This window comes from Muscardinus avellanarius (assembly GCF_963383645.1).
Source record: "Muscardinus avellanarius genome assembly, chromosome: 9".
Classification (NCBI taxonomy): domain Eukaryota; kingdom Metazoa; phylum Chordata; class Mammalia; order Rodentia; family Gliridae; genus Muscardinus; species Muscardinus avellanarius.
The window spans coordinates 61,303,989-61,376,077 of NC_137795.1; positions in this window are offsets into that span (position 1 = coordinate 61,303,989).

Genomic DNA, 72,089 nt, shown 5'->3' on the forward strand with positions numbered 1-72,089 from the left:
GCATTTTTATTTAATATAATTGTGTAGAATATAATTTATGTGTCATTTGAAGGGATAAAAATTATTTGAAGTTACACACTAGTAAACTATGATATGACTCAAAATCAATAGCCCATAAATGACAACTATGGTATTGGGTATTTATACACACATGTCTTTGTATATATATACAATAAATATAATACATACTGTATTTATTATAGAAAATCTAGGTACAAAATATAAATTTGAGAGATTAAAAAGTTGGAAGTTTGCTAAGTCTCCATCTTATAGAAACATCAATACTTACTGAATCTTGAACATTTAGTAATACAGAATTTAAAAAATTATAAAATTGTTTAAAGTATTAAAATCTTGGAGGCCTTTTAAAGTTCAAAAAATATATCATACTTGAGCCATAAAAAAACAAAGAGATAAGGAATACAAGACTATTGAAATATTAGAAAGCAACTAATTTAAACTTAAGGTTAAAACTTCAAAAAATGTTCCTTTTATGGACATCAAGATTATGTTTAAAAGCTATAATTGTCATAAAGTTTTATACCCTAAATAAAGTAAAAACTTGAAGAAGCTGGGTGTGGTGGCACACACTTGTAATCCCAGCATTTGAGAGGCTGAGCAGGAGGATCGTCCATATCTGAAGCCAGCCTCAGCTGCTTAGTGAGGCCTTTTGCAACTCAGTGAGACCCTGTTTCAAAATAAAGAATAAAAAATAGGGCTGGGGGTATCACTCAGAGGTAGAATGCCCCTGGGTTCCATCCCCAGTATCACAAAAAATAAAAGAAGAAAGACAAAAAGAAAAAAACAGTTGGAAACAAAGCTGATGTTAATATAAATATAATAATAAAGAGCTTCATAAGTTTATTTTCTAGGTTAAATGACGATGTCTATTCCTCTGTAAAATATACTGACATATGTATAGCCATTCAAGCACTAATCAGTAGGTTTCTCCCACTATGTGCCCAAACCCTTTATCTCCATCAATTGAGTTGTACGCTTACTAAGAAACAGTTATACTTTTTCCAGACATATTTATACATGCTATACTTAATGTTAGGCCGTAAATATCTATAAAATATCATGTATTAAGTAAAAGTCATGCCAAAAAGTAACACTTAATTGACTTTCTCAAAAAAAAAGTCTTATTGAGGCCAGGCGTGGTGGCGCACGCTTGTAATCTCCATGCTTGGGAGGCAGAGACAGTAGGATCATGCAGGTTTGAAGGAGTTGGCTGGCTTAAGAGACCCTGTTTCCAAATAAAAATATAAATATGTCTGGGAGTGTAGCCTGGAGGTAGAAGTGCTTCCAGAAACCCCAGTACCATCAAAAAAAAGTATTATTGAATTATATAAAGATGAGAAAAATGTAATTTTGGGGAGGTGAAGTATTAACTATAACATTCCAGACACATTTTTTCCACAGTTAGATCACTTTCAAAATTGAGTCTGGAGAGAGGGGCAAGACGGTAACTGAGGGAAGCAGCACATCTCAGTTACATTGACACTCAAAACTCAGTTACCATGAAGGCAGCATCCTGACAAGAGAAAAAAAAAAAAAAAGCAGGAAAAAATTGAATATTTGAGCCAGGCATGGTAGTGCATGCTGGTTCATATATCCCAGAACTTGGGAGATTGAGACAGGAGGATCACAGGTTTGTGACCAGCCTCAGCTACTTAAATAAAGTAGCTACTTAGTGAGGTCCTCTGCAACTTAGTGAGATTCTGTTTCAAAATAAAGAATAAAAAATCAGGCTCGGAGTGTAGCTAGGAGGTAGAATGCCCCTGGGTTCAATCCTCAGCACCACATCTAAAAAAAAAAAAATTGAATAAAGCAATGAAAAATTGAAATGCAGTATAAACAAAACCAGAAGACAGAACAGAGGAGAGCAAAGTTCTGTGAACATATCCCTTGGGGAATGCCTGTAGCCATAATGGTCCTGGTGCCACCATCTTGGCCTAACCCATTCCCATCTATTGATACTGGAAATTCCTTGTATACACTGGGTCTGGTTCAAAGAGCACCCACTACCTAATTAGACAGAGAAAGAGAGACACAGGCTCAGGGTCTGAGGAAATTGACAAGAACCATGCTTACACAGGATCTAACCCCAGTGATAACTACCACCTGCACAGACAGGTAGAGACTCAGAAACAGGCCTGTGGAGAGCTCAGAGACTCAGGATTTCACAGAGAGAGGCATGGCAGGAACATGGTACCTTAACAGAGAGAGACACCAGGGAGGGTCCCAAACACTGAAGGAGACCAAAAAGTAGGTCAACAAACTGACATCATTGCTATAGGTTACTGAGCAAATGATAGCACATGTAACATACTTGAGAGCCTAATATAGAAAGTAGGCCTTAAATGGTTAAATGTATCCATGCAGACCCAGGAGGAGTGCAGAGGCCAAGTTTGCTAGCACTGAAATATTTGTAGAGTTGTTTTTTCTTTGTAGTTGTTTTGTTTCATTTTGTTTGTATGTTTGTGCTTGTTTCTTTGCTTTCATCCCTGCCCCTTTTACAAGATTCTTTACTCTTTCCTATCTACACTTTTCTCTCCATTCCTTTTTTCTTTGTCTTGTATTAAATCTATTTAATATACCTAAATACACTGGTTGCTAAGATACTCCTATATAGTCACTATCTATAATCTCTACTATATATAAACCTACTGCACTCAAAGTCTCATTTTACTCAATCCTACTCATTACTTTACTCTATTCTGTCATTCACTTCTCCAGTTCATTTCTCCTCACTTAACATTCTCCATTGAATACCGCACAACTTTCCCTTGTATATATTATCTGATTCTTACAGAATGAGAGAAAGCTATAAAAAGCAACAAAAATATAAAGTTAAGAAATCTGAAATCATAGAAGAAAGAAAGAATAGCAAGAAAGCAATGAGCTCCCACAACCCCACAATAACAGAACCCACAAAGAATCGCAAAGATTTTTAGATGGACAATTCAGGACTTTAATAATAGAAATGATATAGTATTTTCCAAAGGAATTTAGAGAGAGACTAAACGAAATGAAAAAACAAATAGACAAAGAGTTTGACTTCCTGAACAGAAGTCAGAAAGAAGTTCTGAAAAAAAGGTAAGGGATGCAATCATTGAAGTGAAGGCATCAAAACAAACTATAAACAGTAGACTAGGCCCCATGAAAAATAGAATCTCACTCTTAGAAGATTATCTCTCAAAAAATGAGCATATAGTATATAATTTTGAAAAAAACAAATCAGCAGCATGAATTGCACATTAAAGAGATCTAGATTAATTTTGAAAGAGCTAACCAAAGAGTAATAGGCATAGAAGAGGGAATGAAATTGAAAACAAAGGAATCAAAACTCTTTCCAGAGAAGTGATATCATAAAATTATCTAAATATGTAAAAAGAAGTTGACACACAGATACAGGAAACATAGAACACCCAGTAGGCAAGATCAGAGAAAAAGTTCACCACACCACATAAAAATCAATTTGACAAATTTAGAGGCCAAGGAGTAAATCTTAAAGGCAAGGAAAACAAAAGACCAAGTGACATTCAGAGGCAAACTAATAAGAATCATTCCAGACTTCCCAAACCAAGTCATTAAAGCCACAAAGACCTGTAGAAGCATATTCCACACTCTGAAAAAAAAAAAAAAAACACAATGACTTAAATTCAAGAATATTCGAGCCAACAGAAATATCTCTCAAATTTGATGGAGAAATAAGAACCTTCCATGACAAATATAACTGAAAATTTTTATGTATTCCAAACCAGCACTAGAGAAAATATTCAAAAGGATTATTTACAAAGAAAAATTAATAAATAAGTGCCAGGACCAGAGAAACAATTATTCAAAAATAAAACAACTAAGCAAAGAACAAACACTACCTCATCACAAATTAAAACCCAAAATAGTAGAATTTAAATATTATCTGTGAATAATCACATTAAATATAAATGGCCTCAACTCCCCAATAAAAAGACATAAGGTGGAAAGATGAATTAAAAACCATAATCCATCTATATGTGCCTGCAAGAAATAAACCTTACAAATAGAAATACAAACTAAAGGTTAAGAACATGCTAATGAAATTTAAAGACAAGTAGGAGTAGCAATTATGATATCACACAAATTAGATTTTAAGCCTAAACTTATCAGAGGAGACAAAACAGGTCATTTTTTTACTAGTCAAAGCAACAATTCAGAAAGAGGATATAATAATAGTCAACAATTATATCACAAACAAATGCACAAGTTTTATAAAACAAATTCTTCATGAAATTAAGCTACACATAAATCCCAATACAATAATGTTAAGAGACTTCCAATAGTGTTCTCATACCACTAAACTGATATTGTAGACAAAAGGTAAGTAAAAATGCCTCAGACTTAAAAAAAAAACATAAACCAAATGAATATATTAGACATATACAAAATATTCCACCCAACTACAGCTGAATTCAAATTTTTTTCAGCTGCTCATGGAAGCCTCTTTAAAATAGCTCATATTCAGCCAGGGTTGGTGGCACACACTTGTAATCCTGCGCTTGGGAGGCGGAGACAGGAGGATCGCGCAGGTTCGAAGCTAGCCGTGCTGGCGTAAGAGACCCTGTTTCAAAAATATAAAAATAGGTCTGGGACTGTAGCCCGGAGGTAGAAGGGCTTCCAGGAACCCCAGTTCCACCAAAATAAATAAATAAATAAATAAATAAATAAATAAAATAGCTCATATTCTGGGCCACAAACGGAGCACTAGCAAATTCAAAAAAATGATATAATCCCCAGAGGTTGTATAGACCACAATAAAATAAAACTAAAAATCAAATCTAAGAATACCCAGATAAACCACACAAATACATGGAGACTGCGCAAAAATCTGCTGAATAAGAAATAAGTCATAGAAGATATAAGAAGAAAAATTAAGAAATTTCTAGCTAAGTGGAGTGGCAAACAGTTGTAATCCCAGCATTTGAGAGGCTGAGACCATAGGATCGTGGTTTGCAGACAGCCTCAGCTACTTATGAGGCCCTCTACAACTTAGTGAGAACCTGTTTTAAAATAAATAATGAAAAAAAAATAGGGCAGGAGATGTAGTTCAAAGATTGAATGCTCCTGAATTCCATTCCCAGACCCTTCCCCAAAAAGAAATTTCTAAAAACATAAAAAATAAAGACAAAACATATTAAAATCTCTGAGACATCTTGAAGGCAGTATTAAGAGGAAAATTTATATCACTGAGTACTCCCATATAAATAATAGAAAACCACAAATAAATAACTTAATGACATGCCTAAAAGCTCTTGCAAAACAAGAACAATCTAACTTAAAGTTCAGAAGACAGCAAATTATTAAAATAGAGCAGAAATTAATGAAGTAGAGAATTAAAAAACACAAAAATTGATAAAACCAAAATCTTGTTCCTTAAAAAAAATAAAAAGATAGATAAACCACTAGCCAACCTCACCAAAATAAAGAATCAATCCACATTACTAAAATAAAAAAGAAATATGTGATATTAACACCAACAGTGCAGAAATCTAGAGGATTATCAGAAACTACTTCAAAATACTATACTCTAACAAACTGGAAAGCCTTGCAGAAATTAACGAATTTCTAAACCCATACATCCTTTCTAAACTGAATCAAAAAGATATAGAAAATTTAAACCAACCAATATCAAAGAAATTGAAGCATCAATAGAGTCTACCATCAAACAAAATCCCAAGGCCAGATGGTTTCCCAGGTGAATTTTATAACACTTTATAGAAAAGCTAACCCCAATATTCCTCAATCTATTCAATGAAATAAAATGAAACATACCTCTCCCAAATACATTCCACAAAACCAACATCACATTAATACCAAAATCAAGACAGCTCAAGAAAAAAAAAAAAAAACTACAGACCAATATTGTTGGTGAACTGAGAGACAAAACTGCTAAACCAAATAATAAATATGACATTCAAAAACCACAAAAATAGAGGATTCAAAATGGCGACTGAGGGACACAGCACTTCTCAGTAGCTGAAACAAATAAAGTTCAACTACTTAGAAAGCAGTGTCTTAATCAACAAAATAAATACATACCAGGAACCAAAACAGGTCCAGGTACCTCGGCGGAACCCTGAAGAAAAACAAAGATCAGCACCGAACCTGCTGCAGATACAATCGGGACGCCCGCTGGCGGGCTGGCTGCGCGGCTGCCTGCCACCCCAAACAGGCTGGCACTCCCGAGACATGACTGAAGTCACCACAGCAAGATAATCCGGGACTGAAAACGGACAAAGGACCTCATCTTAAGCAGCGAGCAGCACCCACGTCAGAATTCTGTGTGCTCACCAGCGGCTGGATCACAACAGCACGGGGACTCCCATGGAAGCCTGAACCAAGGAAGCCAGGTACCTGAGTGCATCCAGGGAAAGTGCGGGTCCTAGCATGCACCCCAGCCCCATCCCCAGCACTGGCCCAGGGCATCTGTCCCACGCCTCAGAACCCAGCACTGTCCTAGAGCACCCGATCTATGCCCCGGACCCCTCCTAGTAGTCAGTGCCTGCGCCACTGCCACCCCTAAATCGGAGCCTGCCTTCCAGGCGGCGAAAGCTCGGTCGGCCCCGAAAATCTCCTCAGGGCCCCCCCAGCTCCTACGTCCTGCGGGAGGCAGAGATCACTGCTGGACACCGCACACTGCCTGTGCACCCGGACTCTTGCGCACCTATCCTGCACCCCTGGCCCACCGCTGGGAGTTCCTGCCCGCCCGGTAGCCTGATGCTTAGTTCTAATTGAGAACACAGCTCAATACACTTTGGAAGAACATAGGAGCAGCAATAGGCAGCTGCACCCACTCACACCTGGGCCCAGTAATAGCAGCACACCCAGCCTGCACTCTTGGAAAAGGCAGAGCTCTGGCAGTAAGTGTGGGCATCCAGGAACCGGCATCCGTTTGTGCAGGGTACATCTTGGGACCACACCGGCTAGGCCCGTTGAATTTCCAGAGACACAGGAAAATCCATCGAGACACAATATCTGCAAAGGACCTCAGGGGGAGGCTCCAAGTATACTTTGGACATCCTCCACCACTGCTGTAGGGAAGCACAGGTGGGAGTCTAGGGTGGTGAGTGCAGAGGTGCTGACTACAGCTTGGAATTTCGCAGAACCTGAGATTTGTACAGAATCTAATAACAGTGAAATCAGATATCCTGACACATAAACCCAAATCAGTTAAAGGAAAGAAAGGTGTCCAAACACCCAGAGTGACCTAAGAAGATAAAAATAGAGTACAAAGAAAACTAAGAGACATTGGACTATATTCTGAAAGCTACCAAAGCAATCAGATACGCAAATATTATATGGACCTGACCACATATTCGTAAATAAGTAGGACTGTTTGTTTTACTTTTATTGTGGATGTTTTGTTTTGTTTTGCTTTTACAGTGCTTTTGTTTTTGGTATGGTTATTGCTGTTTTATATTTTTTTTCTTAACCCACCCTTCTTTTACTTTAACTTGTTGTTTTTTTGTATAAATATTTGATAGTTTGCCTTATTTTCTGATTTCACACAGCTGCTAGTTCCTTTTATTTTATTCTTGTCCTTTTTTCCTCTTTCTTCCTCTTTCCTTCCTTTTTTCGTTCTCCTCCTTTGATTGTTTTTTTTTCCTTTCTTTTTTTTAGATTACATAATAGCCTTGGTATCTTGTGTGGATTTTTTTTTTTATGTTTGTCTGCTCCTTCCATCATCCCCCTTTACTAACTTTTCCACACTAACCTACATACTCTTCTCCCCCAAAACTTTTCCCCATAATATACCTCCTGGTTTAATACTCAAAGTATTTCATATATCCATACTTACTCTACTAACGACAAGAGTCCTACTAGTTAACTCTCTCTCATTCTTAGCAAGATATTACCTTATCATACTTAAAGTCTTTCTCAACCTAAACATATCCTCTACCTAATCCGACTCCTTTACCCATCACCCCAGCTTCTCCCACATCACCCACCCTCAACTGGAAAAGCTCTGCTGACTTGCTGATACCCCTAAACTCCTAATATTAAGATTGGATTAAGCATAATACTCACGATTGATGGGTAGAAACCAGAAAAACAGGACAGACAACACTATAAATATGAGAACCAGAAATTATGAAGAGACAGCAGAAATCACGAATACTGACCTACTAGAAATGCAAGAAGGGGAGTTCAGAATCTTGATGTACAATATGATGAAAGGATTTAAAACAAGTATAGAGGAGGTTAAAGGTGATATAGAAACACTAAAAAAGAATCAGAAAGAGGTCTGGAATGAAATGAAAGAGGCAATAAGTGAAATGAAGACAGCAATAGAAAGAAATTCTGGAAGATTAGATGAAATGGAAAACAGAATATCAGTATTAGAAGACAGCACATCCCAAACTGAAAACATAGTCAGCGATATACAGAAATCTCTACAGCAACAAAACCTACACATCCAGCAAATATGGGATAATATGAAGCGTCCTAACTTATGAATAATAGGCATTGAAGAGGGAAAAGAGGTATAGACCAAGGACATCTGTAATGTCTTTAAGGAAATAATCTCAGAGAATTACCAAATTTGGAAAGAGACTTGGACCTTCATGTCCAAGAGGCATACAGAACTCCACTGAGACAGGACCAAAGAAAGAACAATCCATGCCACATAATAAACAAAATGACCAACATAGAGGCCAAGGAAGGAATCTTAAAACCAGTGAGATCAAAAGGAAGGGTGACATATAGAGGCAAAACAATAAGAATCACACCAGACTATACAACCCAGGTCATGAATGCTAGGAGAGACTGGTACGACGTGATTCAGACCCTGGAAGAAAATAACTTCCAACCAAAGCTCATCTATCCAGCAAAACTACTATTCAAGATCAATGGTGAAACCAAAGTCTTTCAGGATAAACAGAATCACAAAAAATTCATGAATTCAAAGCCAACACTAGAGAAAATTCTTAAAGAAATAAACCATAAGGAAGAAAAAAGAAGCAGACTTCCAGAATCAGAGAAGAGAGGAAGTTAATAAGTGGGCCATTTAAGTAAAGAAAAATGATCATACCACCCAAGAGTAGACAGAACACAAAATGGCAGAAAACAAAAATCATATTTCAATAATATCTCTTAATGTCAAAGGACTTAACTCACCAATCAAAAGACATAGACTGGCAATGTGGACTAGGAAACGTAATCCAAATATATGCTGTCTGCAAGAAACTTACCTCACAGCCAAAGACATTCACAAGCTGAAAGAGAAAGGATGGGAAAAAATATACCATGCCAATGGTGACCAAAAAATAGCAGGGGTATTTAAAACAGTAGTTAAAACAGGTTAAACAGTTAAAACAGTAGTTAAACAGTTAAAACAGTAGTTAAAACAGGTAGTTAAAACAGACTTTAAACTAAAACACATCAAAAGAGACAAATCAGGACACTTTCTTTTATTAAAAGGAACAATACACCAAGAAGATATAATGATAGTAAATATTTATGCCCCAAACGTGGGTGCAACCACATTTGTAAAACAAACCCTTCTGGACATAAGATCCGAAGTAGACCCAAATACAATAATTCTGGGAGACTTTAATACACCTCTCACACCACTGGATCGATCTTCAAGATAAAAGATGAGTAAAGATGCTTTAGAACTAAAGGAAACCATAAACCAAATGGACCTAATAGACATTTTCAGAGTATTTCAACCAGGAACTACAGAATACACATTCTTCTCAGCAGCCCATGGAACCTTCTCCAAAATAGACCACATCCTGGGACACAAAGAAAATACCAGCAAATTCAAAAAATGTAATATAATTCCTTGCATCTTTTCAGACCACAACGGAATAAAAGTAGAAATCAACAACAGGAAACTCGAAATGAAGTATTCAGATTCATGGAGAATGAATGATACACTATTGAATGATGAATGGGTAAGAGCAGAAATTAGAGAAGAAATGAAGAAATTTATGGAAACAAATGAAAACAGAGATACAACCTACCAAAATCTATGGGATACCATGAAGGCAGTATTAAGAGGAAAGTTTATTGCATTGAGTGCCCACATAAGAAGGACAGAGAACCACCAAGTAAAGAACCTAATGACACAACTCAAAGACCTAGAAATTCTGCAACAGTCTATTCCCAAAGCCAGCAGAAGGCAAGAAATCATTAAAATTAGATCAGAAATAAATGAAATAGAGAACAAAAAACAATTCAAAGAATCAATAAAACAAAAAGTTGGTTCTTTGAAAAGTTTAATAGAATTGATAAACCCCTGGCCAACCTAACCAAAAGAAAAAGAGAATCAACTCAAATTATCAAAATTAGAAATGAAAAAGGAGATATCACCTCAGATAGTGAAGAAATTCAAAAGATTATTAGAAACTACTTTAAAAATTTATACTCCAATAGACTTGAAAACCTGGAAGAAATTGATAGATTTCTAAGCACAGTTAACCTTCCTACACTCAGCCAAGAGGACATAGAAAGCCTAAACCAACCAATAACAACCAAAGAAATAGAAACAGCAATAAAAATTCTTCCACCAAAGAAAAGCCCAGGCCCAGATGGGTTCCCAGCTGAATTCTACAAAACATCAGTGAACAACTAATACCAATACTTCATAACATGTTCCAGGAAATCGAAAGAGATGGAACTCTCCCAAATTCCTTCTATGAGGCCAGTATTACATTAATCCCCAAACCAAATAAAGACACCTCAAGAAAGGAAAACTACAGACCAATATCATTAATGAACATAGATGCAAAAATTCTAAACAAAATACTAGCTATACGCATTCAAAACTATATCAAGAGAATAATACATCATGACCAAGTCAGTTTCATCCCAGAAAAACAAGGCTGGTTCAACATACACAAATCAATACATGTTATTCACCACATAAATAGAACCAAGAACAAAAACCACATCATTATAGCAATAGATGCTGAAAAAGCATTCAACAAAATCCAACACCCATTTATGTTAAAAAAACAGTGCAAAAAATTGGGATAGAAGGAAAGTACTTCAACATCATTAAGGCAATATACTGTAAACCCAAAGCCAACATCATATTGAATGGGGAAAAACTCCAAGAATTTCCGCTAAAGTCGGGAACAAGACAAGGATGCCCACTATCACCACTCCTTTTCAATATAGTCCTTGAGACTCTTGCTGCAGCAATCAGACAAGAGAAGGAAAACAAAGGAATTCACATAGGAAAAGAGGAATTAAAATTATCCTTATTTGCAGATGACATGATCCTTTATCTGGAAGACCCAAAGATCTCAACCAAAAGACTTCTGGAACTGATTGACAAATTCAGCAAAGTTGCAGGTTACAAAATCAACCTAAAGAAATCAGTGGCTTTTCTTTATGCCAACAACGAATCCACAATGAAAGAAACAAAGAAAACAATTCCATTCACTATAACCTCAAAACCAATAAAATACCTAGGAATAAATCTAACCCAAGATGTAAAAGACCTCTACAACAAAAACTATAAAATATTAAAGAAAGAAATTGAAGAAGACCTTGGAAGATGGAAAGATCTCCCGTGCTCATGGATAGGCAGAATATATATCATCAAAATGGCCATTCTGCCAAAACTGATCTATAGGTTCAATGCAATTCCCATTAAAATACCAGTGACATTCTCCAGAGACCTAGAAAAATTTATCATGAACTTCATATGGAGAAAGAAAAGACCTAGAATAGCCAAAGCAATTCTCAACAATAAGAAACATGCAGGAGGCATTACAATCCCAGACTTCAAACTATACTATAGAGCAATAGTAGTAAAAACAGCATGGTACTGGCACAATAACAGATATACTGACCAGTGGATTAGAATATAAGATACAGAAACAAACCCACACATCTTTAGTCAATTAATCTTTGACAAAGGGGCCAAACACATACGCTGGAGAAAAGACAGCCTTTTCAACAAGTGGTGCTGAGAGAAGTGGCTAACCATTTGTAAAAAGATGAATCTAAACCCCTATATCTCACCAAACATAAGAATCAACTCAAGATGGATCAAAGACTTAGACATTAGACCTGAGACTGTGAAGTTAGTAGAGGAGAGCATAGGTTCAACACTACAACATATTGGCACAGGCAGTAACTTTCTCAACAAAACCCCCAAAGCTCAGGAAATTAAAGCAAGAATAAACAAGTGGGATAACATCAAACTAAAAAGTTTCTTCTCATCAAAGGAAACTATCAATAACCTAAAGAGGAAGCTGACAGAATGGGAAAGGATCTTTACCAGCCACCATTCTGATAGGGGGTTAATATCCAGAATATACAAAGAGCTCAAAAAACTACACTAGCAAAACAAACAATCCAATCAAGAAATGGGCAAATGAACTAAATAGACACTTCACAAAAGAAGAGATACAAAGGGCCAATAGATACATGAAAAGATGTTCTTCATCACTGGCCATCAGGGAGATGCAAATCAAAACTACACTGAGATTCCATCTAACCCCAGTCAGAGTGGCAAGCATAAAGAAATCAAACAACAACAAATGCTGGCGAGGATGTGGGGAAAGAGGAACTCTTTTACACTGTTGGTGGGAATGCAAACTAGTTTAACCACTATGGAGATCTGTGTGGAGATTCCTAAGAAAGGTGGGAATAGATCCACCATATGATCCAGCTATACCACTCCTTGGTATCTTTCCAAAGGGGTTGAATTCAGAGAAATACAGCAACATATGCATACCTATGTTCATAGCAGCACAATTTGTAATAGCCAAAATTATATCATTTGCAAGAAGATGGAAAGCCCTGGAGAACATTATGTTAAGTGAGATCAGCCAAGCACAGAAGGAGAAGGTACATATGTTTCCTCTAATATGCCCAAACTAGGAAACACAAAGGATACCAGCGGGACTCCAGATAATGGAGGGGAAATACCAGCAAAGTTTGAATGGAAAGATAGGAGAGGAGGAAGGCTGATCTTGATCAATGAGGGTCTACATCTGAACATATGTAAAATTATGAATAAGACATGGTTAACCTAGACAACCATTGGTGGGAGGGGGAAGGGAAAATGGGGCGGGGGGAGAGGGCACCAAATATAGTTTAAATGTATACTATTTATGTTCAATTAAAAAATTGTTAAAAAATAAAATAAATAAATACCATTTACTTGAAGAAAAAATAACCACAAAAATAGAATTAAACATCATGACCAAGTTGAATTCATCCCAGAGGTGCAAGGCTGGTTTTACATACAAAAAACAATCAAGTAATTCACCACATAAAGAGAACCAAAGACAAAAATAATCCGATCATTTTAATAGATACTTAAAAAGCATTCAACAATATACAAAACCCAGTATACTTAAAGCACTGCAGAGAATTGGAATAAAAGAAAAATAATTCAGTATTATAAAGACAATATAAAATAGGCTTCAAACCCACATCATATTAAATGGGGAAACACTGTGAGAGTTTCTTCTAAAACCAGAAACAAAGCAAGGATGTTCACTATCAACAATCCCTTTTAATGTAGTACTTGAGACTCTAGCCAAAAAATAAGGCAAGAGAAGAAAATCAAAGGAGTACAAATAAGAAAAGAAGAACTAAAACTATCTGTTTTGCAGATGACATGATATTATACTGAGAACAACCAACAAACTCTACCAAAAGGCGTATAGAACTTATCAACAAGTTCAGCAATGTGTCTGAATACAAAATCAATCTTAAAATATCAGTAGTTATTTTTTGTATGCCAACCATAAATCCACTAAAACAAACACAGAAAATACTTCCGCTCAGGATATCCCACAAAAAATCAAAGTTTTAGGAATAAACTAAACAAGGAGGTAAAAGAACTGTACAAGAAAAATTATAAAATATTGACAAATTAAATTGAAAAATACCTTAGAAGATGGAAAGACCTTCCATACTTTTAGATAGGCATAATAAATACCAACAAAATGGCCTTTCAAAAGTGATCTACAAATTTACTTCAATGCTCATTAAGTTGCCAACATTATTCTTCACAGACAAGAAAAATCAATACTTAAAATCATTTGGAACATTAAAGAAAAACAGAATAGCCAAAGTAGTTCTCAGAAACAAGAAACATAAAGAAGCATAACAATACCTGACTTCAAACTATACTACAAAGCCACAGTAATAAAAAAAAAAAATAGCATGGTATTGGCATAAAAACAGACATACTTACAGCCAAATGATTTTTGTCAACAAAACTAAAAACACACATTGTAAAAAAAAAAAAAAAAAAGCTAGCCTCTTGAAAATATAGTGTTGGCAAAATGGCCTACCATAGGCATAATATTGGACATAAATCCCATTTTCTAACCCTGCACAAGATTTGATTCAAATCAGATCAAATTAGAAATTAGACCAGAGACCTTTTATCTACTTGAATAGGGCCTAGGTCTAACACTTCAACACATAGGCACAGGTAAAAACTTTCTCAACAAGACCCCAAAGGCACAGATAATTAAAAGGACAATCAAAACATGGGATTGCATTAAACTGGAGAGTTTCTGTGCAGCAATAGATTCTATCAAGAACCTCAATGAAGAGCCAACAGAAGGGGAGAAGATTTTTGCTAGCTAGTCTTTGAATAGAGGATCATTCTTGTATATCTAGAATATACAAGGAACTCATAAAATTCACTGCTAACAAAACAACTCAAGCAAAAAGGGGTAAGTGAACTAAATAGATACTTCACAAAAGAAAAGTTACAAATGACCAATAAATGCATAAAAATGCTCAATTTCATTAGCAATCAGAGAGATGCAAATCAAAACTACCCTGAGATATTATTTCACCGCAAGTAGAATGGCAATCATTCCAAACACAAACAACAACAAATGCTAGCAAGGGTGTGGAGAAGTTGGAACTCTAATACATGGTTTGTGGAATTGCAAATTACTGCAACTCTTTGGAAAACTGGATAGATGATCCTCAGAAGAATGGGAATAAACCTTCCATATGATCCAGCAGTAACACTTCTGGGTATCTAGGCTAAAGAATGAAAACAAAACTTCCAGACTAATGCATGTGTATCTATGTATATGGCCGCACAATTTACAATTGCCAAACACTGGAACCAGCCAGGATATCCACCAACAGATGAATTGATTAGAGAAATATTGGGTATGTACACAGTGAAATTTTACTCAGCCATAAAGAAAAATAAAATTATGTCATTTGCAAGGAAATGGATATAACTGAAAAACATTGTGCTAAATGAGATTAGCCAATCACAAAAAGTAAAATGGGACAGTTAGGTGTTACATGGAACATACAAGGGATTCCAGACAAAGAAGAAACCTTAGATGAGTAAAGAAGGCAAACTGAGGATGGTGGGATGAGGGAAAAAGAAAGCACTCTAAGACACATAATGTACATTTTCACATATCAAAATTAGTCATTATGCCAAACATGAGAAGGGGGGAGGGAATGGAGTAGGAAGTGGGAAAGGGCTAAATAACTGATATATGCACATATACTTCTATCATTCTGTACCTCATACCTAATGATGTATGATTACAAGTAAACACATTTTTTAAAAGAAAATGAATCTAAATTCTCACTTTAAAAATCCACAATTCCACATCAATAAAATCATACACCATGGCCAAGTAGGGTTTATACTAGGGATACAAGACTGGTTCAACATACAAAAATCAATAGATGTAATTCCTCACAAACAGAACCAAAGACAAAAATCACATGATTATTTCAACAGATGCTGAAAAAGCATTTGACAAAATCCAACATCCATTTATGCTAAAATCATTGCAGAGAATCAGAATAGAAAAAAACATACCTCAAAATCATAAAAGCAGTCTATAATAGGCCCATAGCCAACATCATATTAAATGGGAAAAAACTGCAAGAATTAGCCCTAAAAACCAGAAAAAGAATGTTTTTTATCATCACTTCTTTTCTATATAATACTTGAGACTCTAGCCAGAACAATAAGACAAGAAAAGGAAGTCAAAGGAATGCAAATAGAAAAAGAAGTATTAAGACTTTCACTATTTGCAGATGATATTATACCTAGAGGAACAAATTCAAGAAAAGGCTTATAGAACTGATCAACAAATTCAGCATGGTGTCTGGATATAAAAATAATCAGAAGATTTCTGTGTACCAACCATAAATTCACTGAAAAAGAAATCCAGAAAATACTTCCACTAAGGATATTTGATAAAAAATAAATAAATACTTAGGAATGAACTGAACTAAGGAAGTAAAAGGTTTTCACAAAGAAAATTATAAAACATTGAAAAAAGAAATTTAAGAAGACCTTAGAAGATGAAAAGATCTTCCATGTTCATGGATAGGCAGAATAAATATCATGAAAATGGTCATACTTCCAAAAGTGATCTACAGATTCAATGCAATACCCATTAAATTACCAAGATCATTCCTCACAGACATAGAGAAATCAGTCCTTAAATTTATTTGTTTTTTGATGTTTTGTTTTGTTTGGCTTTTATTTTTGTTTTTTCCTTTCCCAGGTAACATTCATCACCTGTCCTGATTTATTTTTTTCCAGTGTTTAATCTTTTTTTTTTAATTTTTGTTTTGTGCATTATATTCATGCATCACATTGGGGTAAAAAACTTGTATGAACATACATGTACACATCACCCATTTAGCCCCTACCCAATTCTTACACCATTCCCTTCCCATCCCTCATTTCCTTGCTTGGATTAGTAGTTGACTTCAATGTTTAAGTACATTGTGTGTTTTAGAGAATTTACTTCTTCCCCCTCCCATCCCCTCATTTAGGTTGTCTTGTTTGCTCCTCTATCTCCTCTATAGGATTTCTTTTTCATCTGGAGTTCCTCCTATGGCCCATTTCTCCTTAGCTTTCACATATTAGGGAAAGCATCCAATTTCTTCTTTTTTGTGACTGACTAATCTCACTTAGCATAATGTCCTCCAGTTCCATCCATTTCCCTAAAAATGATGTAATTGAGCTTTTTTATGGCTGAGTAAAATTCCATTGTGTGCATATCCCACAGTTTTGTAATCCATTCATCTGTTGATGGACATCTTGGCTGGTTCCATAGTTTGGCTATGGTGAATTGGGCAGCTATGAACATAGATAGACATGCATTAGTTTGGTAGTTTGGTTTTCTTTCTTTGGGGTAGATACCCAGAAGTGGTATTGCTGGATAAAATGGTAGATTTGTTCCCATTATTCTGAGGATTCTCCATACTGTTTTCCAAAGTGCTTGCACTAATTTGCACTCCCACCAAAAATGTTTTAGAGTTCCCACTTCTCCACATCCTCACCAGCATTTGTTGTTTGTGTTTTAAATGATTGCCATTCTAGTTGGAGTTAGTTAAAATCTCAGGTTAGTTTTAATTTGCATCTCTCTGATTGCCATTGATGTTGAGCATTTTTTTTCATGCATTTATTGGCCATTTAAATTTCTTCTTTCATTAAGTTTCTATTTAGTTCACTTGCCCATTTTTTGATTGGATGATTTGCTTTTAAGTGTTGAGTTTCTTGAGTTCTCTGTATATTCTAGATATTAGTCCTCTATCAGAGGGGTAGGTGGCAAAAATCATCTTCCGTTCTGTTGGCTCTCAATTGAGGTTCTTGACAGTTTCCTTTGCTGAACAGAAGATCTTCAGTTGCATGCAATCCCACATATTGATTCACCTTTTAATTTTTTTGTGCCTTTGGGGTCTTGTTGAGAAAGCATTTATCTGTGTCTTTGTGTTGCAGTGTTGGACCTATGCCCTCTTCAAAAAGCTTCAAGGTCTCTGGTTTGATTTCCAAATCTTTGATCCATTTTGGATTGACTGCTGAGCAAGGTGAGAAAGTGGGACTAATTTCCAATTTTCAGCGTGAGGTTAACCAGTTTTGCCAACACCATTTGTTGAAGAGGCTATCTTTTTTTCCAGTGTATGTTTTTGGCCCCTTTGTAAAAATCAATTGGCTGAAAGTGTGTGGACTTGTTTCTGGGTCTTCTATTCTGCTCCATTGGTCTATATATCTGTTTTTGTGCCGGTGCCATGCTGTTTTTTTATTACAATGGCTTTGTAGTATAGTTTAACGTCAGGTAATGTGATTCCTCCTGCATGATTTTTGTTGCTGAGAACTACTTTAGCTATTCTGGGCTTTTTGTTAATCCAAATAAACTTAAGGACTGATATTTCTATGTCTGTGAGGAATGATCTTGGTCGTTTAATGGGTGTTGTGTTGAATCTGTAGATCACTTTTGGAAGATTGGCCATTTTATTATTTATTCTACCAATCCATGAACATGGAAGATCCTTCCATCTTCTAAGATCTTCTTCAATATCTTTTTTTTTAATGTCTTATAATTTTCTTTGTAGAGATCTTTTACCTCCTTGGTTAAGTTTATTCCTAAGTATTTTAATTTTTTGTGGGAGATCCTGAGTGGAAGTGTTTTCTGAATTTCTTTTTCAGTGGATTTATGGTTGTTGTACAGAAAAGTTTCTGATTTTTTTAAGATTGATTTTGTGTCTGGACACTTTCCTGAATTTGTTGATCAGCTCTATAAGCCTTTTGGTTGAGTTCATTGTGTTTTCTAAATACAGTATCATGTCATCTGCAAACTGAAAGTTTGAGTTCTTCTGTTCCTATTTGTACTCCTTTGATTTCCTTTTCTTGCCTTACTGTTCTGGCTAGAGTCTCTAGTACTATATTTGAAGAGAAGTAGTAGTAATGGACATTCTTGTCTTGTTCCTGTTTTTAAGGGAAATTCTTGAAGTTTTTCCCCATTTAATATGATGTAGGCAGTGGGCTTATTGTAGATTGCCTTTATGATTGAGATATGTTCCTTCTATTCCAATTCTCTGCAGTGTTTTTATCATAAATAGATGTTGGATTTTATCAAATGCTTTTTCAGCATCTATTGAAATGATCATGTGATTTTTGTCTTTGCTTCTGTTTATATGATGAATTACAGGGATTGATTTTCAATGTTAAACCAGCCTTGCATCCCTGGGATGAACCCTACCTGGTCATGATGTGTGATTTTCTTGATGTGGTTTTGAATGCATGTTGCTAGTATTTTGTTTAATAGTTTTGCATCCAAGTTCATCAGAGATATACGGTTAGTAGTTTTCCTTCCTTGAACTGTCTTTATTCGGTTTGGGTGTTAGTGTGATGCTGACTTCATAGAATGTATTTGGGAGAGTCCCACATTTTTCTATTTCACAAAATAGTTTGAGGAGTATTGGCATTAGCTCTTCTATAAAGGTTTTATAGAATTCACTTGGAAAACCATCTGGTGCTTGGCTTTTCTTTAATGGTAAGCTCTTTATTGCTGTTTCAATCACTTTGATTGTTATTGGTTGGTTTAAGTGTTCTATATCTTCTTGACTCAGTTTATGAAGGTTGTATTTATCTAGAAAGTTTTCAATTTCCTCCAGATTTTCCATTTTGTTGGAGTATAGTTTATCAAAGTATTTTCTGATAATCCTCTGGATTCCTACACTGTCAGTAGTAATGTCTCCTTTTCTTTTTCATCTCTTATCTGCATAATTTGGGTTGATTCTCTCTTTTCTCTACCTAGGTTGGCTAGTGGTTTATCTATCTTGTTAATTTTTTTCAAGAAACCCGCTTTTGGTTTTGTTTTCTTATTCTCTATTAATTTCTGCTCTAATTTTAATAATTTCCTGTCTTCTACTGGCTTTGGGGTTAGATTGTTCCTGATTTTCAAGGGCTTTGAGGTGTGTCATTAGGTTATTTATTTGAAGATTTTCTGTTTTTCTTATGTGAGCACTTAGTACTATAAATTTTCCTCTTAATACTGCCTTCAAAGTGTCCCAGAGGTTTTGATATGTTGTATCTTTATTTTCATTTGTTTCTAGAAATTTTATCATTTCACCTCTTACATCTTCAAGGACCCATTCTTTATTCAAAAGTGTGGTGTTTAGTCTCCACATGTTTATGTTGTTTCTCTGGGTCTTCTTATAGTTCACTTCTAGTTTCATTCCATTATGGTCTGAAATGACACAGGGAAGTATGTAACATTTTTTGAATTTGCTAGTGCTCATTTTGTGTCCCAGGATGTGATCTATTTTAGAGAAGGTTCCGTGAGCAGCTGAGAAAAATGTAAACCCCACTGTAGTTGGGTGAAATATTCTATGTGTTCGTATTTGGAGTGATCATCTTCTAGGAGCAAGATTCTATTCTCCATGTGGTCTAATCAATTTTTTACAGTTTGAATTGATGCCTTTACTTCAATGATTGTATCCTTTATTTCTTTTTAAACACTCTCTAAATTCTTTTCAAAGGTCCTGTATTATTTCTACAGTTATATTTCTGATTTGATCTCCTGGAAATCTCTAAATTTTTGTGGGGGTTGTGGGCATTCATTGATCCATTGATATTCCTCTTTCCCATGGTTTCAGAAGTTTGTGACTTCTCTGGGTTCTTCCCTGGGTCACTACGACTTCATTTAGGGTTCTCTGGATCTTGAGCCTATAATAATCTCAGTCACCACTACTCCTTTACTGGTTTGTATCTCAAAGTCTCAGACCCAGGAGTTAATCGAGTCTCCACGATATCATAGGGGTGCCTGGCTGGGTATTTTCCCACAGGGAGTTGCAACTAGGGTGTGGTATCTTTGCCACCACTACTCCTTCACTGGGTTGGACTGCAAAATTTCAGACCCAGGGAGATTATCAAAGCTGCACAAGTCCCTGGGGTTGCAGTGCTGGGATTTCTCCTTTATGGGCCACAATTTCCCTTAAGGTTGTTGAGTACACTGATCTGGAACTGTCTCGGGTGTGGTAAACTCACCACTGCTGCTGGCAATATGGAGTTGCTGCCACACCCTTGGATGTGGGGCTGGCATATATCTTTTGTGGTTTTGAGCTCCATTCTGAGTCCCTGGAGGGTGTGATGAGCTTGGCCACTGGGAGTTTTAGACATTCTTTGTGCTGAAAAAGCTGCTGAATCACACCCGAATGATCTGCAGCTGCTCACTTCAGCTCCTTTTTTACCTTTCTTCTCTGGAGCCTGGTACTGTAAGGGAAGATGGCGCAGGCATGGCTCTGCCACCACAATGCGGGCTGGTTTCTTTTCTGGTCTCTTGTTGTTCTTCTAGTCTTATTTTTCTCTGTCCCATGTATTTACAGTTTTTATTTCTCTGCTGATAGTGTTTTCTGGCTATGAAAAGTAATGATTTTGTGGCAATAGAGATCAAGTGTTAGCAGGACTCATAAACATTGCTTTTCTCAGTCGTCATCTTCCCAGAAGTCCCTTAAATTTATTTGTAACAATAACAACAACAAAACAGAATAGCCAAAGTGGTTCTCAGCAAAAAAAAAAAAAAAAAAAGAACTATGCAGGAGGAATCACAATACCTTTTCAACAAATTGTGTTTACAAACCTGGTTAACTATATGCAGAAAAATTTAAATAACCCCACCTTTTTTTACTCAGCACAAGAGTCAATTCAAGATGGATCAAAGACTTTGAAATTATACCAGAGAATATGATGCTTCTTGAGGGCGTAAGTCCAACACTGCAACACATAAGCACAAGTAGAAACTTTCTCAAAAAGACCCTCAAAGGTATATGAAACTAAAAGGTGGATCAATACTTGGGATTGCATGAAACTGAAGAGCATCTGTATAGCAAAGCAAACTATCAAGAACTTCAACAGGAACACAACAGAATGAGAGAAGATATTTTTCCACCTACTCCTGCAATAGAGAACGAATATCTAGAATATCCAGAGAGCTCAAGGAACTCACTGCTGAGAAAATAACCCAATCAAAAATGGGTAAGTGAACTAAATAGACAATTCATAAAAGAATAAATTCATATAGCCAATAAATGCATGAAAAAATGCTCAACTTCATTAGCAATCAGAGAGATGCAAATCAAAACTACCCTGAGATTTCACCTAACTCCAAGTAGAATGCAATAATTCAAAACACAAACAATAAAAAATGCTGGTAAGGATGTGGAGAATTGGGAACTCTAATACATTATTATTGGGATTTCAAATTAGTCCAACCACTCTGGAAAACAGTATGGAGGATTCTCAAACAAATGAGAACAAATTTACCATGTGATCCAACAATACCACTTCTTAGTATCTGCCCAAAACAATGGAAACAAAACTACCAAACTAATGCATGTGTATCTATGCTCATAGCTGTACAATTCATCATTCCCAAACTATAGAACCATGAATGGATTACAAAACTATGGGATATGTACACAATAAAATTTTACTCAGGCATAAAAAACACAGTAATATCATTTTCATGGAAATGGTTGGAACTGGAGAACATTATGCTAAATGAGATTAGTCTGTCATACACAAAAAATAAGAAATTGGATGCTCTCTATAAAAGGCAGAAGCTAGGGAGAACATAGGTCATAGGATGAACTCTAGACAAAGAAGGAGATAATATAGATGAAAAAATAAGGTGACCTAACTGAGGGGATGGAAGAGAGGAAGAGGGAAATTCCCTAATGCATATGATGTACATTAAAAAACATATCAATCTTATCCAGTAAGTCAAACATGAGAAAGAGTGAAGGGAAGGTAATGAGTCAGGAATTGGGTAAGGTCAAGAATTGGGTAATGTGTGCATGTATGTCTCCACCATCTTGTACCCCCATTGAGATGTATGACTACAATGCACCAATAAAAATAAAAAATAAAAATTCACAATTAAATAATATAGACCTGACATAAAAGGTGTACTATAAGTAAACAAATAACAGACCTCTATTAGAGGGTCCATACTCTGAAAAATATTTTGGCTCTACATCAAAATATTGCCAAATAAATATGTATCCATGTATTTTTAGTCAAAATAAAACTTTCTCAATATGTAGACATTATTTTTTATCATCTGCCTTAACCGTCATTTATGATTTATTGAATCACTTCAGTCCTAATTATGTTAGACAAAGGGCTTTTGCTGTTGGGAAAATTTTAATACCTCTCTCAGTATTTGACAGATTAATTAGTCAAAAGTAAAACGAGGTTATGAAGATCATGACTATCAATAAATAATGTAATTAATAAATTTAGTTTTATAAATTTATGCCTGTACTTACGTACCACAAAGAGACAACACCACTTGAACATTTACAAAACTGGACACATAAGAACTGTGATAATTTTTTTTTCATTTACAATTTTAGAGTTTACCTTCTTTGTGGTATAAACATTCTAAAGCTATAGTATGCCTTTTGTGTTTTAGGGTCCATGGGCTTTAGCATAACTGAAGCAGAATGCTTTGCTGAATAGGGACTTTGGTTCTAACTTTAGGGGGTGCTAAACAAGAGTGACATGATCTATATTGATTGCTTTTATTTATTTCTATTGAGTAGAATATATTTCAAATGTCTGAAGAGTAAGGTACTCACCAGCTCTGTGCCATACAGAGTAATTTATCATCAGTCTTACAGCTTTACTGAAAGTAGAAGGAAGGAGTCAAGGACAAAAATGTAGGAATCACCTAGGAAATTGGTGCCAATATCAGAACATGCAGCTTGGAGAATGTCCCAGTCTAGTGTTTAAACTTTATGTGTTTAATAGGAAGTTTTTAAAGGTGAACACCCTTAATTTCTTGCCAGACTGTATGTTTATGGAAAGGGAAAGAGAGGGTTCAAGATGAATCCATCTTCTTTAAAGAAGCAAATAAGAAGATGGAGTTTATTTTGAATTGTCTAAAAATTGTCTAAACAATTTTTAAATACATAATTATGAAGTAAAGAAAAATATCTTGGCCCATGATATACATTTGAGAACTGTTGTTATAGATGGCATTCAATAAAGCAATTTAATATCACCAAGTGATTATGTGAAGATTGGTGAGGAGGCCACAAAGCTTAGCTCTAGAAGTGTGAGAGGTTGGAGATATTAAGAACAAACAAAGGAAGCCAGGTGTGGTGAAGCATGCTTGTAATCCCAGCATTTGGGAGGCTGAGACTGGAGGATCATGGTTTGCAGACAGCCTCAGCTACTTAGTGAGGCCCTCTGCAACTTAGTGAGACCCTGTTTCAAAATAAAAAATAGGGTAGGGGGTGTAGCTCAAAGGTAGAATCCCCCTGGGTTCCATCCCAACACCTGCAGGAAAAAAAAAAAAAGTAAAGGAGACTTATGAAAAGAAGCCTTAAGGGCTGAGGTAAGCAAAGTATGTGATACCTTAAGAGCCAGGTAGGAACATATCCCAAGGAGGAGTTTGTAATCAACTATTTCAAATCCTTAAGTCAAATAAGATGAGAAATAAGACCATTCATTTGATTTAATAACTTGGAGGTTATCAGCGACCCCCATACACACTCTTAAAAGAGGTCTAGATAAAGTCTGGTTATAGTAAGTTCACTCCAAAAGGAAAGGAATAAGAAAGTCAATGCACAGAGCCTAATATTTTTGAAAAGTTTTTCTTATAAAAGGCAGATGGAGATGATCAAAGAAATAGCAACCATTTGATTTGTTTTGCTAATATTAGAGAAATTACTACATTATCATTAAAAGGCTTAATGGAAGGGTAATTTATAATTGTTTGTTTGTTTGTTTGTTGCAGTACTGGGATGGAACCAGAGAATTCTATCTTTGAACTACATTCCTAGCCTTATTTTTTATTCTTTTATTTTTAAAACAGGGTCTCACTGAGTTGCAAAGTGCCTAAGTAGAAGCTGAGGCTTTTTGCGAACCATGATCTCCTGTCTCAGCCTCCTAAATCTGGGATTACAAGTGTTTACCACCTTGCCTGGCTTGATAATATTTAAAAAAGAGAAATAAATGCAAGTGTAAAGTTCTCAGGAGATGAGAGGAAATAAAACCTTGTGTGCAAGTGTTGGGGTTTTATCCCTTCTAGGAGTTTATATAGTTCACTTTTTTTTATTTTATTGATGCTTTGTGGTCATACATCTTAATGAGGTATACAAGATGGTAGAGGCATACATGCACACATCAATTTGTTCTTTTGCTGAAAAGTACCTGATTTAAGCAGGGTGTGGTGGCACATGTTTATAATCTCAATACTTGGCAGGCTGAGACAGGAGGATTGCAAATTCCAGGCCAGCCTCAGAAACTTAGTGAGATCCTCAAAACTTAGTGAGACCCTATTTCAGAAAATTAGGATTGAGGGTATAGCTCTAAGAATGTTTCTCTTGGTTCAATCCCCAGAGAAGAATGAATGAATGAATGAAGCAAAGGAAGGAAGGAAGGAAGGAAGGAAGGAAGGAAAGAAGGAAGGAAGAAAAGAAGAAAGGCAGGCAGGCAGCCACCCAGATTATCCAGAGGAAAACACCTTCTTCTTCAGTTGGTACTCAGAGAAATTTAAAAGGAAGAAAAAGCAAGAAGTTTCTTAGATATGAACAACACATCTTGCTCAGTCACTTGATCTTTTGTTTCTGTTGCCTTTAAAATTCTCTCCTTGGCTTCTACATTGGTCAGTTTCACTATTACATGGCATGGTGAACCTTTTTTCTGATCTTGTCTAAAAGGGGTTCTATAAGTTTCCTGTACCTGTGTATTGACCTCTTGTTCTATGTTTGAAAATTTTTCTGATATTACTTCTTTGAAAAGATTGTTGATCCCTTTGGTTTCACCTTCTATTGCCTCTTCTATCCCTATTATTATTAGGTTAGTTCTTTTAAGATAAGCCCATATCTCTTCAATTTCAATTTATGCTGTTGAACATTTTCTAAATTATATACTATGCATTTGTCTTTGAAGTGATCATCTTTGAAGAGTGAGTTCTATTCTCCATGTGGTATGATCTATTGCTTGTATTGATGCCTTCACTTCGGTGATTGCATCCTTTATTTCTTTCATGCTCTAAGTTCTTCTCAGAAATTCTGTATCATTTATACTAAACATTCCTGATTTGTCCTTCTGGAGATCTCTGCAATTCTGTGTTGTCAGGTTTTGTTATTGTGGGGTTGTAGGGACTCATTGCTTCTTTGTTATTCCTCCTCATGATTTCAGAAGTTTGTGTCTTCTGATTTTGATAGATTTCTCTTAGTCTATAGGTGTCAGCTGGTTTATACAAGAGCAAGTTGTTTGATATTTGATGGTGAAAGCTGAGTGAGGAGAAAAGTTGTAAAGGCAAGAATTGGGTCAATCTGCAGATAGAATCAAATAGAATGAGAGTGTGAGTTTGGTAAGGTAGTATATGGTAGAGATTATAGATAGTGATTATGTAGTAGGATTCTAGTGATCAATGTATTTAGTATAGTGATATGAAGTGGATTTAATATAAGACAAAGAGAAAATAAAAGAAAAAAGAAAAGGGATAGAGATAAGAAAGTAGATATGTATAAGGAAAGAGGCTTGGGAAAGGGGTTAAGAAGAAAGCAAAAAGACAAGCATATACACAAAAAAACCGGACAAAACAACAACAAAATAATGCAAACCCTACAAATATATGAATACTCACCAGAATTAGCATCTGCAATATCTCTCTGTGCAGATGCTGACTGCCATCAGCACCTTTCCTGCTTCAAGCCTGGCCCTCTCAGATTCTCTCAGTGTATCCAGATGTCCAATATCAATGGAGCTAAATCTAGTGTTAAAAATAGGTCTCCCACCACATTTTCCACCAGTGTGGATCCTGAGCCTCTCCCTTTCTGTGTAGGCAGCAGGTGCCTCTGCGACCAAACCCAGTGTGTAGATAAAAGTCCCTGTTTTCTACAGCTAGGGCTCAGTTGGTCTGACTTCTTCCTGTTCACCATGAATGGGTGATCTGTGGTGATCTCAGAGATCCTACTATTTAGATCTAGTGTTAAGTGTAGGTCTCCCTCCATGCTTTCCACTAATACTGAGGCTGAGTCTCTGAGCTTCTGCTGTGTCCAACAGAGCCTCCACCTCCACCTTTACCAGGTTGAACTGAAAAGTCTCAAACCCTGAGAGTTATGGCCATGCTGGGCATTCTCCCTTGGGACAGCTGGTTTACTTATGATGTTCTTGAGCACTGCTCTGGATCTCTGGAGGTTGTGGTGAACTCAGCTGCCACTGCTGCAAGTTGTAGCCAGTGTTTGCACAAGAACTAATGACTTACAATTCCGATGAGCTGCAACTGCTTACGTCAGTTAAGGTTATTGGTTTTTTTTTGTTTGTTTGTTTGTTTTTAACCTGTGAATCTCTGGCAGTCCTGCGTAATGAGGCTAGATGGCATTGCAATGGCACCCATAGCCACAGTTGCTGGAGGTTGGCGGGGTCCTTTTCTGATCTCTGATCTGCCTTCTAGCTTTTTTTCTGCTGCCTTTCATTTGTTGTGCTCTTTTGGTATTTATGCTGTTTTCCTTCTTTTGTCAGAATGCTGTTTTTATGGCAATGGAGATTGAATGTCAGCAGGACTGATATATGCTGCTTCCCTCAGTCACCATCTTCCAGGAAGTCCCACATCTTGCTCAAGAGTGGCGCAGTTTGTGCCTACTAACCCAATGAGCATTTATTTTTCCAGGACACAAACATCACACTGTGCAGGATATATAACATAATCATCTTAACCACAGGTAAGAGAAGATCTTCACCTGGGGTTAGGACCACCCTTAAATCAGTAAAGTTATTAGCGACATCCTCACCAGCACCTGTGATCCAGGCTGCACTGCTGCAAAGCTTCTTGCCAGGATAGGGGTAAAAGTAACAGAAAGAAGCAGAGCAGAACAGGTAGTGCTGGAAGACCAAGTTCTCTGAACTGAGCCACTGCTGCACAACCCACACTCTTTGGCCTATTTCTCTGTTTTCTAGATTTTGTTATATAAGTTCCAAAGAGAAAATAGAACCATAGAAGTGAGCATGCATTTACTGGGGAAAAAAAATAGAATTCACTCCACTTTAAATGTGAGGAATATGAGTACTTAAAGTTTAATACTAGAATATTGATATTATCGCTACTGAGAGATATACAAATTCTATGGTAATATATTCTCAAAATGCTTCACTTTCCTTTTTGTTTAATATTTAAATAATAATAAATAATGCATACAGAATGGAGTTTTAGTCTTTTAAACCTGTTTTTATTTTTACCATTTTATCTGTTCCTTGTAACTTTAGTTAGATAATCGGGAAGATAATACTTCATTTTTGTGATGTATTTTCAAAATTGCATTTTTGCCTTTATTCTTGATAAAAAAAGGTACAAGTTTTAGGAAGAAGGAAAAATTTTTTTGCAGCCTGTTATGCAACAGATGACTATAATTAACATGTATCTCAAAAATTTTAGGAAAGTAGCCAAGCACACTTGTAATCCCCGTACTTGGGAGGCTAAAACAGGAGGACTGCACAAGTTCAAAGCCAGCCTCAGCTATTTAGTGAGGCTCTCGGCAATTTAATGAGACCCTGTTTCCAAATAAAATATTTAAAAAAAATGGGTCTGGGAGTATAGCCTGGAGGTAGAAAGCCTCTGGGTTCCAGCCCCAGTACCACAAAAAAAATTTTAGGAAAGTAAATTTCAAATGTTCTCAAAATCAGAAATATCATTCAAGGTGATAGATATGTCAATTGCCTTGATTAAATAATTACATGTTATATATGCTCATCATACCATCACTTTGTACTCAGTAACTATATCCATTATTACTTGACAACTTATAATAAGACATCTCAGAAATATGTTTTTGTATAAAAGCATAACACAATATTGAGTAAGATGATTATACTGTTATACTGACATCCTTTATTAAAACTTTCTAATCTACAGAAAGCTGACAGAAATGGAGAATAATTACTAATGAATACAAAATTTATTTCTGCATTGTTAAAAATGTTCTAAAATTCATTGTGCAAAGTTATCCAACTAAATACATGTACTAAAAACTATTAAACTGTGCACTTTAAATGAATTATATGACATGTGAATTATATCCAATAAAGTTAATATTTCTAGAAAGATTTAAGAATAGCTAGAATACATTAGTAGGTTAAAGGCTACTGAACTTCCTGAGATCAAAAGGTTGAGTATATTTCAGCTATTTCTCTTGCACTGTGTTTGGGCTACTCCTATGACTTCTTTGAATAATAGAATTAGTGAAAGTGACACTGTGCCATTTCCAGGTGCAGTCTTTAAGAGGGCTGCCTCTGATCATCTTGAGATCTTGAAGATGTCAGCTGTTTTTGTAAGAATTTCAACTACCTTGAGACCATTGTGAGAAAACTCAGGTTAACCATGTAGAGATAAATATGGGAAGAAAGATGGCTGTTAGCTCTCAGGTGTTTTAACAATCATTCAAGTAATTTCATCTGCTGTTGCAATACAATGAAACAAGGATACCCATACCATGTCATGCCTAAATCCATGACCCTTCCAAAATATAATGAGGTATAGTAATAAATTTTTGTTCTAAGGCTATAAGCTCTGGGCTCATTTGTTACATAAACAGGATATATTTCAAAACAAGCTGATAAATTATCCTATAAATCTAAGCATAATAGCAAGTGAATTTGAAACACTGACAGCATAAAAATCCTGGGAGAAATGGCAGTTATGCAGGAATAAATAACAGGAAAAAAAGGAAAAAATTCCATGTTCTAAAAGGCAAGAAACCCAGGGATTATCAAGAAGTATTTATTTCATACAAGGAGATCTCCATTTGATGGGGTGTGCCCATACAGCCCCTAAGGAGATGCAGCCTCCCTCAGCCTGAGCGGCCTGCAGCCTAAGGCAAAACTTTAAGTGATTCAGCAGAAAAGGGGCAAAGATGGCGCCTGGAGGAAGCTATGAAGACGTGGTTTCCCCACTCATTATGGGTGGGAAGACTGAGCAGTTTTCCCTTTAAAGGAGGTTCTGCACACATGAATGGCTCATGTACTGGCCTGGGATTGGCTGTGAGCTATGTGCTAGTGATCTTTATCCCGGATAGGCTAGGCTATTTCCCATGGGAATTCCCCTCATGGTTTGGTGCTATATATATGATTGCTTGGAGAGAGATAAATGAGATCTTGCTTAACTTGACTCCTGGCTCATGGGTTTGTGTTTGAGTGTTCGGTACTCATCATCTCGCCAAGCCCAGCCAGCTGTCGGGCTGGATTCCTGACATCCATTCACAAAAGGGGATTCAAATGGCTCCACTTAGATAGTCATAAGAGTTGGGAGACTTCACATGATCCAGGGCATAGATGAGTACAAAGTGTGTGTGTGTGTGTGGGGGGGGGGGTTATAGCAAAGTCAGAGGGTGTTGGGGTATCTTGGGTCCTCTTGGATAGCAAAAATTATCAAAGCCCTACAATGAAGAGAAATTCCTCAAAATAGAACTCGATTTGTTTAAGGTTTAACTCTTGGTTATCAAAGATAAGGTTTAGATACTGGTGAAAGGGAACTGCAAAAGAGATGGATATCAGATAGTGTTAGAGATACAGAAATATGGCTATTCAGATAAATCTCTTTTTAACAAATCACTGTGAAATGGAAATCTGGAGCTATGAAGCTAGAAAAGCAATATAAATTTCTGCTAACCAGGCAATTCTCCTAAAATGCAGGAAATTGCTCATTTAAAATGAACAATAGAAAGGACTGCAACTAGCTAATTAAAAATTTTTGCAAGATATCAGGAATAAAATAATCTAAATTATATATTAAGGGCAGATGAAATTACATCAGAAAAATATAAAACAGCCAAATTATGGATCCAGCCTATATGTTCATCAAAAGATGAATAGATTACAAAATTGCGGTAATTTCTACACAATAGAATCCTATTCAGCAATAAAGAACAAAATTATGTCATTTGCAGAAAAATGGATGGACCTCTTAAGTGAGATTAGCCAGTCACAGAAGTAAAGGGTCATATGTTTTCCCTTATATGTTGAAATTACAGAGTAATCAGGATACAAGAGGTACTCTAGATAATGGATGAGTGTCAGAGGCCTGGTGAGGGACAGGTTGTGGTTGTAGGTGGTGAGATCCCCTAGAATAAAGAAAGCATGTGGATCAGCCATCTGGAGGAGAACAAACAACAAACAACAACTTTATTCACATACCCATCCCTTATATAGAGCTCCAGACATGTTACACTGAACTTAATCATTGCACAAAACTATATATGATACACACATGCAAGATGTGTTCCCATTTATGGGAGGCATGTCTGCAGCTGCAAAAGATCATGCCTTCACTGCCATCCTGTACTCACTCTGGGCCCCCAAACTCCACATCCTACAGCATGGCAGTGCACAACTTGAACCAAGAGTACTACACTGGACTCAAAGACCAGAAAATCCCATCAGGATTTATTTAAATATTATGCAATATATTGTGCTAAAGCTTCCATGTGTAGCTCTATATCTATAGCACCTCCCCCCTTGTATCAAAGATAATAGGTTTGGAGGCAACCATCCAGGATTTTGATTGGTCACAGACCTAATGACCTATTCTATTCTAAATGTTTCCATGCTTAGAAGCTCTTCATGTTCCCCTATTAACCAGTCCCATTCATTTTCTATAACATATCCCAAAAGGAATCTTATCACAACTTCAGTGCAACAAGTCTTCTATTAAATGCTCATCCCATTCTGGGCTGCTGTGATTACAGGTTCACAAAGTAATCCAGTTGTCTGCAGTAGTGGGGGCAAATAGCCATGGGAGTCCTTTGGCTGACACCATGGGTAGCTCCATGCAGACCGAGCAATGGAAGTATTATGCAGTATCATAAAGGTGTGTGCCAGGAAAGCAGGCTATTCCCTGCTATTAACCTGGACAGTAATACAGGGCAGAGATACCATTATAGGTAAGTCCTTTCCTTCTGAGAAGATGCAGGTGACATGCTTGTCTTGCAAACATTCTCCACAGCACAATGGAATAGGCCATAGTCTTATGACTTGTGTTTTTTCAAAATCATGCCTTTTGGAGGAAGTATGACCTATACCAGGAAAGGCAATGTAGTTATCCAAGAGTCCAGTTGCAACCTGGCCTTCTGTCCATGGCTCCAGGAGTGCAACCAATGGCTTCTCCTGTGCCAGGGCCAATCCCAGACATCTTGCTGCCCCAGGGACAAGGGTGAAGGTGCAGGGAGTAAAGAGGCTTTAATGCTCACCTCTGGTCACACCTGGCAGTCTTCCAAGCTCCCTGTCACCTTCAAATTGCAGGACATTCTTGTTATTACCTTATCTAAGGGGTCCTTCTCAGTAGTACAGCAAGGTTGCTCATTTATAAGCAGCCAAAAGCTTGGTCCCTGATAGACTACCAAGATGTCTGTGTAAACAAGCAACAGCCAAGATCCCTCATAAGAACTAAAAAACTACCTGGAGCTCATATCTATGGCTGGAGCATCTGGTACCAGTCTCATATCAAAGCATTTTCATAGTGGGCTGTAAAACCACAACTGCCCACATGGTGACTGCTCATAACAGGAGCCATCAGTATACCATGTTTTCATGGTTATAGGGGTTCTCCCTACCTCAAAGAGACTTGGGGAATCTCCCACTTTCATAGGACCTGAAGGGGATATTATTAGAACTTAACTGTCCCCAAAAAAGCTTCTCCTTCTATATAAGGGATGTGGAACACCTCTCATTTCCCTGGGGTTCCAGAAGACTTCCACCCATGGGGGAAGCATGACCCATACCAGGCAAGTCAAGGCAGCTATCCAAGAATCCAACTATCCAGTTGCAAGAGAAGAAAATCAAAGGAGTACAAATAGAAAAAAAATAAGTAAAACTATCCCTATTTGCTGATGACATGATACTATTCTTTGAAAAGCCAACAAACTCAAACAAAATGTTATAGAAGTAATCAACAAATTCAGCAAAGTTGTCTGGATACAAAATCAATCTTAAAAAATTAGAAGCTTTCCTGTTTGACAACCATAAAAAAAATCCACTGGAAAAAATCCAGAAAATACTTCCACTCAGGATATCCCACAAAAAAAATAAAATACATAGGAAGAAACTTAATCAAGGAGATAAAAAAAAACTTCTGCAAATAATTATAAAACATTGAAAAAAGAAATCAAAGAACACCTAAGGAGATGGAAACATCTCCCATGTTCTTGGATAGGCAGAATAAATATAATCAAAATGGCCATAGTTCCAAAAATGATCTACAGATTCAATGTAATTACGAAGGTCATTTCTCACAAACATAGAAAAATCAGTCCTTAAATTCATTTGGAATAACAAAAAAATAGAATAGCCAAAGTAGTTCTCAGCAACAAGAACCAGGCAGGAGGCATCACAATACCTCACTTCAAACTATACTACAAAGCCTTATAAATAAAAATAGAATGACATTTACAAAAAAAAACAGAGGCATAAACCAATGGAGCAGAATAGAAGACTAAGAAACAAATCCATACACTTACAGCCAATTGATTTTTGACAAAGGTACCAAAACCATACACTGGGGGAAAAAAAGGTAGCATCTTCAACAAATTTTGCTGACAAAACTGTTTAACCATATGCAGAAAAATGGAAATAAATTTCATGTTTTTACCCTGCACAAAAGTCAATTCAAGATGGAGCAAAGATTTGAAAATCAGACCAGAGACCTTACAGCTTCTTGAAGGGGGCATAGGTCCAACACTGCAACACACAGCACAGGTAAAAACTTTTTCAGCAAGACTCCCAAAGGCACAAGAAACTAAAAGGTGAATCAATATATGGGATTGCACTAAACTAAAGAGCTTCTGTACAGCCAAGAAAACTATCAAAGTGTTTAATTTTTAAAGTATACATTATGCTACTTTTTAAAGAAAAGCAGACAAATTTATAAGCATATTTGCCTATATTTCTAAGTAGTACTAGTAGAAAAAGAAAGTGAATTGGAAGAGGGAAAAAGGAACAAGAATAAAACTTAAGTACTTCTAAAGAGTATTTGTTTTCTAAAACTGAGCATCAGAGTATTTGTTTTCTAAAACTGAGCATCAAACCATTCAAATAATTTACATGATTCCTAAAAGGTAAATTTAGAAAAAAAAATGTTCACAAAAAATGAAAAAAAAAAAAACAATGACAAAAAATAAACAAGGTGTCCTACACTGGTAACACTAGTAGTTGAGAGACCAAAACAGAACACAGGTTCAAAGCCAGCTTCTGCAACTTTTCAAGACCCTTGGCAACTTAGCAAGAATCTGTTTCAAAATAAGCTTCTGGGAGTATAACTCAGATGTAAAATGCCCTGGGTCAATTCCTAGTGCCAATAAAAAAAAATGCCTCAATAAGAATGAATCTAACCATTTTTGATACTGATGGCAGAACCACAAGTAATTTTGAGTGACTTTAAAAGAGAGTTTTGATTTTACACACTGAACACACACACACACACACACACACAGAAATATTAGTAATATGCATTTGTTTTATCAGTTTTAATGAGAATTTCCACCCTTAATATCTGATCATCCTTGATATCTAGTTAAATTCTCATCCTCCACCACCCCCTAGGTTGTGTCTTGTATCTGGTCACTTTGTCCTGCCTTCATCAAGAAACCTATCAGGTCAGTTTAGACAGAGTTCTACCTAACCCCTAATGTCTTCTCCTAATATCCTTCCTTCTTTCCTTCCTTCTTTCCTTTTTTCTTTTTTTCTTTTTGTACTACGGTTTTAGCCCAAGGACATTCTACTACTGAGCTATACCAAAGCCCTATTTTATTTTTATTTTGGTAGGCTGATGAAACTCTCACTACTTGCTGAGACTGTCCTAAAACCTATGATTCTCCTGTATCAACCTTCCAAATACTAGGACTACAGGTGTACATAACCACACACAACTCTAGTAACTTTCTATACACAGATTCCCTATTCTTCTTCTGGGATATGTGCCCATACTATTTTGAGATTATACTCAGATGTTCTATACTCAAATTTCTTCTCCCCTATTAAAATATTTCTGAAAAAGAATATGTTTATACTGCATTAACCACTATCTGGCCTTAGTTTTTCTTTAACAGTAGCAATATTATAAATATTTTACCATGAAAACACTAGAAATATTAAATTAAAACACATACTAGCATCAGTACCACATGATTTTCAGAGAAGATATTTATAAAAATTCAAAATAATTAGATACTCTATAATATTTTATTTGAACTTGAAATATGAGGATGATCTCGATTTATTTTTCTCTTTCAATAAAATTGTGTCTCCTAGTTCTATCCACTGACAGGGAACGGAAGCAACACCAATCCCAACACTAACATACAGATTATCAACTCTCAAACATTTCATGCTTAAGGGAAGTAGACCTCCTTAGAGAAATAAAGGTCTCTGGCAAGAAATGAAAAAGATGTTATCTTGACTATACCTGAAAGCAAGGATGGATTCTAAGTAAGACTTTTGAGCACATGTCAAAATAACTCACAAGTACTTGGAACAGTTCCCACATACCAAAGCTGGAGCAATTTGAGTATTAGAAACTATATACCTTTTACAACTACCTGAAACATATCGAATATATAAAATTTTATGCAATCAAAATAACGGTCAATGTATTGTGAAATGTGCATTAAATATATTAAATATACACAATTTCTTTTTAAATGTACTCATATAACTAGTTTAGAAATAGACTTGTGTAGAATCTGAAAGGAGTTATAATTTTTTAACTCAACAGTTTTCTTTCCAAACAGACTTTAGTATTTCTAAGTCTGATTTCAATGAAAAAAATCCTCAAGTTAATGATGTAAAATACATGATAGAAAGATGAGATTACAGCAACCAGAATTCCACAATACATTACATCTTCAAAACGTCTAAACTTCAACTGAAAACTTAAATATAAATGTAGTCAACTATTTTTATAAATACTCAAGCATTTTGCATAATCAACATGGAATAAGTTATGTTCCACCAAACTACCATAAAGAACCAGAGTAAAAACTACATTTGCATTGAAATAGAAATTCCAGTATACAGTGGGATTTCTAAAACTTTGTAGAACTTATCTATTCCATGGCATTTTGTAATCTAAAATAAGTTAAAACCAACAAGCACAAAGTTAGTATATTTCTAAGTAACAAAAGAAGAATTAGAATATGAGAAACACCACTCTCTTGAATATGTGTCAACAGCAGAATGAGAAAAAACAAAAAAGGAAAGGCAGGATGAAAAAGGAAGGAAGGAAGGAAGGAAGGAAGGAAGGAAGGAAGGAAGGAAGGAAGGAAAGAGGAGGAGAGGAAAGGAAAGGGAAAGGGAAAGGGAAAAGAGGAGAGCAGAGAAGAAGAGAAGAGGCTTCACTCTGTGATTTTTGTCATTTGATATGTATATATTATTTTATCACCACTGCCTCTTGTCTGCTAGTGAACTCTTAATTTTCCTCTAAAATAAGGGTCAGTAAACTATGGCTATAGATTCAAAATGACCAGTAAACTATGGCCCTAGGGTCAAAATGAGTTTGCTATGTTTTAGAATATAGCCATTTTCACATTTACATGATGGAATTAAGTAACCACAAAAGTATATCATCTGAATAGCCCAAAATATCCATCTAGCTCTTTGATAAATATGCTTAAAAACTCTGCTCTAAAAAAATTATTCAAATGACATCTCATCCCCTGTGTAATTTTTCTGACTTAGTATTTTAGTCCTATACCTTCTCCCCAATGGAACATGGCAAGTATTATTTTCATTGCACTTTTGCAATCTATTATAGCCTTGAGAGTGAAGGAGTGGCATGTGTCTTCTTCCTAGACCAACATCTTAAGGTCACCTGAATCCAGATCAATACCTGGCATGGATAAAATGCTCATGTTGCACGACTTTCATTAACTTTTACTTGATAGAAAAAAAAAGTATATTACCTTAAACATTAAAAGAAAGGTATCATCATGTTCTGGAAATGTTGTTAGGCTGAGTCTGAGAATGACATTCACTTTTTTTCCTCTGAGTGACTATCTTAGTCTGGGTTACAAAACAGATTCAGAGATTTAGATTTGTAAACAGAGAATACTGGTGAATGTTTTAGGGAAATCACATCTGCAGCAGAGTAAGTTTGGTCAGTAGGATTGAGCAGAGAATAGAGGAATTGCAATACGATTATCACAGAGGCCTCTGCCAGTTCCACAAAGAACTCTGGAGTCCAGGTGGTCCTTTGGAGTTGACCAGGATTCAGACAAAGGAGTGATCTTTTGTGATCCTGCCCAGACCAACCACCAAAAACAGATGCATCTAGGAAGAGTAGCACAGAGGACTGTTCTAGATAGAAGCAGATTCCCTCTGTTGAGGAGGCTGAAGGCAGCACACTCTGGAGAGAGACCCAGCTGTGAACCCTCAATAGCCAATAGCTCAGCAAATGAGTGCATTGACCCAAAAAAGCAATCTGGGTGGTCCCCAACAACACCCACCACAGTGGCCAAGATCACAATTCTCAAAAGCTGTAACCTCAGATTATATGGCTATAAAACATAAAATTAAGATCCTAGCAGTAAACTTTCTAATATAGGCTAAGTATACACAAAAGCTCTGACAGAATCAAAGTCTATGTAATTTTAGGGCTGCAGTGTTTTTGGCTGTGAGTCTTTTACAGCCTGTCACTTTAGTCTCTTAAAATAAAATTACTACCAACAGGGAAAATTGCCCTACCAATGAGGTGTGGGAAATCACAATTAGTAATAGTATTTTTTGGGTTTTTTTATAATTATTAGTGAATATTAATTGTGCAAAAGAATATGCATAAAATCACATCCACCCTATTTCCCTCTCTCATACCCCACCTTCCCCATATCCAATTTCTCTTCTGTATTTCTCCCTAGATTCCACATGTGAGAGAAAACATTTAGTATTTATTTTTTACTTTGTTATTAGGGATTTAACACAGGGACGTTCTACCTCTAAGCCACGCCCTCAACTTTTTTCTAATTTTGTTTTGCTTTGCTTTTATGTTCATTTGTTTGTTTGAAATAGAGTCTAAGTTTCTGAGGTCACTTTAAAATACTGAGCCTGGCCTTGAATCTGCAATCCTCCTGCCTCAGTCTCCCAAGTACTAGAAGTACGGGTGTGTACCATCACACCCACCCAGCTTGCAAAACTTGTCTTTCTAAGTCTGGCTTATTTTGTTTCATATGATTATCTCTAATTCCATTCATTTTCTTGAAAATGACATGATTTAATTCCTCTTTGTGACTGAATAATATTTCATTTTGTATATATACCTCATTTTCTTTACCCTTTCATCCATTAATGGGCTGATTTCATAACTTGGCTGGCTGTTGTGAATATTACTACAATAAACATGGATATGCAGGTATCTCTACAGTATGTTGACTTTGATTCCTTCAAATATATACCCAAAAGTGATATAGCTGGATTATATGGTAGTTCTATTTTTAGTTCTTTTTGAGGACCCTCCAAGTCTTTTAGGCCAAATTGTGAGATTTCCTATAAATAGCACAGCCTAAAGCTGATTGGTCCACTTAGAATTAGGAAGCTTAGCAGGAATGATTAAAAAGCATCTATTGAGAAAGCATTCCCAGACTCATCACCATCTGGTCAGATCTGATTATTATACAGTCAAGGAAGCTCCTGCTGGAGACACCACAGGGGGAATTCTTCTGAGTCTGCTATTTAGCATTTGTAATGGTGGTGGGGATCAAGTTTGATGTACGACAGGCACTGTGTGCCAGGTACTATCACATCGTGATCCACTGTAGTTACTCTTCTTCAAGGCCTGAAGGATAGAGAGAGGCATGGTGCTATTTTAAAGCCTCTCAGTAATAAAGGGAGTGGGAGACACAAGCTTTTTTAAATAAAGGAAGAAAATGGAAACAAAAAATGCTTGCATTCAGAGCAGCAGCATGCCTACTTCACTCCACGTTGGTCAACAGCCTCCTCTTTCCAGCTAGGAACATCAATGTTATTTTTCAAACATCCCAGATGCCTCCCTCCATGCAAGATTTCCTAACCAATTTTTCAAATTAAACACAACCCTGAAAGTTGGCTGCTCTTTCAATATGCTTTGAAAGAATGTCAGCATTTTTGCTATCTGCCACATTTTATTCACTGTAGGTCTGGGTTGCCCACAGAACAAAGCTACAAATAAAAGCTAAAAAGAATTAGAAAAGAGAAATCTTGCTTTGCTGGGGTGCTAACACCACTAGACTCACAGAGAGGGAGGAAAGCCCTGCTGTGCTGAGATTCTTAGAGAAAAGAAATATCAACAAGACTTACCAAAAAATTGCAATTGCAACTCAGAAAAGCACTCTAAATCCAAAATCCTATGCAGGTAATAAGTGGAAGACATCAATTACATTTGTATTAATGACACCGAGCATTACGAGAGCAAGGAAAGGGAGAGCATCTTTCTGGGCTTTTCCAATCCAAGGAGATCTTATTCATGACATTTAGCAAACTCCAAACAAGATGACACACAAAATAGGATAATTTGACAATTCTGAGGTATTCATTTGCAGTCATAGACAGTACTCAGATAATCCCTCTACTGAAAGTTAATCAATGAGATGTAAAGGCCAAGAGATAGAAGAGAATTGGCCATTTATTATTGTAACTTTCTTCCAAACTGTGGCTGGTGATTGAAAGACTTCTCAAGTGCAGCTACAACCATATGGCTACCATATCGCTGTCATGAGTAAACCTGGCTCTGTTCACAACTTTCAGATCAAATTCTCTTTGCCTGATATTCAATTTGGTCGATAGAGTTTTCATTAGATTATCATGTTAAGAATTTTTATTCTGCAAATCAAGTTTATCTTGCAGGTGGCAGCCATGATTTAAACAAGTGGTTTTCACTCAGAGGGTGATTTTTCTCCCCAGAAGACATTTTACAATGTCTGAAGACAATGCTGGCTGTCACAGTTAGTATAGTGATAGTGTTGATGGCATCTGGTGGATAGAGGCCAGAAATACTCCTAACAGTCCTACAGCATTAGGTCAGACACCCTGAAAATGAAATGTAAATACTGCCAAGGAGGAGAGACTGATTTTAACCTTGCCCTGGTTAAGAATATTAATGCACTATGGCATAAAATGCTGAAAAGAGTTAAGTTTGGGGCAATATTTGTATATGAAGGGTAAAGGAGATTTTCTTCACCTGAAATCCACTGAGTAGATCTATTTTATCTTGTTTTGTCCATCAGAGTTTACATATTCTATAATACAGAAGAATAACAAATTAAAGTGCCTATGTTTCTATTTCCTCTAATCCCTGCCCTGGATCTCTTCACTATGTGTCTAGTGAAGAAAACACTATTCACTAGTTCAATATTTATAAAGTTAATAATGCATGGTATCCCCCATCCTTCCTTATTTTGAAATCTTCATTAAGTCCTCACTTACTTTAACTTTTTTTTTTTTTTTGCAGTACTGAGAATGGAACCCAGGGGCATTCTACCTCCAACCTACACCCCAGCCCTATTTTTTATTCTTTATTTTGAAACAGGATCTCACTGAGTTTCATAGGGCCTCACTAAGCAGCTAAGTGTTGTCTTTGAACTGCGATCCTCTGGTCTTAGACTCCCAAATGCTGGGACTACAAGCATGCACCACCACGCCCAGCTCAATTACTTTAATCTTAAACTTTGCTTTTACCTATGTGCTCTTACATATTACCCCCTAGATATTATTCTACCTCCATAAATTTATAATGGCCAAAATTTAATGAATAACTTTGCTAAGAACAATTGGCACAATTCATAATTATCAAACTATGGAACCAGCCAAGATGAATGGATTAAAAAAACTATGGGCTATATGCACAACGGAATTCTACTCAGCCAGAAAGAAGAACAAAAGTGCATCATTTTCAGGAAAATTGATGGAATTGGAGAACATTATGGTAGGTGAGGTAGTCTCTCACAAGTGAAAAGTCAGATGTTTTCTCTTCCCTTTTCTCAGAAGCTAGGGAGAAAATGGAACATAGGAGGAACCCCAGACAAAAGAGGAGAGACCTTAGTTGAGTGAAGAAGGAGACCTAACTTAGGGAGATGGGAGGGGGATAGAGAAAAACAACTCAATGAACATGGTGTACATACACAAATTTATCAAAGTCAACCACTGTGCTGAACATGGGAAGGTGGGGAGGGAGAGGGAGTGGGGTGGGAAATGGGAGAAGGCTCAGTGAGTGCTATGTGCATGTATACCGCCATCACCCTGAACTTCAAAAAGATGTGTGAAATATATAGTGGAAATTTTAAAAAGAACAGTTGGTTTCTCCAATGTCTTTTGCTGGTCTACCACCATCTGCCAACCAAATCTCCCTCATCTCTATTATTAAGTCAGTTAGGTTCTGCAGATTTTGACTTTGGAACATCTCTTTGACTCTCCCTTTCATTCTATTATAACATCATACCCTACCCCTAGCTCTCTCAAAGCCTATTTTCTGGTCTTCTCACTAACTTGAGCTTTGCCTATACCATTTCAACTCTATCTTTTATATATTACTCACCCTTTATATCTTTTATATATTACTTTATATCTTTTATATCTTTTATATATTACTCACTGGGGCAAGTACGTTGCCCCAGAAATCCATCAGATATAATTAAGTTAAAATTTTGTCATACAGAATTAAGGTGGCCTCCAAATCCAATGACTGTTGTTTTTCTAAGTAAATGATTGAACATACAGGCACATCTACAGAAACAAGGCAATCTAAAGATGCAATGTAAAGACGTGGGCAGAGATTACAATCACATGTCTACAAAATGAGAAATGCTAAGGACTGTGGTGACTGTCAAGAGCTAGGAGTAGTCATGGAGTAGTTTCTCCTCAGAGCTTCCAGAAAGAATCAATCCTGCCACAACTTTATTTTAGAATTCTTGGCAACTAAACTATAAGATAAGAAATTTGGGGTGTGGTATATATTTGTTTATTTGGTTCATTTGTTTTGGCTACTGGGGATTAAACCCAGGGGTATTCGACTTCCGTGCTACACATCCAGCCTTTTTATCATTTTTATGTTGAAATAGGGACTCACTAGTTTGCTTAGAATAGCCTCAAACTTATGATCCTTCTGTCTCAGCCTCCCAAATTCTGAAATTACAGATGTGAACCACCATGCCTGTAAATTATTTGGGTTCTTTTAAGCCATCGCATTTGTGGTAATTTGTTAGAGTAGCCCTAGGAAATTATTACAGGTGGCCATGAGAATGTGCCTCACAGTCCTCTAACTATAGGTAATATAATTACTCAAAAGCTTCCAGCTAGTGCACACTGATATTCATAGTGGGACTTACCCCAAGGTCATGCTTCCCACGGGCAATGACCAAGTGTAGTAAACACACAAAGCAAATCAACTGGAAATCACAGACCCTTTGACAGTCAAATTTTACTCAGAGATCACACCTTTATCACAGTCTGGTCACAAACTAGAAATCCTCCTGTCATCCTCCTGTGTGCCAAGATTAGAGATGTGTAATAATTTGCTTAGACTGGCCTCAAACCTATGATCCTCCTGTTTCAGCCTCCAAAATTCTGAGATTACAGATGTGTACCAACACATCCCCTAGAAAAGTATTATTTTTAAAATAAAAATATATAGCCAAGGAGATTTTAATTTAGTTTGATATTCTTTAATTTTAATTTAATTTGATATTCTTAATTTAATCACTTTCCCAACTCAGGCTTACAGTAGTTTTTAAATAATTATAATTATACATGTATATAATTATACATAATTATAATAAAAGAAAATAAGATAAACCTTTGTGTAGGCCAACAGAAACACAACAATAATGGGGACTAAAACAATGTACTCACTGGCTCAAGAATCAAAACAGATGAAAACAGAGCAAGAGCACCAAATCCCTGGGTTGTGTCCTGTGCCAAATTTTGATTCCTAGCACAGAAGAATATTTGTAAGAGGAAGGCAGGGATGCCATTTAGTTGACATTGATTGGAATGAATGTATTCACTTTTTTAATATTAAAATACTTCTGTACTTTTTGGTAAATAGCCTCTAACTTAAGAGTCCCACCAAATAGTGCCTTAGCATTGGATTATGTAAGATTAAATATACAAATTCTCAGGTCATCACCATATCAGTCTTCACATCTTTCTCCAGTTCTATATTCTTCAGTCCTTCCCAGTGGAATACAACTCCTCATTTCCCTTCCAATATGCCTGTTATAACCTCTTCAACTTCATTAGAGACACGATTATTCATCATATCTGGCAACTGAAGGTCCTTGTCCATAACCTCAGTTTCTGTTGCCACTTCATTTAGATTCTGATAACACTTATTTAAAAGAAAAAAGACCACTGGAGACTCTAGATATCAGAACTAAAGACTCTCAGTTTATTTTAGCCTAAAGGGGCACTATTCACATTTAAAGTCAATGAAAGCCTTAAAAGGTTAATATGACATTAAAGTTGCAAATGCTCAATATAATCAAGTTACTTACTCTTTGCAGGTTAAAGACCAGGAAAAAATGTAATATGAAGTTTTGCTGGGGCATTAGTTGGCATTTATTACTAGATAATAATATCTTAGCCAGAAGTGGAGCACAGGCCTGTAATCTCAGTACTTAGGAGGTGGAGACAGAAAGACCACAGGTTCAAGGACACACTCAGCAGTGTAGCAAGACTGTCAGCAACCTAGTAAGACCCTATTTTAAAACAACTCAGAGAAAGAATGCCCTGGGTTCAATCTCCAGTTTAAGAAAAATGTCTCTTAATAAAAAAAACTGTATATTTGTAATATATATGAAATCTATAAGCAAAATTAATACTTGATGTCCATGTGGTCAGAGACTAGAATCCAAATACACTTGGAATGATCCCAGGGTTCCTGTCCCCAAATAAAATCAGAGCAAAGAAGTGTCAATGTTATATTATTACAAAATTTATTTTGACTCTCTAATGTATCAACTATCCTTGGGCAGTTTGGTGATCTACACAAAGATAGTCGTTACCCTGACCTACAAAAACAGCCCCAAATGGTTTTTTTTTGCAGTAATAAAGTATTTATAAACATACTTCATATTGCAGAAATACTCCATCCACCTGAAGAAACAGCATGCATACCAAATAGGAGAAAAATAAAATAGAATGTATTTTGATATAAATAACTGTGCCTTAATAGCCATACCAAGGGCCATGTAGCTTTCTGGCCAAGGTTTAAGATGGCAGTAGGGGACCATCTACGGCTGAAAGATAAATCTTCAGAATATTCAAAAGGTACATGTCCTGTTTTCGGTATGTGTAATAAGGGAGAATGTTTCTTTTTTACCCTGTACCCCCAGGTGCAGTTGAGCTGCCAGCAAACCAGAGTAATGTGTGGCCTGGTCCTGCAAAAACCCTGCTCTCTGATCCCTGGGCAGGCATTTGTCAGGGTGTAAATTATTTATAGTGGTCTCCAAAGTCTCTGGAAAGTTAGTATATATCCTTACCAAAAAGAAAAAAAGAAAAAAGAAATCCTGTAACAAATATTATAGAAAACGAGGGCTAAGTAAACCAATATATACATATTAAATTTCCTGATTAGAAAACACAAACACACAAATTTATTTTCCCAATATAAAATGAAACATATGATTCCAATTATTTAGTTCTCTCTGCCTGCCATATCACTTTAAACTCAAAGGACCTGAATAGTAATGTTCAAAACACAGCCACTGAAAATAAGCAATGGCTTAAGACCTCATCTTTTTAACCTATGTTCATCAAATGGTAACTGACACCTAAGAAATGCATGATTAGACAATTTGCTTGCATTGACTCTGTCTTTTAAAGACTTCCAAGGGCATCAAAAACATTAAAAGATCAAGGATGCTGCAACTTCAATTCTTCAATGAAACTCAAGTGTAAAATTGCACCTGAGGAATGCTGACATCCTGGCTTATGAAAAGAGGGTGAGAAACTAGTCATCTGTATTAACCAATAAAACATTGATCAGAACATTTTCCACAGCAAATAACAAAACACCTGGCCATTTGAAGCTGAGATTATAAAGTTTTTCCATTTTCTTATTTAATAAGAAGTATCATAGTGTGAACATGCAATGTCTCCATCTGAAAGACATATGGCGAACCTTCTCTGGGTAGCCTCCACTAGTACACCCCATTGAGAGTTAAGATTATATGAACTCCCTGGGGAACAAGAAGGGTGCTTCTCAAGGTGCTGCCCAATGCAGAAGGAAAGAAAAGAGCAGACAGGCATCTCCCCTTCACATTGTTCTCTCTTACCCAGGAGACAATTATTCAGAAGTCCTCCCAGCAGGCTTCCCATTGCTTCTCCTTTGCTAAAATAAGTCACATGCTCACTCTAAGATCAATTAATAGCTAACGGAATAGGATTGCTACCTGGGATTTGACAAACCCCTTCACCTCCTGGGACCAAGTAATTGAGCCCTGAATAAAATCAGAGTATTGTCGGCAAAGAAGAAAGAATTTTTGTAGGCAACAAAAAGTGCTCACTGCCACTAAGCTTTTCATACTGGAGGTCAAAACATTTGGTTCTATTGGACATTTTATAAAAAGTAATTTCTCTTTCTTTCCAAAGTAATGCAGAGTTTCAACTGTAAAAATGTGAGCAGCAGCTCCCGGGATGACCTGATGCTGGCTCAATAAAGCACTAGGAGATAGATTCTTGTGTGCTTTCCAAGCTGTTTAGATCTGCAGTCATGAGAGTCTGTAGATTACTGTCAGCACCGTGAACTTCCCCAAAAGCGAATAAGCCTTTAATTCAGTCTGTAGCGCACAGAGTTATAGTGGAAAGCACAGCTAAATAGAGCAAATGCATATTACTGGCTTCCACTTCTGAGCAGATTTCCAGCCCTAAGCACAATTCCTTGCAATAATCTGATCAAAATGTTTTTAAAGGTGAGGCTAACTGCAGCCAAGAACGTCTGTGCAGGCAGGTTAAACACTGATTGTTCCCCACAATGGAATGCCCAGTTTAGATGATATCAAAGAACTAATAAACATCTCCTTGAACTTAAAACCCATGGAGAAATAACTCAGCCTAAGATTTAAGCAATTTACTCTTTGTTGCTTTTGCTTTCTTTCTTCTTTCATCTTGACTTAGATGCTCTGCTAGCAACGGCATGGTGAGAACACAGTTATTTCCAGTAGGACTTACTGTTATAAATCTGAAACTCTAAGCATAGTTCTGATCTTTATATCCTGTGATCTAATTTATTAACAGATGTGCTATTTTAGGTGTCCGAGAGACAAATGAAAGAGTTCTTCACAGCCTGGGAGAGAGGGACACAAAATGTAAACAGTTACAAGGTGATATATAAGAAGAACCAATTCTGGAAAAGAGGGAGCATACCAGACTGTACACAGCAAAGCTGCACCATGTACTCCAGGAGGGCTCTGGAGGCAGAGAGAGCAGATCCAGCCTGAACTGCTGATATGCATTCCCCTGACAGTGAATGCCTTGTTTTTTCTCTCTAAAATACAGGGATGGTGTAATGTTGTAATATGGTATTATTACTATCAGGGATGTATTAATAATTAAATACGATAAAAACTATAAAGTACCTGGCTCAATGTCCCACACAGAAGAGAAGCTAGGCAAATGTCCTGTCCTTCCCCTTCTTGTTCCTCACAACTTCCTGGGGAGAGATCAGGTCAAGGTTGTTCTAGAAGACAGAAAGGCTCCAGGACGGGGCAGCATGAACTGGAGCTCAGCTACCTAGCGACCAGTGCCTAAAATTATCTCAAGCAAATTCCAATTGAAGTCAGAAGGAAGAGTTGGGAGGCATTTTCAGCTTATTAGCATGACTGATTGTTTTAACACCTTTATTGAGGTTATCATTGGTACAGGAAGAATTGAACTCAAACATTTAATAGGTAAAATTTGATGAATCTGGAAATATGCGAATACCCATTGACACTGCAGTTGCAGACATTCATTACCCTCCAGAGTTTCCTTGTGTTCTTGTATTTGTTTTCTGTTCTTGGAGGGTTGTTCTTACTGCTATTGTTGTTGTTGTTTTATAAAAACACTTAATATGAGAACCATTCTCTTAAATTTTGGAGTACATAAAACCATATTTATTTTGTGGGTCTGGGGATGGAACCCAAGGGTATTCGACCTCTGAGCTACACCCCCTGCCCTATTTTGTATTCTTTATTTTGAAACAGGGTCTCACAAAGTTGCAGAGGGCCTCACAATAAGTAGTTGAGGCTGTCCACAACCCACAATCCTCTGGTCTCAGCCTCCCAAATGCTGGGATTACAAATGTACACCACCATGCCCAGCCATGAAACCATATTTTTAACTATAAACACCATGTTAAACAGAGAGTCTCTAAACTTAAATATCTAGTATAACTGAAAATATCACACCCATTAAATGACGACCCCAATCCCCCTACTCCATATCCCCAGGAAACCATTGGTTCATTCTATGCTTTTATGAGTTGAACTATTTTAGATACCACATATAAGTGGAATTGTGAGATATTTATCCTTCCAAGACTGGTTTGTTATACTTAGCTTAATGTCCTTCAGCTTCAACTCTTTCATCACATCTTTCTAAAGCCAAGGAGTCATCTATTGTGTATATGTATATCATGTTTTATTTATCATCCACTGATGAATACTTAGGTCATCTCCATATCTTGTCTATTACAAATAATGCTGCAATTAATATGGAGATTATATATATATATATGTTTTAAGAAACTGATTTCAGTCTTTTAGGTAGGTACTCAGAAAAAGAATCAGATAGCAGTTCCATTTTTTATTTTTTGAGAAATTTTATACTATTTTTTATAGATGCTGTGCCATTTTACATGCCCATCAAGAGTGCATAAATGTTTCCATTTTTTCACATTCTCACTGTTGCATCTGCATCCTAGTTGTGCCAAGGCAGTTGGTTAGGTTGTAGAAAACCAAAGTAAGTTCCTGGAGACAGTGTGCAAAATAAGATTTGTTGGGGAAAGCTTACAAGGGATCAGTGATTGCCCTAAGAAGAGTTCATTGGTGATAGTGTGAACAAATTGCACTTCCATCTTTCTCAGAGCCTTGCCAAGCAGCACCTCCTCTCCCTCATGGTGTTTTGCCCAGTGGTAAGCAGTTGAATGAGTGACATCTTCACAGTACTCTCAGGTCTGCACCAGTTCCACTCAGAGAGGGGCTTGATATGTGAGGCTGCAGGAGCAGTGACATTGTCAGCATCAGCCTTTTAGTTTGCTTGTATAACTAGCATCCCAAAAAGTCTCTGTTCCAGGCACCCATGATATAAAGCAGCACTCTACAGATAATACCAACTTGCCCTGGTCACTAGTGTGCATGAGAGAGAGCCAGTGGCCTTCAAGATAAGTTGTATCTGCACTCTATGGCCCTGATTGCTTTCATTGTTTTCTTAACTTGCCTGGGTTTTGAGAAAGAGAAAGAGATTGGTAATGATAGACACGATATTTTACTATCTCCCTTTCCTTTAACTTGCCTGGGTTTTGGAAAAGAGAAAGAGGGTACTCAAGGACACAATATTTTACTGTCTCCCTCTTCCTTAGGAATGATACACTTATCAACACTTTAAAAAAATTATAGTAGCTTTTCTTTCCCCAGCATTTGAGAAAGATTTATTTTAGATATTTTATATAGTTACCTCTGGTTATCTGTAAAAGGATTGGTCTCAAGATCCCATTATACAACAAAATCTGAGGATGGCCAAGTTTCTTTTATAAATGCCATATTATTTTCATCTAAACTATACATATCCTCCAATATAAATCATCTCTATATTACTAATCATACCTAACACAATATAAATGCTATATAGTTGTTATACTATATTGTTTATTAAATGATAAGGAGAAACAGTCTATATACATTCAGTACAAGATGTAACATTTTAATGAATATTTTAAAGAGAAAAAAATGCATTTTATTTTTAATAAACTTATTCTGAGATTTCTTTACCTACAATTCCCTTAATAATGGGTGTGGTGGCCCATGTCTATAATCCCCATACTTGGGAAGCTGAGACAGAAAGATGTAAGGTTCATAGCCAGCTTCAGCGATGTAGCAGAATCTAAGCAACCTAGTGAAATCCTATATCAAAATAAAAATAATAAAGGACCGAGTGTATAGCTCATAGGTAGAATTCCTCTGGGTTCCATCTCCAGTGAAGAAAGAAGAAGGATAATTATAAGGAAGAGGAGGAAGAGGAGGAGGAGGAGGAGGAGGAGGAGGAGGAGGAGGAGGAGGAGGAGGAAGAGATGAAGAACTACTGCTACTACTAAAGGAACTTCTGCTTTGTACTTTTATTGGTGTGTTATAGTTGTATATCATTGTAAAGTTGTACATTCGTACATGCACAAAGCACTTGCATTAGCCTTTCTAACACTTGTGAGGTAAACTTCATTGTAATTCTGATTTGCATTTCCTTGATGATTGTTTTATTTTCATATATCTGTTAGCCATTTGAATGTCTTTAATGAAAAAATGTTGAACATTTATATACTTGTTGTCCATGTGTATTTCTTTTTGTGAGAAATCTCTATTTAGCTCAATTGTCCATTAATTTATTGGCTCATTTGGATTTTTCAAGTGTTTTGAGTTTTTCATATAATCTATATAATAATCCTTTTTCATAGAAGTAGCTGGCAAAGGTTTTATCCCATAGTGTAGGTTCTCCATGTTCTTGATTGTTTCCTTAGGGTAGGGTCTAGGGCTGTACCATCCTCACTGTGCCACAACTCTTCCATTTATACATTTGAGAGAGACAAATGAAGAGATCCAGCTCTCTCAAGACCCTATTTCAAAATAAAGGATAAAATTAGGGCTGAAGGTATAGCTTAGAGGTAGAACACCCTTGGGGTCAATCTTCAGTACAGCAAAGAAGAAAAAGAAAGATAGCACTTCTATCTGCCATTTTTTCTAAGAATAGACCCTAACTTCATTGCACCAGCTTGCTCCAAGTTGTTAAACTACCTCTTGTCATGAAGGCATAAGAATATTTACTCTTCCTTTGCATAAGGCCAATTAGCAATCACAGATGGATCTTAAAACTCCCTCTTCCACTGTTTCAGCATGCTTCAGTTCAGACTGTATGTTGATCTTCTATCCTATTGCAAGAGCTTAACATAAGGTCTCCCTTATCTTGTAACCTTTGTCTAGTGCATTTTTGCTTTAGCACTGTGTGTGTGTGTGTGTGTGTGTGTGTGTGTGTGTGTGTGTGTGTGCACTGACAATTCAACTCAGGGACATTCTACACTCTACCTAAGCCAATTTTTTATTTTGAAACAGTCTCACTAAGTTGCCAAAAATCTAACTAAATTGTTAAGACTGGCTTAAACCTGCGATCATCCTCTTGTCTCAGCCTCCCAAGGCTTCTTGTCAAAGGAAACCTCCTTGGATTACAGGTATGTGCCACCATGCCAGACACAGTTAAAACTTTTATAAAGTTCTAGAAGGAATAACAGTTGTTACAACCACTTTGGAGACACATTTAAGCAGTTTTGTAAAAATTTATATATGCATTAATTATATGATCTGATAATTCCACTCACTAGCATTTATGAAAGAGAAATGAAAATAAAACAAGAGAAGGAAAGAAAAGGAATTTAAATAGGAAGAGAGAAACTAAAACTATCCTTATTTGCAGATGACACGATCCTTTATCTAGAAGATCCAAAGAACTCAACCAAAACACTACTGGAGCTGATTGACAAATTCAGCAAAGTTGCAGTATACAAAATCATTCTAAAGAAATCAGTTGCTTTTCTTTATTCCAATAATTAATCCACAATGAAAGAAAAAAGAAACCAATTCCATTCACTATAATCTCAAAACCAATAAACCTAACCAAAAATGCAAAAGACCTCTATAATGAAAACTATAAAATATTAAAGAAAGGAATAAAAGAAGACCCTGGAAGATGGAAAGATCTCCCTTGATCATGGATAGGCAGAATAAATATCATCCAAATGGCCATTCTGCCAAAAGTGATCTACAGATTCAATGCAATTCCTATCAAAATACCAATGACATTCTTCATAGACCTAGAAAAATCAGTTATGAATTTTATACAGAGAAAGAAAAGACCCAGAATAGCTAAAGCAATTCTCAGCAATAAGAACCATGCAGGAGGCATCACAATCCCTGACATTAAATTACACTACAGAGCAATAGTAGTAAAAACAGCATGGTAGTGGCACAATAGGCATACTGACCAGTGCAACAGAATAAAAGATACAGAAACAAATCCACAGACCTATAGTCAATTGATCTTTGACAAAAAGGCCGTGCTCATATGCTGGAGAAAAGACAGGTTTTTCAACAAATGGTTCTAGGAGAACTGGCTATCTATTTGTTGAAAGATGGAAATAAATCCTTACCTCTCACTGGGCACAGGAATCAACTCAAGATGAATCAAAGGAGAAAAAAAAAAAAAAGAAAAGAAAAATATCAGAGAGGGGTTAAGAAGGCCATTGCGGATGCCAGGACACTGGAGATGCAGACAAAACTTATCCAAATGCACTGGAACTTATGGAAAAATTCCCCATGAAGGAGGACTGCTGTTTCTCTATATTGTTAAGAATCATGGACATCACCTGTAAGGAGAGAGTTTAGCGGAGACCAAGGAGAAAGGAGGTACTGAAAGCGGTCTCTGTGAGAACTTCCGGGAAGATGGCGACCGAGAAAAGCGGGGCTTAAGAGCCCCGCTAACAACCAATCTCCATTACCACAAAATCAGCGCCTTTCATAGCCAGAAAACACCATCACCAGAGAAACAAAAAAATCACCAGGCTCCAGAGAGAAAGCGGACTGAGAACAGACCTCAGAGCCACAGAGGAGATACACTGGCCTCAAGCCCGAGACGCAGCAGCAGTGCCATACTGTTGGCGGCAGCTGCAAGTTCACCGGACGGCTACAGCAAGCCGAGGTGAGCTGCTGCGGAACAGCCAGGCGGGATTTTTCAGCGCAGGGAGCATCTAAAGCTCCCAGTGGCTGAGCTCAGCACACGCACAGGGACTCAGAGTGGAACTCAAAACCAAGAAGAAATATGCCAGCCTCACGGCAGAGGGCGTGGCAGAGGTGCTATATTGCCACTGGCGGCAGCAGCAGCAAATTCACCGAGTCCAGTACAGCTACATCTGCGTACTCAAGAACAGTGAGTCAAATTGCGGGCCACAGAGGAGAAATCCCAGTACTGTGCTCCCTGGGACTTGACCCAGTGGGGGAGTGGTGGTGGCAGAGATATCACACCATAGGAGAATGTGCAACCTGGCACCCCCCATAGTTTAAAGCAGCCTCTATCGACTCCCTGGGTCGGAGACTCTGTGATACAACCCAGTAAAGGAGTAGTGGGGTCTGAGATACTACAGACTCGAGATCCAGAGCACCTTAAATGAAGTCATAGTGACCCAAGGGAAGAACCCAGAGAAGGCACAAACTTCCAAAATCATGGGAAAGATGAATAATACTGGAGCAATGAATGCCCACAACCCCACAACATCAGAACCCGATAAAACAGAAAATCAGAGATTTCTAGAAGATCAAATCAGGAAAATAACTGTAGAAATAATAGAGGTGCTTTGAAAAGAACTCAGAGAGAGCCAAAAAGAGATAAAGGGTGCAATTAATGAAGTAAAGGCCTCAATTCAAAGCACAAACAACCGATTAGAACACATGGAGAACAGAATCTCGCTCTTAGAAGATGATCATTCCAAAAATGAACGCATAGTTTCTAATCTAGAAAAAAATATCCAACAGCAGGAATCTGACATTGAAGAAATATGGGCCCATTTTAAGAGAGCTAACCTAAGAATAATTGGAATAGAGGAGGGAAAAGAAAGTAAAACCAAAGGGATTAACAATCTCTTCAAGGAAGTAATAGCAGAAAATTTTCCAAACATAGAGCAAGAGGTTGATACACAGATCCAGGAAACTTATAGAACTCCCTTTAGACAGGATCGGAGAAGAGGATCCCCACGCCACATAATTGTCAAAATGACCAATGTGGAAGCCAAGCAGAGAATCTTAAAGGCAACAAAAACAAAGGGCCAAGTGACATTCAGAGGCAAGCCAATTAGAATCACTCCAGACTTCCCAAACCAAGTCATGAGAGCCAGAAGGGCTTGGACTAACATATTCCAAACTCTGAAAGAAAACAACTTCCAGCCAAAAATTTTCTACCCAGCAAAACTTTCTATCAAATTAGATGGAAAAATAAGAAGCTTCCATGACAAACAGAAACTGAAGGAATTTATGTCTTCAAATCCAGCGCTAGAGAAAATACTCAAAGAGATTAACTACAAAGAAGAAATAGGTAACACACACCAGAACCAGAGAAACAAGATTTTCCATCCAACATACAACTGAGATTGGTTATCTGTGGAGATTCATTATTTATGTTAGTCTTTTACCTATCTCTGAATTGTATTGTTTGCCTTTATTGTTGTTAATTTTTAGGATGTCTTGTTGGAATATTAATATACCTTCAGATATAGCATTTGGAAATATTTTATCCCATTCTATCAGTAACTTTTAACTCTGTTTACATTGTCTTTTGATATACAATATTTTTTTTATTTTTTAGGGAGTTTGTATACCCTTCTGTTGCCTGTGCCATTGAAATCATATCCAAGAAATCACTGCCAATTTCAATGTTGTGAGGTTTAATGACCCAGATTTTCTTCTAAAAGTTTATAGTCTTAAGATTTATATTTAGGTCTTTTATCTATTTTGAGTTAATATTTGTATATGGTGTTAGGTAAGGGTCCAGTTTTATTCTTTTCTATGTAATTATTATTTTTCAACAATATTTAGTTAAAAGATTATTATTTCCACCATCAAATGTTCGTGGAATCCTTGTCAAAAATAACTTGACAATATAGGGAAGAATTCATCTCTAGGCTTTTATTTAACTTCAATGGTTTATATATCTGCCTTTAGAACAGTACTGCACTGTTTCAATTATTGTAGCTTTATATGTTTTGAAATCAGAAAATATATATCTTCTAGCTTTGTTCTTTTTCAAGATTGTTTTGGGTATCTAGAATCCATATTCCATATTAGAATAGATTTTTATCTGAAAAATAAATATATAAATATATGATAGTTTCACCTAAAAAAATAGAAAAAAATATTCTCTGGTAAGAAAGAAAGCAAAAAGAAATATTGAAATGTTATCTTTAAGTCATCAAAAGCTTGGTATCAGACAAATGAAACTGTTATGTGAGATTATCATTTTTAATTTTGGATAAATTGCTATAATACTAGATGTCAACCACTAAGCCAAGCATGGGAAGGAGGGATTGGGAGAGAATGGGGTGGGGATCGGGTGGGGGCTGACTGGGTGATGTGTGCATGTATGTCTACAAAAGTTTGTATCTCACTATGATGTATGAATACAGTGCACCAATAAATAAATAAATATATATATATATATATACATATATATAAAATTTTAAAAAATTAAAAAAAATTTTAAAAAAAGAAAGCAGTCTCTGCAATGGCGGTAGCGACTTTTATTCAGGAGAAGCAGAAATCGGATCCTACCAACCTTATTTTTTTTAGAGAAATTACACCAAATGTCAAATGCTACTGTCATGCATGCTTAGGAACACTGGACAACATTCAGAGTGGAAAAAGAGTTGGGAAAGATTTGAATGGTGGACGCAGTGGCAATGGCAGTGGCCAGGACTCAGGGGAGGCAGAGATCTGATGCATTACACCTGGAACCTTTGAAATAATAACCCCAGAGACAGAATGCTACCACCACGCACCCTCGAGAACATAGGACAATTGGTTGGGCGAAGAGGGTGCTTGGATTGGAGCATGTGAAGGGGTGAGGCCGGCGATGGACACAGCAAAGCTGGGATTGGAGCCTGCCATGAGGCAAGGCCACTACTGGGGCCTCCGAGGCCGGGATCAGAGCCAGCTGAGGGGTTAGGCTGGTGTTGGGGCCAGCGAGATCAGAATCGAGGCCTCCCATGAGGCAAGGCTGCTGCTTGAGCCAGCGAGGTTTGGATCAGTCCACCGGATAGCCAGGCCACTACTGGGGCCGTCAAGAGTGGGATCGGTACTTGCAACATGGCATGCACAGAGAAATATCACAGAAAATAAAAGTCAGATGCTTCCCCTAATCAGCAAAAACTAGGAAAAAAGGGGCAACAGGAAGAGGTCGAGCTATAGAAACGGCCCTATAGTGAAGCAAGTAAGGTGACCAATCAGAGGGTATGGAATAGGGGAGTATGGAGCCTCTTTAAAATGCAGGAGGTACATAAACATATGTATCAATGTTAATCACCAAACAAGCATGGGATCGAGGGAGGGGGAGGGAATGGGATGGGGACTGGATGAGGGCTAATTGGATGATGTGTGCTTGTATATCCTCTCAAGTCTTGTATTCCAATGTGAGATATGATTACAATGCACCAATTAAAAAATTATTTTTTAAAAAAAGAGCTACATGTGAATATGTGTAAAAGTATAAATATAGCATGGTTAATGGTTGACTTGGAAAATCATTGTTGTGAGGGGAAAAAGGAAAGTGGGGGGAGGGGGTAAAGGGCACCAAGCACAGTCTGAATTTATGCCATTTATAATATGTTCTACATAAAAATTTTAAAAAATATATAAAATCTTACCTGTTACAAGGAATTAATAAAGCTCTGACTGCTTCCTCAAAAAAATATATGCTCACATGTTGACTTATATAATATCTAGAGAAATCTCTTCATAGACTACCAAACTGGAAATAATGCAAATGTCCCTCATCAGGTGACTTGATGAATTATAATATATCCACTCAATGAAAAACTCAGCAATGAGAGAAATAAATATTGATATTAGGTAAAAAGTAATGATCCTCAATAACATCATGCTAAATGAAATATAAAGCACAAAATATATCTACTTATGAAATGATTACAATGACTTGATCTTTTGGTAGAGATAAAATTAATCTATAAAGATAAAAATCAGATCCATGTTACTTGGAGAAAAGGTAATGAATAAGACTAACAGTAAAGAGGCCTGAGGAAATGGTTTAGGGTAATGGATACCCTTCATAACTTAACAAATATGGTAGTTATGCTGAGATATACATTTGCTAAATCTCATATCCTTATGCACTTCAAATGAGTACATTTTATTTGACATAAAATAAATTACCATGCAGTTGATTAAAAGATAAAAAAAACTGAAAATAATTTCAGGTGGTTTTGAGAATAAATGCCAAGTTGCATGATTTTTAAGAAAACTGGACTCAAAAGTGGAGAAAAGTGAATTTTAATCTCCTTATTAGAAGAATGTGGCATAAAGTAAATAAGACTCCAGTTTAGATGATATCTATTTGAATTTGGTGACAGTAAGTAAGAAACTAATAGGCAGCATATTTAATACTCCTGTGAGTCTACAAAGACCTAGAATAACCAAAGTGACCTTGAGGAAGAACAAAGCTAGAGGTATTATACTTTCTCATTTCCAAATAGATTATGAAAGCACAGTAATTGGAACATTATGGCACAGACATAAGGACAGATAACAGATCAGTCAGACAGAACATAGTGCAGAAATAAGTCTACCCATCTACAGTTGACTAATCTCTACTGAGGTGCTAAAAATACATAATGGGAAACATAATGTCTCTCAAATAAATGGTATTGCTGTTGGAAAAATTGGATTCACACATCTTAAAAAAAATCTCACAAACCAAAACAGAACCATGAAATTGTACCCAACTTGACTCTATAAGCAAAATCTAATTTAAAATGGGTTAAAAACTTAAATGTAGGTCCTACTGAAACCATAAAACTCCTAGAAAATGACACAGGTGAAAGATTTTTGACAATGACTTGGGCAATGATTTCTCACATAATACACCAAAAGCACAGGAACAAAAGCAGTGACAGACAGGTAGGATTGCATCCAACTGAAAGATTCTGCAGGATGAAGGAAACAACAGCGTGAAAAGCTAAACTACAGACAGGAGAAAATATCTGCAAACCAAGTACCTGATAATTAATTTCCAAACTATACTTCTGCAATTCAATAACAAGAAAAACTATTTAAAAACGGGCAACGACTTTAAATAGACCTTTCTCAAAAGAAAAAACAAAAATGGCCATATGAAGAAATGTTTGATGTCATTAGCAATCAGAATATGCAAATCAAAACTACAACTGAAGCCAGGCATGGTGGCACACGCTTGTAATCCCCGCGCTTGGGAGGCAGAGACAGGAGGATCACGCAGGTTCGAAGCCAGCGTGCGTGCTGGCTTAAGAGACCCTGTTTCCACATAAAAAAGTTAAAAAAAAATAGGTCTGGGAGTGTAGCTCGGAGGTAGAAGGGCTTCCAGGAACCCCAGTACCACCAAAAAAAAAAAAAAAAAAAAAACCTACAACTGAGATTCCATCTCACTCCAGTTAGAATGGCAATCACCAAGAATACAAACAATAATAAATACTAGTGAGGATGTGACAAAAATGAATGTTTATACAATGTTGGTAGGATTGTAAATTAGTTAAACACTATGAAAATCAGTATAGAGCAGAAATGGACCAACAAGTAATCCAGCTATACCACTCCTCAATATCTTTCCAAAGTAATTTAAGTCAGAATACTAGAGTAATACATGCATACTCATATTTTTGTACTATAATTCACAATAACCAAGTTATGGAACCAACCAAGGTGTCCTTCAACAGATGAATAGATAAAATATGGTATATGCATACAATGAACAAAATTATGCCATTTTTTTTTAAAAAATGGATAGAACTGAAGAATATTATTCTAAGTGAGAACAAAAAATCTCAAAAAATTAGGGGCTGCATGTTTTCTCTCAGATGTGGAAACTAGAGAGAAAAATTAAAGAAAAGAGACAATAAAAATTAGGGCAAAGACCAAAAGAGTAGAAGAAGGGGGTTGGAGGAGGGAAGAGAAAAGGAAAAGAGATTTGGGAAAGAAAACAGACCAAATAGTGTTCTGTGCTCATATGAACATATCACTGTGAATCTCACTATCATTTACAATTACAAGGCACCAATAAAATATTTAAAAGAAAAATAATTATCCTGGATTGTAAAACTGGCTACAGAATTTAAAGAAAATTTACATCTCAAAGAGGCAGAAAATATTTAATACTTTTTAAAAATTAAAGTTCTAAGAAAAGGGAGGGGAGAGATAGCTGCCCGAAGGCCATCAGGATTCTAGTGGGGCTAGGGTGAAAGTCAGGTCAGGAGTCAAGAGAGGGGAAAAGTCAATCCAACATTTATTCAAACTGAAGAAAACATTGAGGTCATGATGATCAAAAGTAAAAGGCATGCTGTTTTAATATTGATTTCCAAATCAGCATGGTTAGTGATTTCTGTGTCCTGTCAAAAAATTAGAAACAAAAATGTTGTCTAAGGTCACAAAGATCATTCTTCATGCATGTTTCCTCTGGGGTTTTTTCTTTTTTACCTTTACCTTTTACCCCTTACTAAATGCTTACTTTAAAAATGGGCTAAGACTTTTTTTTTTCAAAATGTTGAACATTTCTTCATATAATTGTTGGCCATTTTTATTTCTTCTCTTGAGAAAGGTCTGTTTAAAGTCTTTACCCATTTTTAAAGTAAGTTTTTAATTCTTTTGTAATCAATTTTATTGTATTGCATCCACTAAGCTTTGAACTTGTTTTTTTTTTTCCTTTCTATATGGATATCCTAATGTGTCTATGTCATATATTGACCAAACCACCCTCTCCCACCTTGCTTGGTTCAATTATTTTGGTGCTTGGTTCTTTTATAATGGGCCAATTGACTACTCATATTTGGGGTTATTTTTGCAGTCACTGTTCTTTTCCACTGACAATGGGAAACTACCTTGCTTATTACTACCACTTTCAATGCAGTGAATCTTGAATTCATGTAGTATAGGTTTGCCAACATTTTTCTTATCCCTAAAAATGGTTTTTGCTATACTAGGTTTATGATAGTTAAATATAACTTAAAAAATAAAATTGTTTATTTCTACCAAAAGAAAGGCTATTGAAATCTTTATACAGATTGTACTGACTCTATAGATCAACCTGGGAAAAAAGCTGATATCTTAATAAAACTGAGTCTTCCAACCTAAGATCCATTTATTTGGGTTTGTTTTAATTTCTCTCAGCAACATTTAATGCTTCCTGCATAAAGGGTTTTTAATATCCATATTATATTTTTCTGTTAGTGTATAGAAATTCAGTTAATTTTCATAATGATCATTTGGGGCTGAATAGTGTCCCCTCAAATTATCTTTATCAACCCAGAACCTTAGAATCTCACCTTATTTGCAAAGCCAGTTTTACAATCCAGGATAATTATTTTTCTTTTAAATATTTTATTGGTGCCTTGTAATTGTAAATGATAGTGAGATTCACAGTGATATGTTCATATGTGCACAGAACACTTTATCAACCCAGAACCTTGGAATCTCACCTTATCTTTGCTGATGTAATTATTTAGAGAGCTCAATAGGAAGTCACCCTGGATTTGGGGTGAGCCTTAAATAAAAAAATGTATAAGAAGAGGAGATGACACAAGAGAGATATAGACACAAAAAATCCATTTAAAGATAGCAATAGAAGCTAAACTTATGCCTGAGGCCCACCAGAAACCTATAAGGACAAGAATATTTCTTTCTGAAGTTGTCAGAAAAGTCATTCTGTATTTTATCCAGTTCTCTAGTTATTTATCTGGTTAAGTTTCATGTGGCACTTTGGTATACTAGTTTATTTTGGCCTATATATTAGCTATAAATTTATTGCTTCTTAGCTCCAAATTCACATTCTTTGACCTGCATTTATAGAATAAACTTTTACCCGATAAACATTTCTCCTTTGTTAACTGGCATGATGATAGCTTTCACCAATAGTAAATGCTGGAGAGACTGGGAGAAATAGCACCAAACAGTTCTTTTATTTCCCAATTCTAATGTGATTCTTTTCATTCCTACTGCTATCCAGCAGCAGGTCCAAGGGTGTTCAATCTCCACTCAGTTTCTCTGACACTCCACAGGGCAGATTCCAGTAGCTCAGCTTCATCCCTTAATGCTATAGAAAACATCACTATCCAAACATCCCCAGCTACCCCAATCCCAAAGGGTCTGGACCTCAGCTTTGCTCTTGAGGAGATGTCTTCCAAACACTTTATTTCCTAGACTCTTATTCTTTGGTCTTAGAGGTAATAACTACTCCTGGATTTTACAGAGTTGTCTTCTACCCATTTCAGTAGTTAACTACATTTATAAATTAATGGTTAGCCAGGCATGGTGGCACACAATTGTAATCCCCTACTTGGGAGGCTGAGACAGGAGGATCACATAGGTTCAAAGCCAGCCTCAGATACTTAGGCTCTTAGCAATTTAGTGAGACCCTATTTCCAAGTAAAATACAAAATAGGTCTGGGAGTATAGCCTGGAGGTAGAAAGCCTCTGGGTTCCACCCCCAGTACCACCAACAAACAAACAAACAAACAAACAAATAAATAAATAAAAATATAAATTAATGGTTGTATTAAATATCACCCACTCAATGGAAAGACATTTTAAAATACTAGAAAAAAGCTTTCAGAATTGTGTATGCAATAATATCTTGCAAATGTCTTATAACTTACAAAGTGAAGAAGAAATGCTTTTCAAATAAATAAATCCGAATTTTTATTATCACTTGCTGAACTCCACCAAAAAAATGTATTGAAATTTTGATTTGGATTACGCTATGAAAGATGAAAGAAATTTCTCTGATAAAAGTAATAGCACTAGAAACTTTGATCTAAACAGGAAATAAAAAGCACCTAAACTGGAAAATGAAGTTAATATAAAACTCAGGTTTTAACTTATATAAAATTCCATTGATTACCTAAGGCAAAAAGGATAGCAATGTGTTATATGAAAGGTAAATTTAAAGGACAAAAAGTAGGTCAGTGATCACCAGGACTATGGATAAGAAAAGAAATCGATTGTAAAGTGGCTTGGGGAAAATATTTTGAGGTGATGCAACCATCTATAGTTGATTGTGGTGGTGGCTTCATGCTTGACTGCATCTATCAAACCTCCAAAACTGCCTACTAAAAACTGTGAATCCACTAGAGGAAAAATGAAAAGCAAAAAAGATTTCAGATTAATGAAGATAGATGCTAATAGAATAGTGAGAGGGATATTGGGAAAAAGAAAGAAGAGAGTGGATGAAGGAAAGAGTTCAAATAATCTTTTGTACATCTGTGAAACTATCAGTACCAATTTCAATATTATGAACAGGAGGGAGAAAGAGTGGGGTTAGATTTAGAGGGAAATGCACTGGGTGCTATATGCACATATGTTTCTACCACACTAAACCTCAATAAGATGTATAACTACAATGCATCAGAGACAGGAGGATCGTGCAGGTTCGAAGCCAGCCGCGCTGGCGTAAGAGACCCTGTTTCAAAAATATAAAATAGGTCTGGGAGTGTAGCCCGGAGGTAGAAGGGCTTCCAGGAACCCCAGTACCACCAAAAAAAAAAAAAAACAGTGAATCATATTAAATGTAAATTTCACTATAATTTAAAATAACATAAAAAGTCTTAATTTCTCTGTTCAAGTGACTATTTTCATTTTTGTCTTCTGATTGGATTTTGTATATCAGAAAGATTTTTTTTATTTCATTGACAATATTTTTAATAGGGAAGATGAATAATCATACCTATTTAAAACAACTAAGGTTAAATTCTTTTGTCCATTGTTGATGCTATAAAATGTCAAGCTTCTGCTGACCAATTTTATCAAAGGAGTTACTAAAGGTACCCCTTTGTGAAAAATCTCGGCTGCCATTATTTCAGCTCAGCCCACATTACAAAAAATATCCATGGCCTTCTCTTTATCAACATATCCAAGGTTATCAACTCACTTTCTACAATAAGATCTCATCCTTGTCCACAGTGTGGCTGAGTGTCCACACATATGATCAGCAACACTGAAGAACTCCATGAATGTCTGGAATATAATTCAAAATTCAGTGGAGCCCAAGATCTATCAAGAGCTTGAATGCAAAACAATATTTATGGAGGGTTCCCAAAAATATGTGCCATTTATCCTCTCTCTGATAGCTTTAAAATGTATCACTAAATTAAAATTGACCATCCAGAGGAATAGCCTACCTATACAACATCATTGTGGCTTTCTACAAATTGATGTGACTAAATTGCCATTTAAGACCTATAGGGAGGAAAGTTATAAGAAAGAGCTCCATGAAGTTCAGTGGTTTTTTTTTTTTCAAGAACATTGTTCACTTTGGCACACACTGTCTATTTCTGTTTTCAGTATAATATACAGTTGTATCTCTCTTGGTCAACATTTATGACCCAGAAAGCAAGACTGGCTGCATTGCCATATATTCTTTTCATTCACTGCTAGAAACTTGAAGACAAGCATAGCTCAGTGTCAGTCACACTGCATACAGAATTTAAGAGTGTGCATTTCTAACTTTGAATAACATACATAAATTACCATACCTGCAACTAGTTTGCTTTTATCTTTGCTTTGACTCCATCTAATTTTTCTTCCTCTTGTTAATTCAATTATAATGTTCTTATATATTATTGCACTGCAGAAAATATAGCTGTAGATAAATTTAAAATTCATGTGTGTCTGTGGACTAATGACTGGTTTCCTAGAGGGCTAAACAGAGCAGAAGTGCTGCTTGTGCTCTGGCTACAATAAAGTTCAGTATTAAGCATACAGAACAGAATGAAGCTGACAGCTGCCTCAGGCTATGCTTTTAACATTACTCTACAGGATTTTTGCCAAAATCACAAGCCTCAAAAAATAAAGACAGAGATTCCCTTTAAAAATATTTACTGAAATAAAACCAAATTGTTATTCTTTCTATGGCTATTATGAAAGTATATTTTCTTATTTAAACAACCAAAAAAAGAATGACTACTTAAATAGACACAACCAAAGGAAACTAGTTGCTATATTTTCATGAGTGAAATGGAAAGAAAATGTTCCTCTCATTATCTTAGAGTTTGAAAAGATGAAGAGGAAGGCAAGAATCTGTCCAGAACTCAACTACATTTTCTTAGTCTCAGTGAACACAGATAGGATAAAGCCCAACATCTGTAATTTGAGAGATGATTTTTATCAAGTTAGAGAAATATATTTGGGCACAAAACACTATTTTATGCCTCCTGCAATGCACAGCCTTATCCTGCCCTATCAAGCCTTCATTTCTCCCAGGATGACCTGACAGCTAGTAAAAGGACACGAGGCGCTGCCTGACTGATTATACCCTGCGAATATTTATGTAACTTCTTGATGGCAGCAAAATACTTAAAAGAGGATACAGAAGATAAAGTAATGGAAGCCAGCCTAACTTAAGCCTCATGTAATCCCTGCCATCTCCTAAATCACAAGGTGAGATTAGGCAGTGATAAAAAGTCTTTAACAGCTGGCAGCTATCTGAAAGCCTGCATTTTCCTTTTAAGTGAACTGTCAAATTCAGAGAATTTATGACCTGACCTACCAAACATATTACTTTTAAGTCCTTGACCAATTTAATAAATATTACAGGCCACTATTGTTATGGTTTTTATTTTACTTTTACTGTTTTTAGCTGAGTTACATCCCAGACAGTTTCACACAGTGAATGGCTAGGTGAATGCTGTACCAGAGGATAGTTGCACCTGATCAGTCCACAGCTCAGGAAATGTGCTTTCTCTTTCCTTTGTCTTTTGAACGGTTTCCATTTCAAATGTGAAAAGAACACATTTTCCTTTCCTATATGTATATCAGAAATGAGGAAATCTCCAACTTCTTAAAAATTGTCTGAATTTTTACCTTTCAGAAATTTTTACCTTCCATCTTTTATCTGTAGAGCTCCAGGCAATTGATGTGATTTATTTTACTTTGCCATTTCATATGAATAGAGAAAATTTGCAGTGATATTCAGAAAACAAAAAGGGTACTATTTCATAGGGTACTAAGAAAGTACATTATTAGTATATATTTGATCATTTGGATCAGTGCATTATAATATTTGTTTAACAGCTTCTATAAAGCTTAATTATTTTAATGCAAGGTAATGAAGATATACTAGTCTTAGGCTAAAAGTTGACTCTGCAGTCATAAATCTGCCTGGAATTCTTTCTCTAGAACTCAAACAGTTTAATTTATTAAGTTTACTCCTAGGTTTAAGATACAGTGAAGGGGAGAATGAGTCTGCTAACTTTAAGAATACTGCAGTGTAATATCATGAATCTACCATAGGTAAAAGTATGGAAAAATTATCTCTCCTAAATTCTATTTCTAATGTATATGGTCAGGGCCTATCAAAAATACTATGTTCCACATTTAATAAAAATGCACATGATCACAAGCACTCCTAAACTTTAAATATTTATAGCAATTCAGGTATAAAACTCCACCAGACCAAAGTTAACTTTTTCTCCCTGTCATCCTGAAATAATGGACTCTTAATTTCAACCCTTAGAATACACATGCATGGGAATTATGGCACCCAAATGTCATTAATAGTGCCAAAAAGAAAATCACAACCCACAGTTGGCTTCAGGAAGTAAGAATTAAGGAGAGAAAAAAAGTTCAGCTTTAAAAATTGTTCATAATGGTCTGTTTGGGCTCAGAAAACAGTTCAAATAATCCTATGTACATTTGTGAAGCTAGATATACCTATTTCAATATTATGAATGGGGAGGGAGAGGGAGCATGGTGAGATTCAGAAGAAAATACATTGGGTGCTATGTAAATGTTTCTATCAAAGTAAAACTCAATATTATATATGGCTACAATGCCCCAGTAGAAGAATTTTTTTTAAAAGGCAAACAGCAGCCAGGCATGGTGGCGCACGCTTGTAATCCCCACGCTTGGGAGGCTGAGATAGGAGGATGGCACAGGTTCAAGCCAGCCTCAGCTACTTAGTGAGGCTCTCAGCAAATTAGTGAGACCCTGTTTCCAAATAAAATATAAAATAGGTCTGGGAGTATAGCCCGGAGGTAGAATGCCCCTGGGTTCCACCCCCAGTACCACAAAAAAAGGGGGGGTGAGAAGCTAACTTAAGCCTCTCAATTATAAATGTTGAATGCTTTCTTAAATACCACAATATTTTATTTAATTAAACCAAAATTATAATATAATACTCAAAACACTTTTGTATTTTAGATTTCAAATCTAGAAAAAAATAGTAAAAAAATTGCAGTACAGCAAATGTTAATTTAAAATAGATATCAATGATTAGGATGACCATTGTATTAGAGTTTTAGAAATCTGATTGATGTGGATTAAAGGATTTATTATACAGATCAAACTTTACACAACTTTGAGAGAAGAAAGAAGGTGAAAATCCAGAAGACAAGAGTTGCAAAGTCAGCTCCATTAAGAAGGAAGGGGGTCCAGGTGTGTGGCGCACACTTGTAATCCCAGCACTTGGGAGACTGAGACAGGAGGATCACACAAGTTTGAAGCTAGCCTCAACTACTTAGTGAGGCTCTCAGCAACTTAGGGAGACTCTGTTTCCAAATAAAGTATAGAATAGGTCTGAGAGTACAGCCCAGAAGTAGAAAAGCCCCTGAGTCCCACCCCCAGTACCACAAAAATAAAAAAAGAAGGAAGGGGTCTGATGAAGTCAACTGATGCCTGTTGACTCTGCATTTATAGGTGAACACAAAAGCCCTCCAGGACAATCAACAGACCTATAGTCAAAAAAGGAGCTGGATGTAAAAACAGGTAGATTTCAGGTATGGTGGCACACACCTGTCATTCCAGTACTTGGGAGGCTGAGACAGGAGGATCACAGGTTCAAGGACAGCCTCAGCAAATTAGTGAGACCTTGTTTCAAAATAAAAAATAAGCTAGACATGGGGTATGGCTACAAGATAGAATGCCCTTGAGATCAATTCCCATTCCTAGTGCCATTAAAAAGGAGTGAGGCTAGAGTAAGGTAAGCCAAAACCTACAAAGTTAAAGCAATGAAGCTACTGAAATGTGTGTATGAGTGTCATCTAAGCTCATCCAACCTCAATCACAGAGCAACCTAGAGATGGAGCTGGCACCCTCCACCACAGAACTGCACTTATCCCTGGCCTGCGAATAAGACAGACTGAGAGAGGCCATCCAGATGACCCAGTGGATCAACATCATCCTCCTATTTGATGCTCTGTGGCAGAACTTAACTACCAATTAATACATCTTATATTAGAAAATAAACAAGAATAGAATGGAAAATAATTGATGAATCTATATTTATACAAAAGTTTACATGTGAATAAATTAATATTAAAATCAGTAATAAATTACCACAACCATTATAGTTCTAATCTTTAACTTGCCCTGTTGTCGAAGCTAGTATTTAAACTTCCCTTTTCTACTAACCATCACACATTCCTTTTGCCCTATGAAGCATTTGGCTCCTCAAATGTCCTTGCCTGGAAAGGTTACCCAAACCTTCAATCTTAAACTGTTGTAGCCCTTTGTATTAGATTACAACAATTTTCCTTTAAAGTTTATTTCATGTCAGGGGGATATTAAAAGGCATTCCAACGATATCAGCCTTCCAGACAATTCCTCTTAATGCCGTATCAACTCAATTATCCTCTGGATAACCAAGGGAAACAACCTGAGACAGCACTGTTCTCTCTCCTTTGCTAGTTGACTCACCAGAATGAGAAGCCTAGTGTGATCCGTCTCAAATCCAGGTTAAAGAAAGCCATCTAATGTCCCCTGGGAGAAACATAATTCCCTTGGGAGACCTCTAAACCAGCAAAGCCTAGAATCCATGGGACTGGAAGCCCACTCTTCAGTAGGATCAGTAGGCAAACTGTGATAGGACCCACCCCTTTATTCCAGGAACCATGAAATCTGATTATGGAAGAAAGAGGACCATGTCCTAGACACTGATTTAGAGCATACACCACATTCTGGATGATTCCATCCTGACCCAAAATTGTGTTGTTATCAAGCTGGTGCTGTAATATAGTCTCTCTCTCTTTTTTTTTTTTTTTTTTTTGGCAGTACTTGAGATGCAACCCAGGGGAATTCTATCTCTGAGCTACACCCCCAGACTTATTTTTATTCTTTTTTGAAACAGGGTCTCACTGAATTAAGTAGCTGAGGCTGCTGCAAACTGTGATCCCCCTATCTCAGCCTCCCAAATGCTAGGATTACAAGCACGTGCCACCATGTCTGACTTGTAATGTAGTTTTATAAAGACCATATCCCCACTCTGTCTGCTCTCTTCCAGCTATTTACACTAGCTTATCACAATAGATGGCTTACAAAAAGGAAGTATTTTCCAGGTAAGTAGCTACATATTATATCACTGGGATATTTCAATCTGCTTCAAAAACCATACCACATCTGCAACAACAGCTAAAATTGGAGTTAACACTTGACAAATGTATGATAATCCACTGACAGTCTCCATGATCTGTCTTCTGCACAAGCCAAAAGGCTAATGAAACAGGAATGTAAGTCATCAGCTTTCATATCTACAATGGTGACCATAATCTCTATCATCATTTCAAGTCTGTGATACTGTCTTTGGCATTATTTTGGTAGACAAATGTTCTAGGAGTTACTACTTAACATTCCTTACCTTTTCATAGGCCCAGGAAGTAATGTGGGTATTCTCCCAATTACTGAGTAAACCAGCTCCGATAATGCATATGCCCAATCTCAGGAAATAAATGCAGAATGGATTCAAGGCCCTACTGCTGCACTCAGATCCAAGATAAGACTCCACCAATCACCTTATATCTAAACCCCTTCTCTCACTAATAGACCACAATGGCTTGTGGTATTTTATAGGAGTTGGTATCAGTTTGAGACCATTGTAAAGTAACATCCAAAACATTGATTATTTCACTATCCTGGTAAATAGCCAGAAAGCTCTCTGAGAAATGTTAAAAAAATATTTTCAATATAAATTGGTGGCTGTATTAAAATGTCCTTCCTTGATGGGGTGTGGCCTCCCCCTTCATTCAAGAAACTTTGGGTCTGGAGATTGACTTCCATTTGGGAATTAGTTACGAGGACCTAACTCTATTATTGTGATTTTATTAGACTTTTGTTCTAAGACCTAGAGTTCATCACTTAGTCCAAGTAAGACTGTAAGAGGCTGAATAAATCTTCTGGTTTTATAGAAATAGATACCATTATCATCAAAGATATCCTCTCTCTCTCTCTCTCTCTCTCTCTCTCTCTCTCTCTCTCTCTCTCTCTCTCAAGTTAGAGTTCACTGACTATTTTCTCTGCTGTCAAGTATGTTTACTTCACCCACCTTACTTCTGGCTATTTCTTCATTATCACTCTATCATGCCAATCAGGTATTTCATCATATCCTTTGAAATCAAGGAGTCCAGCTTGATAACAGTTTTCCTGCTGTTAATGCTAAACCATCCCAGAGCTATTCAAAATACTGAGCTCCTTTACAACAACTTCTTACATCTTCAATGAATAGAGTGTTCACTGGTCCCTTATAAAAGATATAGTTCAGTGTTGGATGCACAAGTAACAAGTCTAGTCTTGCATTCCAATTATCCTATACTTTTGTCTAGAGTATGCCAAGAGATTACTGATATTTCAACTTCAATTACTGGAAATCATTTTGGGGCCCATATGTTAGTAAATTAAACAAGTAAATTCAGAGCATGCCTAGCTAATAAGTTAAAACCTTGAATACAGAATCTGTGCTTAGATATCCATATCAAACAATTCAGTCCAACCCAAGGTTATATATTTCCCACACTGTTCCAACTACCTTAGGATCCATTCCAAAATATGTGCCCTGGGATTCTGTCAATTAAAGTTGGTAATATCTTGCAATCATTCTGGTACTTATGTTTTAATTTTTGTTTGTTTGGGAGTTTTTTGTTTTAGTACTAGGGACTGGACACAGAGGCATTCTACCTTTATCTATACTCCCAGGCTTTTATCATTTTTATATTTTTCTTATACATTTTTTATGTGGATCATATTGAAAATGGCATACATTCAGAAAATACTTGGTGCCCTCCCTCACCACTTCCACTTTCCCCCCTCCCAAGGTTGACCATGCTATATTTGTACTTTTACACATATTCAAATATAGCTCCTCCACTAATCAACTTCAACCTTCTTCCTCTCCTACCCTACCATTTCAGCTTTGCTGAGGTTTCCCCTCCATTATATGAAGTCCCTCTGGTATACCCACTACTCTCTAATACGGGCATATTAGAGAAAACATATGTCCCTTCTCTTTCTGTGCCTGGCTGATCTCACTTAACATAATCTTCTCTAGGTCTTTCCATCTTCTTACAAATGAAATCATTTTGTTCCTCTTTATTGCTGAGTAGAATTCCATTGTATGTATTTCCTATAATTTTGCAATCTATTCATCTGTTGATGGAGATCTAGGTTGGTTCCATATTTTGGCTATTACGAATTGTGCTGCTATGAACATAAGTATGCATATGTTGCTGTAGTTCTCTGATTTCAACTCCCTTAGAAAGATACCCAGGAGTGAGACAGCCAGATTATATGGTGAATCCATTCCTAGTTTTCTAAGGAATCTCCACACAGATCTCCATAGCGGCTGAACTAGTTTGCACTCCCACCAATAGTGTAAAAGAATTCCTCTTTTCCCACATCCTCACCAGCATTTGTTGTTGTTTGATTTCTTTATGTTTGCCACACCGATTTGGGTTAGATGGAATCCCAGTATAGTTTTGATTTATATCTCCCTGATGGCTAATGATATAGAACATCTTTTCATGTATCTATTGGCCATTTGTATCTCTTCTTTTGTGAAGTGTCTATTCAATTTACTTGCCCATTTCTTGATTGGGTTGTTTGTTTTGCTAGTGTAGAGTCTTGAGCTCTTTGTATATTCTGGATATTAGCCCCCTATCTGAATGGTGGCTGGCAAAGAACTTCTCCCATTCTGTAGGCTTCTTCTTTAGGTTATTGATGGTCTCCTTTGATGAGAAACACTTTTTAGTTTGATGCCATCCCACTTGTTTATTCTTGCTTTAATTTTCTGAGCTTTGGAGGTCTTGTTGAGAAAGTTACTGCCTGTGCCTATATGTTGTAGTGTTGAGCTTATGCCCATCTCTAATAACTTCACAGTCTCTGGTCTAATTTCTAAGCTTTTGATACATCTCAAATTGATTCCTGTGCACAGTGAAAGGTAAGGATTTAGTTCCATCTTTCTACAAATGGATAACCAGTTTTCCTAGCACCATTTGTTGAAAAGGCTATCTTTTCCCCAGTGTATAAGTTTTGCCCCTTTGTCAAAGATCAATTGGTTGTAGGTGTGCAGATTTGTTTCTGTATCTTGTATTCTATTCCATTGGTCTGTATGCCTATTGTCGTGCTAATACCATGCTGTTTTTATTACTATTGCTCTGTAATACAATTTGAAGTCAGGGATTGTGATGCCTCCTGCATGGTTCCTATTTCTGAGAATTGCTTTAGCTATTCTGAGTCTTTTCTTTCTCCATAGAAAATTCATGACTGATTTTTCTAAATCTATGAAGAATATTATTGGCATTTTGATAGGAATTGCATTGAATCTGCAGATCACTTTTGGCAGAATGGCCATTTTGATGATATTTATTCTGCCTATCCATGATCAAGGGAGATTTTCCATCTTCCAAGGTCTTCTTCAATTTCTTTCTTTCAGTTTTTACAGTTTAGGGTTTTGCCAAGTTGCTGAGGCTAGCCTTGAACCCATAATCCTCCTCTCTCAGCCTCCCATGCATGCACCACCATGCCCAGATATCCTTGTACTTATGGAACAATTTCATGTGTTACATTTTGTAGCTAACTACCAGAGATGGCCCCAGTATTTTAGTGTGGTTACAGATCTAGAAGATAGAAGGTGGAAATAGATCTTGTGAAGAATTAGCAGTGCCTTGTAAGGCTTTTCCCACAGAGCAGCCTTCACATTCTTCAGATAAGTGGAGATGAACCTCCAGAGACAAGGGAGGAAGAGCTTCTTTTTCTTGAAAAAAATTTCAGCAGAATGTAAGCATCCAATGTCCCCAACGTTTTCAGGTTCAGTCCATATGTCCCCAAAACCACTTCTTTGTTTTTGCTTCTTCTGAATCAATATGCTGACTTCAATCTTAAGAAACTCTTCAAGATTGAGAATGAAGTTTGCTTTGAACTTCAAGTAACTTTAAGGCTAGACTTTAGAACTGATTTTGAAATCTTAGACCCGTGGTTACAGTAAATACAAGTTAATTTTAAGGTGGTCATACAAGCACTCTAGTCCAACCCTTAAATCTTGATTTGAGGTCCCCATTTTCTTTCTAAACTCTTAGAAACACATTTAGAGCCAGCTGAGCAATAGCATCATACTCTATTTTCACTGAAATCTCAATGGTATCAAGTACTTGACCACCAAACTTTTGTCTTCTGATAGACACTTACAATTGTCTATAGTTGGTTACTATTTTATTATGTAAAATACTAGTCACAGGTAACTACTAGTGACCCATGTCCCCTTTACACACCAGAAACCAGGTTATTAATACTTTTAAATTTCATCCAACAGAAAAACATTTCCAAGTAACCCAGAATCAAAACAGAGATCCCCCCCCATCCTCAAGGTTCTGCTCCTATAAAAATGAAAAAAAATATGGTGTCAACTGAATAAGAACTGAAGTGAAAACACTTGATTTTATTTTGTATTTTACTCAAAATAATCTTTTGATTTGGTATGAAATGAGCTAATAAATAAACAAAATCTAATTTAAATCCTAAAGTTAGAGATTTGAACATATTCTTAGAAACCACAAAATTCAATTAAGCATAAATATAAATAATGTCCAAAAACTTCAATGCTTTCTATACTCTATGTTTCAAGTCTAAAAAGTACAATAAAATGACAATGTTTTCAATATCTTAAATGTTAGTATTTCTGATTAGCTTGAGTGCCTAAAATTCTAGAAAGGAAATAAATGAAAGAGAACTACGCTAGGTTTATTAAAAATGCATTTTTCACAAGGGCAATACATTTGATTAAGCAGAGCATATGGTCTAGACAGCAATTAATACAACCCCTGTGGTATAATATTTGCCTATACCTGTATAGAAAAACATTTTTTTCATATCACTCTATTATAATAAAATAAATTTGTATCAGAAGTACATTCACTATGAGCCTGGAAAGGGCTGATTGGTATTTTTTCATCCCTTTCTTTATAGAAAAGATCTCTATTCTTCTTTCAAGCTTTTAGAGGCATGATTTTAAAAAACAGAAAAGAAATCCTGAGATTGCTTTTAAGCTGATTAGTTGACACTTGATGATTATC